Source organism: Marmota flaviventris, chromosome 7, assembly GCF_047511675.1.
Source record: "Marmota flaviventris isolate mMarFla1 chromosome 7, mMarFla1.hap1, whole genome shotgun sequence".
In the NCBI taxonomy this organism is placed as follows: Eukaryota; Metazoa; Chordata; class Mammalia; order Rodentia; family Sciuridae; genus Marmota; species Marmota flaviventris.
This window is the reverse complement of record NC_092504.1, coordinates 1,790,733-1,854,394: the sequence shown is the minus strand read 5'-3', so window position 1 is coordinate 1,854,394 and position 63,662 is coordinate 1,790,733. Positions and strand designations below refer to the sequence as shown.

Genomic DNA, 63,662 nt, shown 5'->3' with positions numbered 1-63,662 from the left:
CCAAATAAAGTTACTCTTTGAGAGTTCTAGGCTAAATGCCCCAAATCAAGGTGTTGTCGAGGCTCTGGCAGAGGATCCTTGCCTCTTCCCGGGTTCTGGCGGTCGCCTGCTTTCCTTTTTCCTTGGCTTGTGTCATTATCCCTCATCCCCTCCACCACCACCCCCACATTGCCGGTTTCTGTTTTTTCTTCTTAGGAGGACTGCTGTCCCACTGGCATAGAGCCCACTCTAATGACCACATCTCAACTCCATGACATCTGGTAAGACCCTATTTCCAAATAAGGTCAGATTCACAGGTACCACTGTTAGGACCTGAACATATCTTTTTGGAGGAAGACACCGTTCAGCTCCTTGGTTGGTTGGTTGTAAAACGCTGCCAGTAACAGCGCAGCGTCGGGCTTCCCGGATTGGTGGGAGGAAACCTGTTGTCCGGTAGGAGCGGTTCCCCAAGGGCGCGGGCTTTCGCCCGCCACTTGTCCCCACTGGAGGGCAGGCCGCACACGGCAGCGTGCGCTCGTCCTTCCAGAACGCTCGCGGAGCCGGCGTGGTCAGTAGGAGCCCAGCCGGCCCGCGGGCCTGGGGCCGGGTAAAGCCAAGCAGGCCTGCACCGCCGCGGGCGTCCGCCTATCAGCTGACGCCAGCAGGGTTAGGGACCCGCGGGGCGAGCAAAGGCGCCCGCCGCCTGCCCCGCCCCGCCCCTGGGAGTTCGTCTCCCGCTCGGCCCCGCCCGCGCCGTAGCCACGCCCATGGTTCTGGGCCCCGCGGGGCAGCCGGGTCCCTCCGGCTTCGCGGTTAGGCAGGGCTGGGCGCGGTCCGCGAGTCTATCTGTGCTGCTGGTGCTGGCCCGCCTCGCCGGGGTCCTGTTCTGCGGTCCCAGGGCCCACCGGCTGTTTGATTTTGCAGCTCCAGGTCCCTCGGAAGGAAGGAAGCAGCGCCAAGAGCCACGACCCACACACAGGGCAATGGCCGGGATCTGGAGGCCCCACCCGCCCACCTCGAGCGCTCTGCTGGGACACTGGCTCGGGCTTTGGTCTAAAGTAACATTTCTTTTTTTAATTATGAAAATGACAGGATATTCACATCCAGAGCAGCAGAAAGAAAAAAATAAAGTTCTCCCTAAGCGTTGTGCCTGCAGTGAAATATTTGTGGAGCGCTTTGGGCCACTCTTTACTGAACTGGTGGCCGGCTTTTGCAGCCTGAGCTGGGAACAGCAAGAGCTGCCAGCCTGAGGGCATCCACCTAGGACACCCACTTCCAGCCAAGTGGGTCTTTTAGATTATTTTTTACTGTCACCAAGTAACACAAGGTAGACAAAAAGGATGAGGTGCCTCTTCTCAGGTGGCAAGTGCAAGGCTGCCCTGCCTAAAGCAGGGGAATTCATGAGGTAAGCTTTGGCCTCCCCAGCTCTGTATTTCTGGGCAGTAGCACAGGAGACCAAGTCCAGCTAGGGTTGGGTGCTTCCAATGAGCTGAGGACAGGGGACCAAGTCCAGCCAGGATAGAGTGCTCCTATTGAACTGAGGGCAGAAAGGCAGCCAGATTGGTGGAGAGGGCATGGAGCAGAGGGACAGTATGAAGGGGAGCCTGGGCTGTCCCATGGCCCTTGGCTAAGGAATGGGTGACTCATGCTCAGTGGGAGAACACCTGGACTTAACAAAGAGAACTGCCCTGACAGCTCTGGCCTGGCTAGGGTGGAGCATCTTCTTTCAAACATCATGTCCCTGGCATGCAGCTAGGACAGCAGAACCTATTTCCTGGGAACTAGGACAGCATCCGAGAGTAAAACCTTCTCTAGACAAATCCTGTTGTAGTTACCCACTGGTATATATCAGATTACCTCAAAAGTTAATGTTTCAACACTGTATAAACATTGATGATCTCATACAGTTTCTTTGAATTTGGGAGTGGCTGAGCCAGATAGTTCTGGCTCAAGGTGTCCTAGGAAGTCACTGACAAAACATTGTCCACAGCTGCAGTCTTCTGAAGGAAGGCTCGGCTACAGGCTGCAGGACAGCTTCCTTGGTGGTGCTGCTGTTGGCAAGAGCTTGGGTTCCTCCCCACGTGGGTCTCTCCACAGGTGTTTGAGTATCCTCATGCCGAGCTACTTAGCTTCCTTCAGGGTAGTAATCCAAAAGCGAAGGAGACAGAAGCTGCAAGGTCTTAGTGGTCTAGCCTCGGAAACCCCATTGTCATTTCCACAAATCCTATTGGTTACATACAGCAGCACTTCTCAGTGTGGGCACTAACACCTAGAGACAAGAATCCTGGCCCACCATCCACATGATGGTGACCACACACCTGAACAAAGCCTGAAGTCAAGTCCTGACAAGATCCACAGAGGAGACATCTGAAGTTGACTCCCAAAGTTAAGAAAGAGCTTGGAAAATATCTTGGACTTTCTGCAGCTATGAAGAGCATAAAACCAGCCAGTCCCAGTTCAAGGTGACCCACTGCAGTCACTGAACTGGCTGCTAAGGGGAAAATTAGCTCTCTTCAGAGGAAGAAAACAGAATCTAAAGCCTCCATACCATTACCTCCACAACAATCAATACACAATAAAAAGTCACTAGGCAGTGCTGAGGTTGTGGCTCAGTAGTAGAGCACTTGCCTTGCATGCATGAGGCCCTGGGTTCCATCCTCAGCACCAGAAAAAAATAAATAAAAATAAGTAAATAAAAATAAAGATATTCTGTCCATTCACAAAATATTGTGTACATCTAAAAAATAATATTTAAGGAAAAAAAGGTCACTAGGCAGCCAGGCATGATGGCACATGCTTGTAAACCCAGCAATTTGGGATGCTGAGGCAGGGGGATTACAAGTTCTAGCCAGCCTGGGCAACTTAACCAGAATCTGTCTAACCAACCATCACCACCACCACCACTAGGTGGCACGCAAAGGACAGAGAAAATGGGACCATAATCAGAAAAAAGCAAATAATAGAATCCAGTTCTGAGCCTACTTGTTAGATTTGACAGATACAGACTTTAAAGCTGCTATTTTAAAACATTCAACAATCGAAGGAAAACATTGTCTAAAAAAGAAGAAAAAAGAATCTAAACAGAAAAATGGAACGAAATGAAAATTCTAGAAATGAAAAAAACATATAACTAAAAAGACAAAATCACTCATGGTCTTGACAGAGAATGGAAAATGACAGAAAAGTCAGTGACCCTAAAGACAGATCAGTAGTAAGTATCCAGTTTGAAGAACAGAGAGCAAAATGTTGAAGAAAACAAACCTTTTCAAGGACTTGAGCATATGTGCATTGGAGCCACAGAAAGAGAAAAGGTTACAAATTAAGTTAAAAATATTTTTAATAAAATATATTTTTATTGTAGTTTGACACAATACCTTTATTTTATTCATTCACTTTTTTTATGTGGTGCTGAGGATCGAATCCAAGGTCTCCCACATAGGGGGCAAGCACTCTACGGCTGAGCTACAACCCCAGCTCAATAAAATATTTTTTAAACTTAATTTGGCCAAAATTTTTCCAAAATTGTCAAAAACTTTTTATTTACTTATTTATTACTTGGGATTGAACCCAGAGGCACTTAACCACTGAGCCACATCCCCAGCCCCTTTTTTGTATTTTATTTGGAGATAGGGTCTTACTGAGTTGCTGAGGCTGGCTTTGAACTCGTGATTCTCCTGCCTCAGCCTCCCAAGCCACTGGAATTACAGTCATGTGCCACCGCCCTGGTAAAAACATTCTTAAGAATGTTTACAGGGCTGGGGATGTGGCTCAAGCGGTAGCAGCTCGCCTGGCATGCGTGCAGCCCGGGTTCGATCCTCAGCACCATATACAAACAAAGATGTTGTGTCGGCCAAAAACTAAAAAAATAAATGTTAAAATTCTCTCTCTGTGTCTCTCTCTCTCTCTCTTAAAAAAAAATGTTTACAATCTACAAAGCTTAAGGATCCCCAACAAACCTCAAGCACGATGTATAACTACTGGAATGCAAATCACACCTAGGCTCCTCACCATTAAACCAGAGAAGGCAGTGGAAAGATGGCAGCCCCTCCACAATTGGCAGTCTTAACCAATTGCAATTAAAATACTTTACTTTTAGAAATTTTATCAAAAAGTAAATAGTCCAAAAACAATAAATCATGTGTGAATATTTCAAGAAAGAAAAGTAAATAGTCCACATGACTGCCCTGTTTCATAAAGGTCCACACAGAGGACAGACCTTGAAATTTAAGCTTATTAGCTCAATGTTGACTATGTCTCTGATCAGGACCAACCATGAGTTGGTTGGTGAATAGGAACTGCCAAAAAGAGAGAAGGAAAGAAGCTATCTGTTATCCCAGCAAATGGGGAGGCTGAGGCAGGAGGATCACAAAGTTCAAGGCCAGTCTGGGCAACCTAACAACACCTTGTCTCAAAATAAAATAACAAAGGGTTGGGGGTATAACTCAGTGGTAGAGCATTCCTGGGTTCAAATTCCCAGTAACACCATAAATTAATAATTGAATGAATAAATTCATAAATTCTGGGTTTGTAGCTCAACGGTAGAGCAGTTACCCAGCATGTGTAAGGCCCTGGTTCAATCCTTAATATGGCTAAAAACAGAAACAAAAGAAAAACACTTTAGTCATTAAAGAAATACAAAATGAAACCACAATATGTCACTATCCTCCAGAATGATTTGAACCACAATCATCTCAGAACCAGTTGTGGGTGGGAATGTGGAATGACTGCATCACTCTTGCTCTGCCTGTGTCAGGGAACTGAGCAGCCCCTGTGGAAAACCATCTGTCAAAAGTAAAACTGAAGGGGCTGGGGTTGTGGCTCAGTGGTAGAGCACTCGTTCAGAACGTGCGAAGCCCTGGGTTCCATCTTCAGCACCACATAAAATAAATAAACAAGATTAAGGTATTGTGTCCAACTACTTCTAAAAAATAATTTTTCAATATTTTATTTTTTAGTTTTAGGTGGACACAATATCTTTTATTTTTATTTTATGTGGTGCTGAGAATCGAACCCAGTGCCTCATGCATGCCAGGTAAGCACACTACCACTTGAGCCACATCTCCAGCCCTAAAAAAATAAATTAAAAAAATAATAAAAACTTAAGCATGCCCTCTGCCCAGCAATCCTATTGCCATAGAAGCCATGCATACTCAGCAGAAACTCAGTACAAGAATATTAATGTCAACTAGTTGGGTGGTGATGCACACCTGTAATTCTAGCAATCCAGGAGGCTGAGGCAGGATGGTTGCAGGCTTTGGGCCAACGACTTAGCAAGACCCTGTCTCAAAGTAAAATTTTAAAAAGTTTGGGATATAGCTCAGTGGTAGAGTGCCCCTGGGTTCAATCCCCAGTACTGAAAAAAAAAAAAAAAAAAAAGTACCATCAACTTTATTTATTATGACCAAAAATCAAGAGTCGATCAACCATTGTATTAGCAAACAAATTGTGGTATATTCAATTCACTCAATAGGATACTATAAAGCAATGAAAAATAACAAACTACCATTACTCACAAAATTAATAAATTTGAGAGACATAAAAGTAAATTTTAAAAAGCCACCAGGCACAGTGGTGCATGTCTGTAATCCCAGTGACATGAGAGACTAAAGCAGGAGGATCATGTGTTCAAAGCCAGGCTTAGCAACTAAACAAGGTCCTAAGCAAATTAGTGAGACCCTGCCCTGTTGAGAGCCACAGCTGAAGGGGCCCCAGCAAACTTCCAGCTGCCGGCTGATGATTGGCTCACAGCGGCCCCAGCAACATCTAGCTGATTGGCTCCTCTGCAGTGATGCTCATTGGACTGTTTCCCTGCCCTTTCAGACCACGGAGCTGCTCATTGGGGGACTTTTTTGGCTCCGCCCACGTGACCCAGCCAATCGGCCTCAAGAGCAGGAGGATTGTGGGAGGTGGGGAGAAGCTTGTGTGGGAGAGAGAGGCTTGTGGAAAGCCGGTGGTGGCAGTTGAGGCTCTGAGGGTTTTTCCTGAGAGGCTGTTTTGTTTGGCGTGTGTGGTTCTAAAAATAAAGTTAGTTTCTTTTGACAAGTGGCTCCTGATTGTGCCCAGCCAGACTGCGGCACTGCGCCACAATAAGAAATAGGCTGGGGATGTGGCTCATTGGCTAAATGCCCATAGGATCCATACATTACTAATATAAAAATAAATAAATAAAAAACTCTACACTGATTCCATTTATATAAGGAAAAAAAATTAAAAAGCCAAAAGTGATATTTGCTGGTAGCAATAGTCAGAGTTTACTTTTGAGAGAATGTGAGGTCAGAGGGTACTTGAGGCTTCTGGAGAGTGGCAGCCTTCCACCTGGATCAAGCACAGATAGCCTGGGTATGTATATGATGGGAAAATGCTTTATTTAGGACTTTGACATTTCATGTGTGTTACACTTTGAAAGTTTACAAAATAGACATTCACATTTGCTGTGATCCAGTGATCCAAATTCTAGGAATCTGTCCTTCAATTTGTTAGGGATAAGTCCAGCTTTATGTGCAAAGACATTCCAGATAACTGGCTGAAGTATGCTTTCACTCTTAGGTACGAGTGAGCCCAAGGCAGAAAGTCCAGGCTCCTTTCTTCTCACAATGGTACATAGGCAGGAAGAAGCAGAGACATCAAATGGATCACCCTCCCTTCAAAGACCTTTATCCCAAGTCCTGGATTTAATTTCAAAGGAGGCTGGTGAGAACAGTGTTTTAGCCGAGCTGTTTCCATCAATCCAGGATTGTGTTAGTTGAAGGATAGGAGGTGTGTCTGTGAGAGGAAGCAGGCTGGACCTCCATCCCATGCACACCCTAATCTGGAGACACCGCTGTATGGAGGTCATTCCAATGGCACAAGAAGGGGCTGGAGATAGCTCTCTGCTTCCTTCAACTGCATGTACCTGGAGAAGGGCAACCTGGCTCTTCATCCTGCCTTAGGCTCTTCTCCTGGAGGGTCGGGGCTTCTAGTTGCAGCCTGCACCAGTAAGCTGCAGCCATCCACCACTCAGTGGTAAGTATCCCTTTCCTCAGCTCACTCACTTTGGTACCTGGCTCCAAATCCCCTTTCAGCCCACAGGCCAGTGATCATGCCACCTTTCACTGTGCCCTCCTGTCCTTCCCTTCCCAAGTTTAAGTCTCTCAGACAAGGCTTACAGCCTCTCTCTTGCATATACCCTTGACTCCACTGATCCTCTCTCCCTTTATCACACTTCCTGGGAAAACCCCACTAGGGAGTCAGGCATGGTGGTGCACACCTGTAATCCCAGTTATTTAGGAGGCTGAAGCAGGACGATTCCACATTCAAGGCCAGCCTGGGCCACTCAGTGAGACCCTCAGCAATTTAGAGACCTTGCTCAAAACAAATAAGCTGAGTGGAGTGGTGCATGACTGTAATTCCAGCGGCTCAAGTGGCTGTGGCAGGAGAATCACAAGTTCAAATCCAGCCTCTGCAACTTAACAAGGCCCTAAGCAACTTAATGAGACCCTGTCTCAAAATAAAAATTAAAAAGAGCTGGGTGTGATGGTACATGCTTGTAATCCCAGCAGCTCAGGAGGCTGAGACAGGAGAATAGTGAGTTCAAAGCCAGCCTCAGCAGTGGTGAGACGTTAGGCAACTCAGTGAGACCCTGTCTCTAAATAAAATTAAATAAATAAGGCTGGCGATGTGGCTCCGTGGTTGAGTGCCCCTGAGTTCAACCCCTGGTACCAAAAAAAAAAGAAAAAAAATTTAAAAGGCTGGGGATGTTGCTTAGTGGTTAAATGCTATTGGGTTCAATCCTGATACCAATAAAATAAAAATGACTGGGGGTATAGGTCAGTGTTAGAGAACCCCTGGGTTCACTCCTAGTACCACAAAACAAACTCAATAGAGGCAAATCCAATTCTACCTGCCCTGAACCCAAGTGTAGGGACTGGAGATATGGTTCAGGAGTACAGTACTTGCCTGGAATGTGGAGCTCCAGCACCAAAAACCAAAAACAATTACAAAAACAAAACACAAAAGAAGCCAAGTGTGGCCTGAAGATAGCACACCCAGCCCTTCCCTGCTGTCTTCCTGTGGCACCCTGATTCTAAATCCCCCAGCCAAATGCCGAGCCCCTTCCCTAATGCCTTCCTAAGTGGGCCTGTGTTACCCTGGACATCCCACCAGATTTCTCAGTGTAAACACTAAGCGAGGGTCATGGAACATTGGGAGGACACATACAGTGTGGGAGAGTCCTTGGTATCAAGTTAGGTGAGCTGGTGCTCAGCCTGTGATCCCAGCAACTCTGGAGGCTGAGGCAGGAGAACCGTCAGATTCCAGGTCAGTCTCAACAATTAATGAAGCCCTCAGGAACTTGGTGAGACCCAGTCTGAAAAAAAGGTTTGGGATGTAGCTCAATGGTAAAGCACCCCTGGGTTCAATTCTCAGCGCTCACACACAAACACAAAAAGTCCATGGTGCTAAAACAAATGACTGGGCAGGGTTCTGAGCTTGGACTACCATGTCAGGGTCATCCTTCATGGCTTCACGAGTGTTAAGAGTGTACAATGCAGCCAGGTGCAGTGGCACATGCCTGTAATCCTAGGGGTTTACAGGCTGAGGCAGGAGAATCACAGGTTCAAAGCCAGCCTCAGTAACTTAGCAAGGCCCTAAGCAATTCAGCAGGACCCTGACCCTAGTAAAATACAAAAAGGGACTGGGGATGTGGCTCAGTGGTTAAGTGCCCCTGGGTTCAATACCTGTACCAAAAAAAAAAAAAAAAAACAACTTCTTTATATTTAAATTTTTTTCTCTTGTAGTTATAGATGGATAGCATACTTTTTTACTTTTGTATGTGGTGCTAAGGATTGAATCCAGTGCCTCACACATTCTAGGCAAGTGCCCTGTCACTAAGCCACAGCCTCAGCCTGTTTATATTTTTATAAACTGAAATGGGTACACTTAGTATGACCATCCTCAAAGTGCCCTGAAATAAATAGTACCATCTCCTCCCTGGGGAGATGGGACTTCCAGGCCCTCGCAGGGCCATCTCTTAAAGGGAAAAGGACTAGGGTGGCTCCTTTTTCCCAGTGAGCTGTGCTGGGAGAGGTGGGTGAAGGGGAGGGAGCTTCAAATAACATCTCAAAGACTAGGAAGCTGGCTGGGATCAGGAGTTCCTCACTTGTACACCCAGAGTGCAGAGAGAGAGGGACCATGCCCTAAATTTATACACATGAACAAGATGGAGAGGGCAGGGGGCTGGGCTGTGGCTCAAGCGATAGCGCGCTCACCTGGCATGTGCTGGGTTGGATCCTCAGCACCACATAAAAATAAAATAAAGGGGCTGGGGATGTGGCTCAAGCGGTAGCACGCTCCAGCGCGTGCGGCCTGGGTTCGATCCTCAGCACCACATATAAAAAAAGATGTTGTGTCTGCCGAAATCTAAAAAATAGATATTAAAATTCTCAAAAAAAAAATAAATAAAATAAAGATTCTGTGTCCCCCGAAAACTAAAAAATAAATATTAATTCTCTCTTTAAAAAAAAAAAAAAAAAGATGGAGAGGGCAGGGAAAGGGTGGGTAAGGCCTTCTGCAGGGAGCCTGAGAGCAAAGGCCGGGGGAAGTGGTCAGAGTGAGGGAAATCCCAAGGAAGCGCCTGGTGTCCCTGGATTGGGGTGCAGGCCTGTTAGAAGGGGCCTACTGGGGAGGGCCAAAGTGGCCAAGGCCTACATCCCGCGGGTCCCCACCTTTTCTCAGCCTGCTTCACTCCATCCACCCCCAACTTAAGGACAGGAGGGGACGGTGGGGCTGAGGTCACTGTCTTCTGGAGCTGGAGGCCGGCTGCAGGCTAGGCGGGAGGAAGCTTTTGCCAGCCCGCGCGCGCTGGAGCAGTCAGCGGTGCTGGTACCGGGCGTGGGGGCCCCGAGCTGCTCTGGGTGGGATACTGGAAGGCCTAGCCAGGCGCTTGGCTTTTCCCTTGCAGACAGGGAGGGGTGACCGGTAGGGAACCTGGCGGTGCCGCCACCCCTCGGAGGCCCTGGCCCGCGGGGCAGGGGTGACTGTGTTGGGTGCGCTTCCCGCGGAGAGGACGCCCGCGCTGTCCTCCTCGGCGGCGCCCCGGGTACCCAGCAGCGCGGGGTGTGGGGAGGGCAGCCGGCTGAGGGAGGCCTGGGCGCTCCACAGAAAAGGATGGCCTCAATCCCGCTCCCTGCCCCTGGAGGGCTCACGGCGCTAGCGAGCGCTTCCCCAGCGTCCCAAAAGCCGTACGCGACGTACAGCGACGAGCTGGCTGGCAGCTAAAATACCGGCTTGCTGGCGGATGCCGCCGCAAAAGAGCCACTGCGCGTGCGCAGACTGCTCGCCGAGGAGTCCCGCGGGACCACGAGAACCAGAATGCCCTGTGCCCGCGGCGCGCGGTGCTTGCCGGGATCTGCAGTCCGAAGGTGGAATGGGCGGGCCGCCGCGGTGCACGCCGGGGCCGGTAGTCAGCGGCTCAGGGCCGCCTCTCACCTGGCCGGCGTCCGGCGTCCGGCGTCCGCGGGGCCTATGGGAGCGGCGGCCCGTCGCCCCGCCCCGCCCCGCCCGCCCGACGTCTGTGCCGGGACATGGCGGCTGCCGGTGCTAGGTCCTTGAGTTGATAGCCCGCTGATAGTTGCCAACTGCCCCCGTCGGCTGTCCGTGCGGGCCGGGCCCAGGCGCTGCCGGGACGGTGAGGAGCCGCGGCCGCCGAGGAGGAGGAAGTGGCTGCCGCAGGAGGCCGTCTCGGCCGGCACATGGCGTCCATCTTGCTGAGAAGCTGTCGCGGCCGGGGCCCAGCTCGCCTCCCGCCGCCCCGCGCCGCAGCCCCGCGGGGTAAGTACCCGGGCCGGGCCGAGGCGCGGGATCTCGGGGGCTCTGCTTGGCTCCGGGTGCCGCGTGCGCGGGTCTGGCCGCGCGGGCGCCTCCCCGCCGCGTGCGGCCCGCGGGGCGCCCGGCGGCGTTCTGACCTTAGTCGCCCGGGTCGCTCCAGGTCACTGTCCCCGAGGGGGCGTGGAAAAGTGTCCGTGCCCCCTCCGCGGGGAAGCGCGGCGTCCACTCTCGAGGACCGGCGTGCCCTGTGGCCACGCTCTGGTCGCGGAGTCAGCAGCCCGCAGCCCGCAGGCCCGGGCACCACCCGCCCGCCCGCCATTGCCCGGGTGGGGCGCGGGCTGGCTGCGGGCAGCGGCCCGTGCTCCCGCTCTTCAGCGGCCTTCCGCGTTTGTGTCCTGTTTGTAAGGTTGCCATAAAGGTAAAAGTCACCCAGTGAGGGTGAGACACCCGGGAAAATGCAGTTCTGGACGCTTTATGGATTACAAGTGCACCAGGACAGGCACGGTTCTTGTCATTTTTAGCAACGAGAGCGGGTGGGGAGGACCGCAGGAGCTGCCCAGTTCCCGCCGCCTCTGCTGTCAGAGTTGTCTGTACCTGTTGATGTGTTCAGGATGCTGATGAAGTACTTCTGCCTCTTCGCATTTCTATAGCATGTTTATGGCTTAAAAATTAGATGATTTCTTTCTTTTTTTTTTTTTTTTTCTTTTTCGTTTTGTTGTGCTTTTATTCCAGAACAGAATGTTTTTGTTTTGGAATAAATATTTAGTTATTTTTCTTTATTTATTAAGAACATGTTCTTTAGTATTGTACACTGCACTGCAGGCAGATGGTTCGCTGCAGAACCAACAAGGGAATTCAGAGCCAATGGGACTCAGGGCTGGGCTGTGGGAAGCCTGTTCCTGAATGCCCTGAAGTGACATTCCCCTGGAAGTAGTACAGGCCATTATTAAGATCCCTGGTTAGTGTGGTTCACTGTCACAACTAATGAGCTAAGGCCAATACTGTATTAAGATTATTTTTATTCTTTTCCATGCTTTATTCAGCACATACTATAATGTACTTTTTCTTTATTCTGTACATATTTTATCCTGATATTCTCTCTGCTCCTGGACGCATTCAGGACACATTCATTTAGTCAGGGCTCTTTAGATTGTGACACTTTCTTAGGCATCCCTTGTTTTCCATGACCTTGATAGTTTTGTTTTTTTTTTTAATTGTAGATGGACACAGTACCTTTATTTTTATGTGGTGCTGAGGGTCGAACTCAGGGCCTCATATGTGCTAGGCAAGTGCTCCACCACTGAACCACAACCCCAGCCCATCTTGACAGTTTTGAGGAGTACTGGTTAGATATATTGTAGAATGCTTCTCTCATCAATTTTTTAAAAATGTTTTTCCCATACTTAAACTGAGGATAATGTGTTTGAAGGAGTAGGGCACAGAGATGAAGTGGTTCTCATCACATCCTATCTAGCCTCTGTACTGTCAAGATGATTTATCATTGTTCATTATCACTGTTGATATTGACCTTCATCCCCAGGCCAAGGTGAGCTTGTCTGGTACTCTCCTTCCCCTTTCCATGCTTTCTTTGGGAGAAAGTTGCTGTGTTTGAAGTCCATCTGAAGGATTAGTGCGAGAGAAGTATCCAGCCTCAAGGCCCCACAGTGCTGTTGTTTAAACCCAGGAGGACCATGGAGGAGTAGGCTGAGGGGTCAGGAGGAGTTCTTGGTGCTCTTCAAAGTGCAGGTCCCAGGAGACCCTGGGAAACCTCTGAAGAGGAGGAGGTCAGGATCCTGTCATGGGAGCTTATTCTTCTGGAGGCCAGGAGAAGTAAGGTGTGGTATAGTAAAAATGTATATTTGGTGTCTGTGCCTGATCTTGGTTACTGAACTCCTAAAGCTCTTGGAGTGACAGGATTTTCTGGGTGTGACTGTAGTGGCTTTGTTATTCACAAGTCCCTTCTTGGATCAAAGTATAAAGTGCAGGTGGGGCTGGCCAGGCTGAGATTGGAGGGTTGGAATTTTAGCCTCAATCTCCAGGGAAGGGAAGGATATGGAGATTGGTGTAGTCCAGTTGTGCCTGTTTAATGAGGCTGTGAAGGAGCCTGATGTGCTTAGGACCCTCTATGCCTCTTCCTCTAGCCGCTCATTTGTGATGCACTGTCACAGTGACCGAAGCACTTAGCTGGGTTCTGTGCAAATTACCAAAACTGAGGGGGCTGTGGGACCCACATTTGTAGTGGGCAAAAGTGTAGGCAGCCTGGACACCCTTGCTGAGGGTCATGGGCTCCTGAGCCCTGGCATCCTGGGTGACCTTTCCCCCAGGGGTCTCTGTGGAGAGTTGGAATAGCCCTCAGAGTGGGTTTGGGTAGGGCAGGGGAAGTGGGGACTGGAACTCTTTAAACAGCATTGCCTAGGCTATGGGCTTGGGGCTAGGTGGGTGGGGAATTCTGAGCCAAATCCTGGTGGGACGGGAGTGGCCAGGCAGGGAGGAAGTGCAGCACCTTAACAGAGGAAGGGGCTGTGAAGATGTGCTCATGACCCTGTACTTTTACATTTAACTTGTAGGGCTTGATGCATGTAAGAATGTAGCTAATATCTTTTACATTATGAATTGTGCTGACTAAACACTTGTGAGCCCAGCTCCAACTTACTAGGCAAGTACTCTACCATTGAACAACATCCCCAGCTCCCAACTTACTAACCAGACTGTCCCCAGTCTGGTTAAGGTCCTAAATGTGACATTTGGTGGTATTAGATACCCTTCCCATAGAAGCATGAGTTTTGCCTCCTGGTAATGACATAAAATGACAAGTGGATGTCCTTACTGCCACTCCCACTGCCTGGAGGATTGGGCCAGATGGCATTTCACAGTGCCACCCTTCAGTCCTATTGGCTTCTTGCATGCCTAGCCTCTGCACAGGCTGAGCTGGCCCTTCTGGGGTTGTTGCCCCTGGATCTACTGCACCCACAACTGTCTTGTCCCCTGCATGCAGTTTGATGGCACCACCCTCATGGTGCTGTGAGTGACCTCTGACATGCTTATGGGAACTAGAGTGAGGTAGGGAAAGCATCAGAACATGTCTGAACCCTAAAAACGACCTGTATGCTCGCTCATCACAGCTGTTATCCAAGAAACGGCTTCCTTTTGGTGTTGGTTTTTCCTATAATCTTCAGCCCTTGTCACCCTGGGGTTGTTGCTTGATCTGTAGGGCTGCCTGTGCATTGGGGGTCATGTACACCTTGGCCCCTGACCATCAAAGCCAGCCAAGGCTAGCAGGGAGGAGTTCCCAACAGGCGGGAACTATAGGTCCTAAGCCGGGGACCCAGTGGCCTTTCTCTAGGGCTTGGCCTGCTTGGCTTTCTCCTCAGGGCTGCCCTAAGACCCTGTTTCCTAACTGGAGAGACTTTTCACTTAGCTATGCTCGGAAGCCAGGCTTCCAGAAACTTAATGGGTTTCTACTCTCAGACTTTCACAGATGCCTGGTTGGGACCTGTTCACTTACTTCTTCCTTGTTTTTGTCATAGGTAGTCTGGGGCACCGGCATCGTGCTTGTCTCAGTTGTGCCAGCACCGTGGGGCTGATAAGCCGCCTGTAAGTACACTCATCACTTTGTACCTGTCTGCTTGAGAATGCTGAGTGTGGTGGGTAAGTCCTGCATTGTCAGGGAAAGAGCAGATCCTACTTTCTTTTTTGTTTTTATTTCTTTTAGATCCTTTATTTATTTATTTTTAGCAGAATGCATTACAATTTATATTACATATATAGAGCACAGTTTTTCATATCTCTGGTTGTATACAAAATAACAATTACCTTTATTTTGAAATTTTTATTTATTTATTTATTTTTTAAGAGAGAGAGGATTTTTTAATATTTATTTTTTAGTTTTCGGCGGACACAACATCTTTGTTTGTATGTGGTGCTGAGGATCGAACCCGGGCCACACGCATGCCAGGCGAGCGCGCTACCGCTTGAGCCACATCCCCAGCCCCCCAGCTTCTTTTTTATTACCTTTCCAAGTGGTTGCTGCTGGCACTTGTGGCATTGCTGTGTGTGATGTTGTTGAGTCTGGCCGCTTGGCACCACTGTGTTCACTTCCAGTTTGGCTCACATGGCAGCACAGATTCAGGTAGGGTCATGAGCTTGCTGGTAGACAACAGTGTTGCCTCTTCCACCCCAGCCTCCAGTGCGAGTGGTTTCAGTTCTTGCCTGCACATCCAGTTCTGCCTTAGGACGGCTATAGTCAGTCATGCACCATCATAGCAGCAGAACAGGGGCTAGTGCTCATTGCCTGTAGTATAGCTTTGGATTTCAGTATTCTTTGCCATGGCTGTTTATTCAAGTATTTTTATTGGGAAGGGACATTTTTAGCACTTAAGGTTCATATTAAAATTTAAAATGTATTCTTTATTAATAAATTTTTAAAAGAGATTTACTTAATGAAAAATGGTAAAGCTGTTTAGATGAACTCATATTTCAAATTAGCACTTTCCGGTGAGCAGCAAAGAGCTTTCATTTTTCAATTTGCACAGAATAAGAAATCTTGAATCACACCCAGAAAAGTCATTGTGAGTGGTAGCCATTGGTATGGTTGTTTGGCAGTTATTTTACAGCCTAAGATAGTCTTTGATTGAAATGGCCCAGGCCCCTGATGGGGAGTAGGTGGAGTACTTTCCATCCAGCACAGCATTGGGACATTCCTGAGTAGCTTTTGACCTTAATTATGGAAGTGAGGGAAGCAAGGCAGCACGCCATCTTTGCACAGGCAGTGGGCATTTATGCAGCGAGCAAGAAGCATCCTGCAACCCAGTGGGGCTTTCCCCATGGTGGGAACACTTGATTTGGGGTGAGGGCCCTTTCTGTCCTGCATTTCCACGTGGCATGAATGCCAGTGAGATGTGCTTGGGAAATAGCACTATGCTGATGGCCAGGTGCATCCAGGCCCCTGGCAAATGTTCCTGTAGTATGTGTCCTTGGCACATAGCAACATTGCTTTCCAGGCTCACAGTCTCAGGCCTCAGGCTGGAGCAACGCACTGGGCCTCTTGCTTACTTTGTTTGTGTATGTTCTCTAGTCCCCCAGCAGAGGGGAACCAGTAGTTTCACATCTTAATGTGGAATTTTTGTAAGCACGGGGCTCAGAGTTGCCCTGCACTTCTGGAGTCATCCTTCCTGGTGGTGGTGGCTGTTGCTATGTCATTCCTCTTTTCTTTGTTCTTTCTTATTGGGGATTTCTTAGCCCCTGTTAGCATTATGCCCTGAAGAACTGGGCAACATGTCCTGGTTGATGTCCTCCCTGGCTTGACCTTGGTTCATTGCCTCACTTTGTGCCTGTCTGAGGGCAGCCATGGCAGGAGGTTCTGGGAGTGCCTTATGCCAGTCGTCTCCTTGGGAGCAGCCTGCAGGCCTTTGTACTTGTGGCATTTTTACAAATTTTGACAGAAGTCAAGAACACATTGTGACAGGAGAGTAGGTCTGGGACCCCATGCTTACTCCCCGAGTGACTGTGCATCTGACATGGTAGGGCTCAGAGATGCTGGTTCTTTGCAAGGCACTCCTTGGTTTTTCTTTTCTGGAAGCGAAGATAGGGTGTCTGGTTGTGGTTATTGGCGTTTGCATCCTCAGGTAAGCAAACAGCTTCACAGCAGTGCTGGAGTGTGTAGTGTGCCCAAGCAGGCCTCCTACCAGCTGTCTACTGTCTGCTTCTTGTTGAGATGTTGCATTTGCTCAGCAAGGTTCCCCCATTTTACAGGTGATTTATCAAGGAAGAGAAAAGCAGGAGGTCAGTGATAGCGTGGTGAAAAGCTGGGCCTCTTGGACTGGCCTTCCTGGATGGTGCTGTCTCAGCTGCTGGCTAAGTTCTGTATTGATCAAAACATGTTTTAATGTGATGTAGCAGTGCACAGTGGTGCACGCCTATAATCCCAGCAGCTCAGGAGGCTAAGACAGGGGGATTCCAAATTTGAAACCGGCCTCAGTAAACCTTCCTGGCTAGATTATTAGTAAGAGCTCTCTGAGCTTGAACACAGCCAGGTCTGTGGGCGTGTCCCAAAACCAGATATGCCATGAGCCTCTGTGCTTTGTCTGTTTTAAAATCTCTTCATCTTTGTCTGTTGGCTGCCCCTTTAAAAAACTGCTGACATCTTGCCGCCTTATGGAAGCCTTGTTAATCAAATGTTGGAAAGCTGTATAATTAAGCATGATGGAGAGAGGAGTGACATGTATTCCACATGTAGGCACTGATGCCATCCACACATGACGAGAAACGTGGCCAAGTGGTTCTCTGAGCCTGAGTGGGCTCTGCCACGTTCTCTGTGGCCTGGTCCTCAGCAACACTGTGGCTCAGGATGGTGAATTCAAGGGATGGTTTCCAGGCGCTTGGGTGAAACAGTGAGGAGAGCCCACACACACTGAGGGAGGTACACACCCTCTGCTCACCACACCAGTGTCATGGTGTGGCCCCTGTACTTTTTTGTCTCATCACTCCATCTTCAGAAGCTTTCTGTGAGCTCAGTGCTAGACTTTCAAGTCGGTAGTTGAGAGAAGACGGATCCTGTAGGGCTCCTAGAGAGGTCCACAGCCAGTGCCTGTGCCCAGTGTGTTTCATGCTGGCAGAGCAATGCCCCCACTGGACCTGCCCTCCACCTGCTGCAAGCTAAGGCAGGTAGGTGCACCCTGGTGGTCCTGCAGGATCCAACCTCTAAGCCTAGCAATTCTAGAGGTTCCCATCTTGCATCTACTAGTTTGATGGAATAGTCATTGCCACAGCCATTTCCTATTCGGGGTACTAGGCACATATTCACATGTACTTCCAAAGGAAGCTCCCAGAGCCTAGAGTTGAAGTTACTTGGTCAGGATCAGACAGAAGTAAGTAGTGGAGCCTGATTTTGAGCCCAGACGGTCATGGCCCTCACTCTGGTGTCTAGTCAGATGTAGAAATGACTAGAGATGGGAAGAAACTAGGATAGTGTGTGTGTGTGTCATTCATATATATATGAATGACAGCCCTCTGGGGTGGGTTGGAGCCTATGGCCACTCAGGTGGCTCTGTCCTCAAGCCATGGGAGAGGCTTCTAATTTGCCAGACAAGATAAGTAGGAGATGATAAACCTGAAAGAGAACTGTACAGGCCAGTTGTCCCACGTTGGATGGCAGATGGCATAACAGCTCCACATGGGGAACAGAGGTGATGTATACAACCTCAGGCTCTGGGGCAGGCCTTGTACTTCCTGAGACCTGAGACTGCAGTGGCCCTCCTGACCTGTCTGATTTGTGTGTGGATGCAGTGGGCAAACCTATGGGCAGGACTCACTGTTGACAGAAGTCTGAGAAGTTTGGCTAACACTTAACCCTCACCAGCTCTGGCCCCGTGTAACCTGCATTGGGTGGGGAAGGAGCATGCCTCTCCTCTCAGCTCCCCAGATTTAGGACAGCACTGTGATGAGACAACAGTGGAGGTAAGGCGGGGATATGAGCCAGGCAGGGCACAAGCTGTCGATAGCTAGGCAGGGGTGGCCAGTGCTACAGCCCAGTGAGTAGGGGCCTTAGGCCTTTGGCTTGGCTGTCTTTGAGTTTGTGCTTTTGCTCCAGAACCTGTTAATCAAAAGTCACTTGTTAGGGGAGAGGACCTCTAAACTAGACAGACTTCTTAACTCTGTTCCTCAAATCCCAAAGAAGCATATCATACCTCTTTAAGTTAATGGTGCCCAGAGGTTGGGTTGAGTCCTGGGGTCACTATGCCACTCTATGCATGTCTGTCCTGCTGTTATATCTCTCTAGGGACCTGTGAACCTAGATACTGGTGGATGTGGAACAGGCCCACCTGGGGACACACATCATTCTGCTATTATGCCCAAGCCCTCCTAAGGGTTCCTGGGGGTCTCAGGTCTCAGGAAGTACGTGGGATTTAGTGCATGGTTGTGATTCTCTGTGCTGCTGGGCAGCCACAGACTGCAGCTGGCTCCTCATTGCCATTTTCCCTTTTTCCTTTTTCAAGGAATATTCCATCTGGCTGCTGCTTTCCAGCCCACCCTGTGTACCTCTGCTTCAGAGATGAGCCCCTCAGTGTTTGGACTTTGAGGCCCAAGCACCCACGCACAGCAGCAAGAGTGCCATGGACCCCCACTTCAGCAGGCTTGGTTGTTACGGGACCTCAGTACCTTTCTATTCGAGGCTGGCACTCATCACCCCCCCTTAGTGATGATTCTGTGGTGGAGAAGTCCCTCAAATCCTTAAAGGACAAGAATAAGAAGCTGGAGGAAGGTGGCCCTGTGTACAGCCCACCAGCTGAGGTGGTGGTGAAGAAGTCTCTTGGGCAGAAGGTGTTGGATGAGCTGAAGCATTACTACCATGGCTTCCGTTTGCTCTGGATTGATACCAAGATTGCAGCACGCATGCTCTGGCGCATCCTCAACGGCCACACCCTGACCCGCCGGGAGCGCAGGCAGGTAAAGGGGACACACCAAGCTCTTGGCTTCACCCAGAGATTGCTTTCAAAACCTCGTTGGGACTTGCTTTCTGCTGCTTTGGGTGAGGAAAATATCAGTAAAACCTCTGAAACGGGGCTGGGGTTGTGGCTCAGTGGTAGAGTGCTTGTCTAGCATGTGATGCACTGGGTTCGATTCTTAGCACCACAAAAAAAATAAATAAATAAAGGTACATTGATAGCTAAATATAAATCTACAAAAGTGGGGACATCCCCATAATACCACCATCAAATTGTGACAGGACCTCAGTACCAGCACCCAGTTCCCTCCCAGTGCCTCCTTGCTGTTCCTTGAAAAGTCCACACTGTGTGGCTGTGGCTCTTCTCCCCCAGTGCCACGGTGTTCCTCTGGGGAAGTGTCTCTTTACTGATCGACATCTATTCTGGACTGTCAGAAGTCTTGCTGGCATTTACACCACTCCTTTAGTCCTGGCTCCAAGGAAGTTCTTCCTAAACAGGGCATGGTGGTGCATGTCTGTGGTCCCAGCTGCTCAGAAGGCTGAGATGGGGAGGATCACTTGAGCCCAGTAGTTGGAGGCCAGACTCCCATTTCCAAAAAAGCAAGATGGACACAGTGGTGCAAACCTGTAATTCATCAACTCCAGAGGCTGAGGCAAGAGGTTTGTAAGTCTGAGACTGACCTGGGCAACTTGGTAAACTTAGCAAGACTTTGTTTCAAAATAAAAGTTTCATAAAAGGCCTGGGGATGTAGCTCAGAGGTAGAACACCCCTGGGCTCAATTGCCACTACAAAAAAGGTAAAGACTCTTACCATTGTCACTCTTTTTTTTTTGTTCTGGGGATTAAACCCAGGGGTACTTTACCAATGAGCTACATCCCCGGCCCTTTTTATTTTGAGACAGGGTCTCACTAAGTTGCTTAAGGCTTTACTATTTGCCCAGGCTGGTCTAGAATTTGGGATCCTCCTGTCTCAGCCTCCCATGTCACTGGGATTATAGGCATGCAACTCTGTACCCTTTTCCTGTTGTCTATCTTTGTCTCTCAGGGCTGCCACCTAAATACTTCTTTTCTATCTTGTTCATTCTTTTTTCAGCTAAAATAATCTTTTAATGCATCTGTTAGTTTTCTTTTCAATGCTCATATTTTTACCTCTAGAAGTTCTATTAAGTTTTGAGTTTTTTGATTTTTTTAATTTATATATGATAGCAGAATGCATTACAATTCTTATTACACATATAGAGCACAATTTTTCATATCTCTGGTTGTATACAAAGTATATTCACACCATGCACATCTTTATACATGTACTTTGGATGATAATGTCCATCTCTTGATAGGCTTTTGTTTATTTTTTTGTTTTTTTGTTTTTAGTTCATCTTTTTAAGTCTTCAACAATTTAAAGTGTACTTATTTACAATTTTAAGTATACTTACATTTGTCTCCTGGCATGAATTCAGTATTTTCATTTTCTTACTTTTGTGGGAGATGAATCTTGCTCTTTATTGTGGACCTTGGCTACAGTGAATGATGTGTGTTTTGTGATTTCGAACTGTCAGTTCATCTGCAGCATGGTCTTGTCCATGGGAACCCTGTGCAGTCTGTGTGTTGAGTCAGCTTCTCCAGTGTGGATGTTGCATTCGCCCCTGTGGTGCAGTGGGAGCTGTGGGATCTTAGAGGCCATGGAGGGAGCCTGTGTGAGATCCCCCTCCAGGTACAGCTTCTCCTGCTTGCTCAGTCTTTCCTCCCAAGAGCACTTCATTGTTCCCAGCTTCTGGGAGTTCCCATTACCTTTTGTGGTCCCCACTATTTATTAATTTTTAAATAAACCTTTAACTTTGGGATGATTTTCGTCTATAGGGAAGTTGCAGAGATCCTGCAGAGTCCCAAATCATCTGCCCCAGCTCACCAAATGCTTGTCTTGGTAACTGGTCACAGCTCAGCCCCTTACTCCTGACCCAGGCTTGATTCTGTTTCCACTTTCTGGGCAACTTCCTTTCTCTGGTACAGGACCCCATGCTGCTCCTGAGGCCCTTCTTGTCTGGGATGGCCCTACAGTAGGGCACACTGGCTGGTGTCTGGTAGTGTAGACCCGGGGCTTGTCTTGCATTGTTTCCTGGTCAGCAAGTGCCTTTGTCACCTCCCACTAGGGTCAGTGAGATACCTCAGGGATCATTGGTCGTGTGGCCCAGATGACGTCTGCCTGGTGCCTCCTTGCATAGCACCCTCTGCCCTGAGGACCAAGGAAAGCAGGTCCAATCACTCAGCTCTGCCCCTGTGGCTGATACCCCCATGTGTGTCCAGCCTGGGCCCTGCCCCTATGCTGCTTACATCCCACTGCCCTATTGCTCTTTCCCCATGTGTGGTCTCAGAGATCCACTCGGAGCATGCATGTCTGAAACAAACCCCAGTCTTCCCCCTGCCCATTCCTGAATATCTCTTGGCGGCCTCCAGCTGCCATCAGTTCAGCATGGCAGCCCACCCTCGCTGGCACTTAGGCCAAAGCCTTGGCAGCTCCCAACACCTACATTGTTCTATAGCAGCCCTAGTCTGAGTGCTCCCCACCCCACCACCCATCCTGCCCGAAACTGTGGCCTACGAGCCCTGCAGTCTATCTCCATGCTTTTACAACAACAGTCCTTTTAAAACAGAAGTAGGCAGGGTGTGGTGGTGTATGCCTGTAATCCCAGCGGCAGCTGGGGAGGCTGAGGCAAGAGAATAGCTAGTTCACAGCCAGCCTCAGCAATTTAGCAAGGCCCTAACGACTCAGTGAGGCCCTCTCTCTAAATAAAATATGGAAAGGGCTGGGGATGTGGCTTAATGGTTAAGTGTCCCTGGGTACAATCCCTATACCAAAAAAAATGGGAAGTGGGCTCAAGCTCAGTGCTCTGTGGGCCCCTTTCCCTGGTTGAAGCCAGAGCCTTCCCAGAAACTATCCTGCCACATGCTCCACCCTCGCCCTGACCCTGCTTCCTGTATTCTTCCTGTGTAGGCTTGCTGCCCCATAGCTAATTCTCGGTATGTCTTGGAGCCTTTGTGCCAACAGGCTCCACTCTGAAACCTCTCATGTGAAACACGAGACCACTCCAGATACACAGGACCTCAGGGCCTTCCACTGACAAGTGCAGCCAAGTGTCTGCATGTTCCTTCCCGTCCAGCTATCTCCAGCAGTTGGGCATTGGGCTTGCAGAAATAGAAAATGGTTTATGCCTGCAACTGAGGTGGGCATTTGTAAAATGATAACTGATAAGGATTTTGGGTATTTGTCAGCTGTGTGTCCACGTAGCAGGGGAGTCCTCATGAGCTTGGTGATACAACTTGGGGTGGGAGCTCAGGCACACAGACTCTTTCACCAGGAACCTGAGGCCTCTAGTCTTCTGGTGTGAGCATTTGGATGCCAGTAATTCTTCCTGGCTCTCCAGCAGGGTACAAGGGCAAGAAAAGGGATTTTGGTTTCTCAGTCCATTGGCACCTCCATATCTCATCTCCTTTGGAGTGTGTGTCCATGTATTGATTTGGAATATTTGTTCTCCTGTCTGCCTGTGATAGGAAACTAGCTTATTGTTTCAGGTCTCATGTTTGAATCCTATCCATGTTTTAGCAGTATCTTTGATCTTTTCTGAAAAACATGTATTTTTAAAATTGATACATAAAAGCAAAAATTATGCCTATTTAGGAAGTCCATGTGATGTTTCAATACACATACACATTGTATAATGTTTAAATCATCCTCTGCCTTTTTAAAGATAATTGTGCTTAAATGTGCCATATAGCAAGTACTTGTAATTCTGCTTTTGTGTTTATAAATGCTTAAAAAGTTATTTTATTGCTCTGTTTTGCAAAAAGTTTTCTTTTAAAAAAATATGCAAGCATTGTTTGAAATATATGTTCTGATGGATAAATTCAGCCCGTTCTAACTGGACATCAAGCATCTTGGTGTTAAAATGTGCCTGAAAGCGTGGGGTTTCAGAGGTGCTGTGACCCTGGCTTTAATTTTTGGCTGGCACCGGGCAGGCATAAGAGTGGGATGATCTCACAAACAGTTTTTTGTTGCCAATGTCTGTAGTGTGAGCCTGCAGGCACAGTGTTTCTGCAGCATCAGGGGTAGGAGAGCTTCCCCACCCTGACTTAGCATCCGGGCATTCCCTACAACCATGACCAAAAGGAAGGGACCAAGGTCAGGAGGCTGTGGCAGATGGGTTGCCCCTCTCCTCTGGACTTCTCGCATGCCCAGTGGTGACTTGATCTCTCATAGAAACCCTTCTTCCAAAGCAGAGTGTTCGAGTTAATGGTTATGCCACAGGCCTTTTGTTCTTTGTGAAGTAAGTGAAGTCATAGTCCATGCTCTCTTTCCTTCTTTTTTCCAGTTCCTCTCTATTGAGCGTGTTCCCAGGTGTTAGCAGTGGCCCTAAACAACTTACTAAAATTAAGTTGAGACTTTACTAAGTTGCTTAGAGCAGCCAAGGAAAGATGCAGAATTCCTTTGCTCTGACAGTCTGCCCAGAATTGGGCAACAAAGCCTTCCACAGTGAGCAGAGGAGCACTTTACCTGATGACCTTGGGAGTTGTTCCTGAAGAGAGTAATTCCAGCTTCTAATTCTATACTTCATTGAGAACAGAGGGTTTTGTTTTATTTTGTTTACCTGGCTGGAATTTTTCACAGGGTGCTAATTTGGAAGGGAGCAGAGGGATCATTTACAGGAGAGGGTCACACTAGAGCTTCAGAGCTACCCTGCTAGCATGTGTCAGGTGCTTAATGAGTAAGCCCTTGCTTTGTGGCCTGGCCCCCTCCATCTCCTCTACCTTCCCATTCTGCCTGAGTTCCAGTTTTGCTGTTTCACTGAAAAAGATGAGTCTTAAAGGAAAAAGAGGGGGAGGCACTTTGGAACAGCCACATAAAGACCAGACAGGTGTCAGCAGGAATGTGGGGCTGGGGGCCAGGTCCCCTGTGACTTGCACTAAGGAGAGGGTCTGTAGAACCTGTCTGGATTTTCCTAGGATCTCATAGGTAATTTTGATTTGAGCAAAGTGTTATGGGTTTGTTTATTTATTTCTATGTGGTGCTGAGGATAAAACCCAGTGCCTCACATGTGCTAGGCAAGCACTCTGCCACAGAGCTATAGCCCCAGCCCCATGAACATTGTTTTAAGTGGAAGACATTTGAAGTGTGTGACTCACATGTCACTGTTGGGTACTTGCTCATAGTGTTGAGTAGAGGATAACAGATAAGCCTAGAGGGTCAGTATAGAATAGCTGCATTTGGGGAGTCATTTGGGACTCTGGTTTTGAGAACCAGGGCCTTACAGAGACCAGCAGGAAAAGGTGGGATTCTGAGCCTCTAGGACACAAGTGACCATGCCAGAGCAGAACATGAGATGCTGTTCAAGCAGCTGCCTGGCAGCCACTACTGCACTTCCTGGCTCTGGAATTGAGGATTCTAGTTTCCTCCCATTAGTGGAATCACAAAATTTGACCTTGTGTCTAGCTTATCTCACCTAGCATTGAGCTCAGGGGCACTTGACTACTGGGCCACATCCCCAGCCCTATTTAGTATTTTAATTAGAGACAGGGTCTTACTGAATTACTTGGTGCCTTGCCATTGCTGAGGCTGGCTTTGAACTTGCGATCCTCCTGCCTTAGCCTTCTAAGCCACTGGGATGATAGGCATGTGCCACTGCCCCCCCCCCCTTTTTTTTAACTACAGGGGATTGAACCCGGGATGCTTTGCCACTAAGCCATATCCTCAACCTTAAATTTTTTTTATTCTGAGCCTAAAATTTAGTGAGTCTCAACTTAATTTTACTAAGTTGCTTAGGGCCTCAAACTTGGCAATCCTCTTGCTTCAGCCTTTTGAGCCATTAGGATTATTTTGCAGATGTATCATATCAGTTATTAGTTTTGAGCAGCTTTTGTAAAATTATCAGGAAAAGACACATTTTCATCAGGTGCTCTTTTGCATCAGATGATGCATCGTCTGCATCTGCATTAGATGATCAGATGATTTCCTGCTTTATCGTGAGGAGCTGCTCAGCTTGAGCAGGGTACACGCAGACTGGGAGCTCCCTCAAAATACACAACCCAAACAGACTGGAAGAAGTCAAGAACAGAGAAGGCACACTGGCTAGCCCTGGCCAGACAAAGAGGACTTCAGAGCAGCTGCACTGGGAGCAGGGAGGGAAGGTGCACCTCATCCCAGAAGCCAGGTGCAGAAGAGCTCAGTGTGCTGCACATACCTGGAATGTCCAGAGAGAATATGTCCATTTTGTAGAGCAAAATGGAGTTATCCTTGCTGAACACTTGGGGCTTTCTGGCATGTGAAAATATAAATCTGTGTTTGGGTGGTGGTTTCAATGGAATCTGTAAATTTACCACGAATCCCTGAGTTGTACACTTACAACTTGATGAATGCTGTGGTATGCAAATTTTGCCTGAGTGGTAAAATACTGCTTTAACCCCAGTATTTAAAACTAATGGGGAATACCAAAAAAAAAAAAAAAAAGCAAAATCAAGACAAAATGAGTACCATCTTGAAGGATATGCCCCTGTCCAGACTGGGACAATTTGAGAGTGAGAGCAAGTGAAAAGATAAAGGAATCCATGAGTCTTTTTGAATAATAAAGAGCATGGGAGTACAAGAAAGCAGGCTTCTCTCTGGCTTCAGGTGGCAGGTACAGAGATGGGGAAGAGCTCTGGAGCACCAGTGTGGGGAGGAGACCTATCTTTGTAAGCCTGGGGTGTCCCCCTCAGTGGCTGGCTCACAATGGAGCAGTCAATGTGTGTTCTATCAGAGATATTTTTTGGGCCTTTCATTGTCTCTCCATGACACGTGCCAAGTGTACCTGGCCTGTGAGCTACCCCCATATACCACTTTCCGAAGACAATTGGCATGTAGATTTGGGTGGTGGTAGGGATGTGCTGTTTTGTTTTGTGGTGCTGGAGATTGAACCCAGAGCCTGCCTCATGCTAGGGCAGGTGCTCTACCACTGAGCTACATTCCTATTCCTTTTTATTTTATTTTGAGATGGGGTCTTGCTTAGGATGGAACTTGTGATCCTCCCACCTCAGCCTGCCACGAGTAGCTGGGATCACAAGCATGCTTGGCATGTGGTTTTGACTGTCAAGAAAGAAATGGGTTTCAGGAGATATCTGCTAAGTGGTTTTGGAACTTGGAGATCCTGAGCCAAAGCCCATGGTTGTCCTTGTAAGTGATGACAGAAATGCTCCCACTGTTTGCTCCTGCTCGCATCTTTCTCTGCCCCCGCTGATAGAGATCTCCTCTCTCCAGTTTCTCCGGATCTGTGCTGACCTCTTCAGACTGGTCCCTTTCCTGGTCTTCGTGGTGGTACCTTTTATGGAGTTTCTGCTGCCTGTGGCCGTGAAGCTCTTCCCCAACATGCTGCCATCCACCTTTGAGACCCAGTCCATCAAGGTGAGGACATCATGGTCATAAGCACGTTTAAAAATGAGTCTGAAGTTCCTCACCAGAGCCATGTTGCTTGTGACTATCACATGAGGATGAGGTGTCTTGTCATCCACAAAGGCTCAGGGTCCTCCATACCCTGTCATGTGTGTTCTGTCTGGGAGCCTCTGTGAGGCCCCTTTGAGTGAAGTGGTTGTGTTAGCTTCACTGTCTGGCAGTGAAGAACATGCCTGCCAACCCCTGCTCTAGGGAGTCACACAAAGATGTATATATTTTTAAAGCCATGAAATAGAAGAGATTGTTTCAGAATGTATTGCACTTAGATGAGAATAAGCATTGTTGTACGAAATGTGTATTAGAGCTTGGGGAGCTTGGGGGAGCCTGATGGAAGTGTGAGATGTTTGTTTTACAGGGGTGATGGCAGTTGGAGGAGGCTCCTGGAGCTGTGGCCTGGAGTAGAGGGAGCTGGTGGGATGCGGGAGGGCAGCGGGCCAGGTCAAGCCCAGCCCTTTCTCTGCCCAGCCCTCTCTTTGCCCTTGCAGGAGGAGAGGCTGAAGAAGGAGCTACGGGTCAAGCTGGAGCTGGCCAAGTTCCTACAAGACACGATTGAGGAGATGGCCCTGAAGAACAAGGCAGCCAAGGGAAACGCCACCAAAGACTTCTCTGCATTTTTCCAGAAGGTGCTGTGTGCCTCAGCCCCGTGGACTCTCCATCAGTCCAAGGCTAGGTGGAGCTGCAGAGCACTCCAGCCTTGGCAGCTGCTTCCTCCCTTCTCTTCCTTCCTTTTGGCTACACTCAGCAGAGCGGAGCTGCCAGGCAGTGCTGGCTGGTGCTTTAGGGAGTTTGACAAGGAGACTCTGCTGGTCTCCAGAATCACTTGTTCATGTCCTGGCTTTGCAGCACTCAGAGAAGGGAGAACATCATAGACAAGGAACCCAAGACCTGAGATTATGGTATGGTGGGTAGTTTGGCTGAGCCACTCTGCCTGGTGCTACCTAGAGTCTTGTCAGAGCCTGGGTGACGGCAGCAGGAGCTGAAAAGGGAGAGGGAGTGCTATCGACAGGGTCTCTGGGGTCGAGCTTGAGAGATTTGTGTTGCTTTTTGAAGTCTGAAGACTGTCTGAAGCTAGGTGCCGTGGCGCACAGCAGCTTGGAAGGCTGAGGCAGGGAGGATCACAGGTTCAAAGCCAGCCTCAGTAACTCAGTGAAACCCTGTCTCTAAATAAAATACAAAATAGGGCAAAAAGACTGTGTCTGAGGTTCTCAGAAAGCCTCCACCAGACAGTGTCATTGGGCTTTGGCCCTTGCTTATGTGTTGTTTGGTGCTTTGCACTGCAGCACAGAGGAGCAAAGTCTGCAGCTACAAAGGCAGAAATACCTGCTCTGTGGCCTTTACAGAAAAGTGTGCTCACCCCAGCGCAACCTTGGAGATGTCATCTTTGGGGAAGAGGCAGGTATAGCTATGGAACCATTGAGTAGGTAGGTTCTGCAAGGAGCTGCAAGCAGCCGCACTTTAGAGGCCCAGGAGAGGGTGGGGACAAGTGGGAGGTAGAAGGGAGGTGGGGCTTCTGGTGGGCTGCAGCTCCAGAGAAGGACCTGCCTGTGGTAGCCTGGGTTGAGGGATGCTGCATTTGGCCTTCCCCCTGGAGAACCCCTGAAACTGTTTCTAGGTGATATCCTGTGTGGCTCAGTCTGGGTCCTTTTGATCTGAGTCAAGCTCCTGGGGGTGCCAGGTCTGGCTGTTCTACTCCCTGACCTCTGTTGGGGACCAGCCCAGCTCACTCCTGATAGAGACTAAGCCTATCTGTTATATGGGAGGAGGTGCGGGCCAGACTGGTCTGAACTGAGGTTCTCTGCTTCCTAGAGGGCAGGCACATGGATAGTAGCAGTCCAGGCTCAAGTGGCAGCCCATTCCCCTGTACTTGGACTCTCTCAGAGGGAAAAGCAGGTGCACACAGCTGTGCCCTCTTCTCAGCACTGAGCAGCTGGGGTTCTGCATTAGGACCCAGGGCACTGCCTCTGCAATTGGTGGTTAGGTCCCCTTTCCCAGTGAATGGTGGCAGGAAAGGTACAGGGCCAGTAGTTGCCGTGTGTATCAGAATCCATGACAGGCTCAGTTGACACTGAGTTCCTGAGGTGTGAGAGGCTCCCCATAGAAGTATGGTAAGAGGTGGGTGGTCCAGGGCCTCTGCACCCTGACCCCCCCTTGGTTCTTCACTTCTGCTGTGTCCTGAGACTGGGGTGGGGACAGGAGAGCTCTTAGAACTTACCAAGTGGATAAGCCGTCTGGGTTGCTCCTGCTGCAGATCCGGGAGACAGGAGAAAGACCCAGCAATGAGGAAATCATGCGGTTTTCCAAATTGTTTGAGGATGAGCTGACTCTGGATAACCTCACACGACCGCAACTGGTGGCACTGTGCAGGCTGCTGGAACTCCAATCCATCGGCACCAACAACTTTCTGCGCTTCCAGCTCACCATGAGGCTAAGGTCCATAAAGGCTGATGACAAGGTGAGCCATGCCACAAGAAAGGCCACGCGGACCACTCTGCTTCTTTGGTTTCTTGCCTTTCTGTTCCTTTTTTTTTTTTTTTAACTGATGTATGTGTATATATATATAAATGTAAAGGTTTAACAAATTTGTGGAGTGCCATGTGATGTTCAATACATACCTATTCTGCATGTTCATATGTTGGGGTATTGGGATAGCACCCAGGGCCTCAAGCATCTAGGCAAGTGCTTAAGTCACTGAGCTTTGTCCCCAGCCCTTTAAATATTTTTTTAAAATTTTGAGGCAGGTTGTCCAGGCTGGCTTTGAACGTGTGGTTCTCCTGCCTCTGTCCCTTGCCCTGGGCTGCACTGTGGCTTCCTACACGTCCCCAAGCCCTTCTCCTGGCTTCCCCCAGGACAGTCAGCAGGCCTGCCATTGTTTTGCAGAGGGTAGCTTTCCTCTGCAGCTTCCTTCGCAGGGTGTGCTCCCTGAGTGTACCTGCACCCACTGTGCGTCAGGCATCTTAGCCTCTCAACCACTGTGCTTGCTTCTGCTTTCAGGTCACTCATCCCTCATTCTCTCCCGGGTTGGCTCCACTCTAATACCCATTGTGTGACCTCTAACTTTCAACCATAGAAATTCTTTTTTTTTTTTTTTTCCAATTTTTTCTTTTTTGCAGTATTTATATTGATTGAACTTAGGGGTGCTCTGCCATTGAGCTATAACTTCACCCCTTCTATGTTGCTTTAGAGAGGCCACTAAGTTGCCCAGGCTAGCCTTGAACTTGTGATTCTCCTCCTCAGCCTCCTGAGTCACTAGGATTACAGGCGTGGCTACTGCACCTAGCTCGCTTTGTTTTCTTGAACACTCTAATCGCAGCTTATGAAGGTCCCACCTAGAGTGGGATGGGGACTGAAGCACATGTGGTGTGACTCTTAGGTTGAGGACAGGCAGCATTCCAAGCATCAGTACTATGACTGGGAGAAGTAAAGGGAGGTGAGGTTTCTACACTCTACTTGAATCAGCAGGAGAGTGGATTGGGGATAGCACTGTGATACTAGGGGACTGCTGAAAATGCTCCAGAAGTACAACTCGGGTGTCCCACAGGAGCACAGGGAACAGACAGAAGTGAAAACCAGCTTTAGTCACAGTAGACCAAGTGGACACAACCCAGGTAGGCGAATGGCTGAGCAGACTTCTCTGTCCATCTAGTGCCATGCTATTCGATGATTAGGAGGAGCTGTCTTGGATGCCACAACAATTGGATGGGTCTGGAGGGAACTCTAGAAGCTGCCTGCATTATATAAGATCACCACATGCCTAACGTTCTTCAGATGACAGCCATGCAAGCAGGGGCTGTCTTGGGGTAGGGTGGCTTCTGTCCTATGATCCCCATGAACATGACATTCTTTAGTTGACAAGTGACAGCCATGCAAGTGAGGGCCCTCGAGCGGGTGGAGGTGACTTCATCCTGCCTGGAGCAGAATTGGATCCTGGCTAGAATGTTGTGTTGCTTTATAAACTGTTACCGCTAGGACTCCCAGGGAAGGCACGTGGGGTCATTGTTCTTTGTTAGAGCTACATGTGTATCTACAATGATCACAGAAAGTATGATTCTTACAATGGAGATAAAGTTGCTACCTAGGATGTTTAGGAGGCAAACGCTGAGAAGGGGCTAGGGCTACCTGACGCAGACCAGGTGGGCCCTGAGAGCTGGCCTTGTGTCTTCTGTCTTCCCACCTGTTGCTTCCTATACTTCTCTGTGACTTGTGCAGCCTCAGGGTATGAAGCCACAGGTATCTTCAGGGTGTTGGGGTCTCTCCTCCCTCCATCCTGTGAACACTGAGAATGCCTTTGCAGATCGCGGGCTCTGTGAATCAGGCCAGGGCAGGACAGGTTCTGCTGGCAAGACGTGGGCCCTGCCACACGGAAGAGGTGCCCGCGTGTTGAGAGTGCCTACTCCCTGCGTGGGCCCAGGTCGAGGTGGATCTCTCTGTGTCTCTCGGTTAATCTTGGCCATTCTGTGTTCCCTGGGTCCTGGCCATCCTTCTAGTCACTTCAGACCCAGAACCAGGCTCTGGTGTGATGCTCTGTCTTTTGCTTGGCAAAAGCTCTTAGAAAAATGGCCTCTGACTTGACAGTTCTTTTCTAGTCGTGTTAACAGCAGCACCACAAACCTTGTACAATGGTGACTGGCTGGTGTTCTCTTACAGCTGATTGCTGAGGAAGGGGTGGACAGCCTGAACGTCAAGGAACTGCAGGCAGCGTGTCGGGCGCGAGGCATGCGGGCCCTTGGCGTCACAGAAGACCGTTTGCGGGGCCAGTTGAAGCAGGTGCGTGGCCTGGGGCCCAAGTTCCAGGAGGAGCTCGCTTTTCACCCAGACCAGAATAGGCCTGTTGTGGGAAGCTTCAAGAGTGAAAAACTACTGAGGCTGGGGTGTGGCTCAGTGGGGGAGTGCTTGCCTGGTATGTTCAAGGCCCTCTAAGACTCGCTTGGGCCTTTGCCATCCTCTGGGCTGTCAAGCAGGCCTGGTGAGGTGGACTGTAACCCAAGGGGGTGCCTGGGCCAGTCCGGGACTGCTTACTGGCCTTCTAGTCCTGCTGTCGTGCAGTATGAGTGTCCTCAATTTTGGTGGCCTGTTGAGTGTGGCTTTGATTGTTTCAGCTTGCTCCTGTCACCTGAAGGCCAGTGAGCACAGGTGGCCTCCTTGGACAGCTCTGGGGCATGTTCACACTTCGTGATGGCTCAGCTGAGCCTGGGAAGTTCTGGGAAACATGCTCTCTAATCTGGCTCTGATGCCCTTGGCTGGGCAACTCTGAACAGGTGTCTGGTACACAGTGGGCTCCTACATTTGGATTTCAGTGCACTCTGCCTCCTGCAGCAGCTCAAGGGGCCCTCCAGCAGAAATCCCAATGTCAGGTCTTTGGTGCTCAGTGCCATTGGATCAAGTGACTGTACAGGGAGTAGGGGACATTTGTCCTTTGCTTCAGAAGGCCTAGGATGCAAGGCTCAGACCCAATCTCCCTCCAGCTCTGTTCCACGATGACAGCTTCTTGGCTGTCATACCTCTGCTGGTTTTCAGGCATTCCTTCTTCAATGTAGATGAAGAGGCATGCACACCTACCTCCCCTCTTGACGTAAATGGCATTTCCTAGGCAGTACCTTCTCACCAGATGCATGGCTCCCCAGCAGAACTCCTGTCTGGTAGTGGGCCCACCCTGCATGTGCTGGCCATTTCTGGTGGTCTTCAGCCTTCTGCCGCACAGCTGCCTGGAGCCATTCGAGTGGGGTGCTGTGTGTGTATTCCCTGCCCAGGCTCCTCAGTGTGGTCCATGAGGCTATAGCATGTTTTGGGGTCAGGGCTCTCCCTTGCCTCTGTTCAGTGTTTTCATCCTGTTCTTAGCATTTTGTCTTATCTTTCTCTGTGTGTTCAGTTTGTGTCCAAATGTCAGTCACTGAAGTAGCCCGACACAGTGCCCAGCCTGTGGCAGGCCTACACACACATGAATGGGGTCAGTCTCTGCTCCTGCATGAGTGGGGAGGTTCTCAGTAATTCCATCTTTGCTGCTCTGCTATTTCTAAATACAGAGAGTGCTGACTGTTCTTTTTTAAAAAAAAAAAAAAAAAAAAACCATCAAATTGTGTACTTTATTTTTATGTGGTGCTGAGAACGAACCCAGTTCCTCGCACCTGCCAAGCAAGCACTATACATACCACTGAGCCACAACCCCAGCCTGTTGACTGTTCTTAAGTCCTGGTGATTGAGCTGCAGAGCTGTTGATGGCCCTTGGGCTTGTGCCTTCAGTTTACCAGGGTGGTCAAGTTCCAAGGTAGCACAACAAATGACCTTTTGAAACATGGAATGTCATCTTTGGAGCATTTGTTACAGTGACTTAATGAATCCATCTACTCAAGCCCTGTTTTGCTTGTTGCTGCCAAACCATAGCAGCAGAGTAAAGCTTGGGGACTGAAGGATCTGGGCCCTTCACAAGAGAACAGGATAGGGCCAGGGGTCAGGTGGGATGGAGGCTACACCAACAAGCCTGTTCTGATCCCAGTGGCTGGACCTGCACCTGCACCACGAGATCCCCACGTCACTGCTCATCCTGTCCCGAGCCATGTACCTCCCAGACACTCTCTCGCCTGCTGACCAGCTCAAATCCACACTGCAAACCCTCCCGGAAATTGTGGTATGTGCTCTTGGGAGACCCTGTTTGTCAGTTCACTTGGGGGGCGGGCACTCATCTTCTAAGCCACGGAAGCCTTCCATGCAGGAACCTGCAGGTCCACCTGTTCTCGCCTCATCACTTGTCTGCCTGCCCCCACCCCCACCCACCACACCTGGCTTGGGATAAGCCAGTCTTGGGCACACTGAGTAGTCTGATCTTGCCACAGTTGGCTGGAGGCAACAGTTTTGAAAGGCTTCCTTGAGTCTTGGTAATGGTGCCTGTGTCCATATTTTTTCTGAATATGGAGTGGTCCTCTGAAAGGTGCAGGAGGTAATACTTGGTAGCCTTGTACATTCCCAGCACTGGTGGCAACGTTTCAGTATGCCTTCCATCACTTCTGTGGAGTTCAGATGATGACGTTGCTGGGAGATACAGAGAGGCCTGGGACAGTGTGCACTCTGCAGCCCTGGGACTCACTCACAAATGCCCTTCTTCTCTGAAGGCAAAGGAAGCCCAGATGAAGGTGGCAGAGGTGGAGGGTGAGCAGGTGGACAACAAAGCAAAACTGGAGGCCACGCTGCAGGAAGAGGCCGCCATCCAGCAGGAGCACCGGGAGAAGGAACTGCAGAGGGCCGCAGAGGCAGCAGTAAGCACTGGCCAGGACCCACCACTGGGGGCTGTGGCTGTCCTGGTCCAGCTTCCCTGGAAACCCCTTCATGTCCTTGCTTGTCTTCTGAAGTAGTCAGGGAACTGCAGGGAGGCCCACTCAGCACCGGCAGAGGGTCATTGTGGAACCCACCTTCTCAGGGTGCTGGCCTTGGGCAGAGACCAAATTTGTTTTCCCTGGACTCAGAGGCTGCAGGAAGATGCACTGTGACAAGGGCTTGGGATGTTCATCACCCACCCACAGGCAGCCTCCTGCTCTACAAGTGTTGAGCACCATGGAAAGGTAGTGAGGAAAGACCAATACAGAACAAGGCACTCTGACCACCCTGTTGAGGGGCCTCAGGTGCCTTGCTCAAACTTCAGCAGGTAGTCTGCTGCTGGTTAATGGCTCTTGGGTCTCCACTGTGACCTAATGGACTCGTTCCGAGTTTGGCCTCTGTTACTAGCATATGCATGCAAGAGTGCTGGTGTGACAGCAAGGTTCTTCCTGTGATTCTTCTAGAAGGACATTGAGCTGGAAGGAGTGGAAGCTGCCACCCCTGGGAGGCCAGTGGTTGAGCCAAAGCCAGAGGTGCCTGATGTGATCCTGCCTGCAGAGGCCCTGAAGGATATTGCTCCAGTGCTAGAGGGTGTGAAGGTAAGAGGCATGCTCCATCCAGGAGGGGAGGAGGCCAGAGGGTAAGGATAAGGCCTTAGGTGTGTCAGCCTGCCTGGCAGCAGGAAGGGGAATGAAGGCTGACCCCTCAAGGCAGGACTTTCTCCACAGGCCAACATGGTGTCATCTCCTGGGTGACCTGGGTGGGGGGCTCCTTGGGAACCAGCTGCCAACTGGGGACACAGACATCCCCGGGGACCCATGCCAGGTGGCCTGGGATGCCATCCATTGTTTTCTGTTCTGAGCTCCTGGAGGACCCCATGTATAGAAAGAAGCAGATTCTAGGATGTGTTTCCGGGGCATTTGGCTGCTGGTGGGGGGTTTGTGTCTAGGGAGGTCTTAGCGTGAGGCTCCGAAGAAGCCTTAAGCACATGTGTCTGGAGAGAATGGGGTGGCAGATCTGAGTTTGGGGCTGAGAGGGAAGTACCCAGGAGGTGGAGTTGGCTGTCCCCTTGACAAAGACAAAGGTGAGGCCTGAGTGCTGCCTCTGGTGGACAGGGGCCTTGGAGGACCAGGGAGGACAGCCCCATACTCAGGCCTATGAGGTAGGATAGGTCTAGTTTTGTGTTCCTGTGAGAAGAAGTGTCTAAAGAAGAGAAAGTATCTGAAACTGACTTGTGTTTGGGGGGCTTTTGCAGTGATGAGCCTTGAGCCCCAGTCACTGAATTGAGAAGGGTTGCATGGGGCAGGACTGACCAGAGCCTTGTAGGGGCTCCTTGTGGCACTAACCTGACTTGGGATAATCCAGGAGGAGGTGAAACTCTAGGGCTAAAGGCCTAGGGAAAGCAGGTGTCTCCTGCTGACCCAGGAAACTCTGAAATTAACATGTGGCACCATCAAGGGAGAGTTCACAGCAGGAGTAGACATTCTAGGGAATCAGGGCTCAAGTGTGACCCCACGAAGGTGGGCCTCAGGCATTCCTGCAGAAGGTGTTAAGGTGAGATATAACTGTTTCATTTTTAAGGGATGTAGGACTGGGCTAGGCCTAGCAAAACAGGCAGGGCCTGGCCAATCAGCAAATAGGGCAAGACAAGGCTGGCCTCATAGAACACATGAATCCTGTTTTCAACGGGTTAAAGACTAGGCTAGGGGCTGGGTTTGTGGCTCAGCAGTAGAGTGCTCGCCTAGCACGGGCAGGACCTGGGTTCAATTCTCAGCATCACATAAAAATAAAGGCATTGTGTTGTGTCCATCTACACCTAAAAAAATAAATATTAAAAAAAAAAAAAGACTAGGCTATAAGGAAGTTTAGAAATCTCAGGAGATGCCTCACATGCACAAGGTCCTGGGTTCAATCCCCAGCACCACCAAAAAAAAGAAAGAAATCTCAGGAGAACTAACAGAACTAACATATGAAGAATCATCAAGAATGTCTTAGAAACCCAGACTTTTGGACTGGTATAGCAGTGGTACAGCATTTGCCTAGCACATGTGAGGCACCGGGTTCAATCCTCAGCACTACATACAAATACATACATAAAATAAAGGTATTATGTCCATCTACAACTAAAAAAAACCTTTTTTTTTTTTTTTTTTTTTTTTAATTTTAAAAAATTTTGAAGAGTGCCCAGCCCCCATGGACTGGTACAGCCTATGGTTGCCAAGTGCCATTGTTGATGAGATTGATGGCCTGAGCAGCCCCAAGACCAGGGAGGACATGAGCCTATAGTTGAAACTCTTTCCCCAAAGGACCCCCCCAGGCCCGCATGGCTTCACAGGGGTCACTAGTGCATCAAAATCAGGCAGGCACAGTGGCACACATCTGTAATCCCAGTGGCTTGGGAACCTGGGTCAGGAAGATCACGAGTTCAAAGCCATCCTTAGCAAAAGTGAGGCACTAAGCAACTCAATGAGACCCTGTCTCTAAATAAAATACAAAATAGGGCTGAGGATGTAGCTCAGTGGTCCAGTGCCCCTGAGTTCAATTTTCAGTACCCAAAAAAGAAACAGATGGTCCCAGTGCTGAGGAACTTTTGACAGAATAGGGAACATTCCCCAAGTCATGTCATGAAGCATCACCTTGTATCAAACCAGAATCATGTAAGAAAAATTATAGGCTGCTGTCTTTTATGAACATAGATGCAGAAATTCTTAGCAAAATATAATTCTTAACAAAGTGTTTAGCAAATCAAATGCAATTATTCTACAGAAGGGATTGTGGCCACATGGAATGTGCCCAGGGAATACAGATTGGCTTAATGTTTTAATAAGATAAGCAGTCTTTAATCATATTATGATTCTGTCAGGCCTCTTCAAGAATGCTCGTCAGCATGCAGTGTGATCAATAGATGCCGAGCAGGAGGAGAGGGATGCCACTGCACATCTGCCACCAGCAACTCCCCAGCACTGGGGCATTGCCAGGACTGCTGCCCTTCACGCTCCTCCTCAGTATTGTAGCCAGGGCATTAGGGAAGGAAAGCACATTATAACCAGATAGTTGGGGCCAGGCATGGTGGCCAGATCGGTGATCCCAGCTACCTGAGCCTGAGACAGGAGGGTTGCAAGTTCAAAGCCATCCTGGGCCACATAGTGAGACCCTATCTCAAAATAAAATAGAAACGGCTGGGACAGAACTAGGGAGATGCGACACTAGACTCAGTGTTGCTGAGATGCAGATCCTCCTTCAGCTGTTTTGGAAATTCCTCCAGACCATCAAAACACAGCAGACGGCTAGGGCTCATTGGTAGAACGCTTGCCTAGCATGTGTGAGGCACTGGGTTTGAGTCTTCAGCACTGTATATAAATAAAATAAAGGTCTATTGACAACTAAAAAAATATTTTAAAAAAAACATGCAGAACCTTCTATTGAAGTTGACAAACTTTTCTAAATTTATGGAGAGAGTCAAAGGATCTAAAATACCTAAGACATCCTTGTGAAATAGCAAAAGTAAGAGGAACATCTATCTACTAGATCCCAGTGTTACAGAGCTGGGGCCTTCTGAGAAACAGAATCCCCAGTTTTCACGATCAAGTCAGAAAGATTTCAGACAAGTCACTCAGATGAGCAGGAGTTACTCTGAGTTTATTGAAGGGATAAGAAGAGGGAAAAGAGACACTCTGAAGGGAGAGAGTGAGTGTCTCAGAGAGGAGAGAGGTAGCATACCTCTCATACACTCCAGTGTATGAGATTTATTGGGATCCCAGGGATGTTGCCAAAGAGTCCCACTTTTGACTGATAGCAGGATGACATCAGACTCTCAAGTACCCACTGTCATGGCACCTCTAGGTTACCTTGGCCCAAGCTGACTGGTTCTAATTGGATTCTTTTTTATTTGTATTCTGTACTGAGAATTGAACCCAGTGCCTCACACATGCTTGGCAAGTGCTCTACCACTGAGCCACTACTCGACCCTAATTGGATTTTTTTTTTTTTTTTTGGTAGTTGTAGATAAACAGAATGCCTTTATTGTTTTATTTGTTTATTTTGTGTAGTGCTATTGAACCCATTATCTCACATGTGCTAGGCAAGCACTCTACCACTGAGGTACAGCCCCAGCCCTTTAACTGGATTCTTAACCATATATATATATATTTTTTTTTAAACGTTTATTTTTTAGTTATAGGTGAACACAATACCTTTATTTTTATGTGGTGCTGAGGATCGAACCCAGTGCCTCAGGCATGCTAGGCTAGCACTCTGCCTCTGAGCTACAACCCCAGCCCTTAACCATACATTCTTATAGATTTTGTGGTTAGGAGAAACTACTCTTATCTCCCAGTTTCAAGTTTTGGTCACAAAATCTTCCCCTTTGGGAAAACTTGGGTTCCTCTTATCAACATTATTTTGGGCCTGCATTTCTCTTGCAGTTAACATGTAGTTTGCTGAGAAATGTGACATAGCTTGTTCATTTCGGCCAGGCAGGGCTGCAGGTAAATTGCTTCATAGAAAAGAGAGTACGTGGGAGGTCAGCACAGTGGGCTGACTTGTATTAACCTTGTATTCCCACTCACATATAATTGTCCCCTTAACCTTAACCGTGTATTCCCACTCATCTATAATTATCCCCTAACACCAAGACTTACTAAAGCCTCAGTTATCAAGAGGTGTGGTGGGGCCAGCCTGTGGCTCAGTGGGAGCACACCTGCTAGCATGCATGAAGCCGCAGGTTCCCTCCCCAGCACCACCACACATGAAAAGGTGTGATGTTGCGGGTAAAGAGATAGGCCCAATGGAAAAGAAGTAAGCACCTAGACAGACAGGGTCAGTAGGTTTTCTACAAAGGTGCCAAGATGGTGTAGTAGGGAAAGGGAAATCTTTCAGCAAATTGTGCTGGAACAGTAGATAGCCATATGCAAAAAATTGACCCTTGACCCTTATATAACTCACACAGTGTATAAAAATTAGAAAGGATTATAAAAACTCCACGAAGGAAACATGGGAGAATATTTTAGTGATATTAGATTTACCAGTAGATAAAAGTACAACAAAAAAATATGATAAAGGTGAGAAAAAAAATCAATATATTTATCTATCAATATTGGAGACTTTTGCTTCAAGAAATACTTAAGAAAGTGAAAAGATCAGCCATGGACAGTGTGAGATATTTGTAAAACATTTACCTGACAAGGACTTGTTTCTAGAATATATAAAAAACAAATAATTTTATTTCAGAAGTGGGCAAAAGATTTGAAGACACTTGACCAAAGAAGACATGCAGCTAGCCAGTTAAGCACCTGAAGTGCTTCATTCACCACCAGTGAAAGGAGAAGCACATTGAGATGCCACCACACCCCTATTAGCACAACCAGAGTTGGAGTCAGACTGGTTGGGGATGGAGCTCAGTGGTAGACAATTTGCCCAGAAAGCAGAGGCCCTGGGTTCCATCTCCAGCAGTGTGGGGGAAGACAAAACTGGCCTGTCCCAATCCTGTGTTGGTGAGGATGTGGAGGAGTTGTACCACTTTGGAAACTACTTTGATAGTTTCCTAAAAAGACAAACCTACACCACACCAATTACCAGCCTTTCCATTCCTAGGCATTTTCCCACAGGAGCCTGAACCTGAGCGTTCAGAGCAGCTTTATTTGTAATCACTAAGCTTAGGAAACAAAGCACATGTCTCTCAGTAGGTCAGTACACTAACAAGCTTTGGTCTAGCTGCTCGGGTTAAAAGCACACTGACACCACATGATGACTCAGAACGAGTCAGAGAGGAGGATGTGCTGGCGACTGCTCTTATATAAAACCCTGGAGATATAGGCTGACTTATTGGGCATGAGGAGGATTGAAGTCCTGGGGAGGCCAGCCAGTATTAGGCTGACCAGCATGTTCACTGTCCAGTGGTGTGCGCTTCATAGGTACATGTATGGGTCACGCTGAATGTGCCTGATGACACGCTCAGGCCAGTGTAGCCCCACCTGGGCTCCATCTCAGTTGAGACTACCCCAGGTACTGGCCCATAAGGTGCAAACTCCCCACAGAGGAGCCACTGTGTCCCTTCACTTAAACCTGTTTTGCTTTTTTCCTAGGAAGAGGAAATAACTCAGGAAGAAATTGATGTCCTCAGTGACGCTTGCTCCAAGCTGCAGGAGCAGAAGTCCTCTCTGACCAAGGAAAAGGAGGAGCTGGAGCTGCTGAAGGAGGACGTCCAGGACTACAATGAGGTGGACAGGATGGGTGGGCGGGCGGGGCAGCTGCTCCCTGGTGACATCAGGGGTGGGTAGTGTTTGCTGCTAAGGCTGAGACTGAAATAATAGCTTTATCAGCCAAAAGATTTAATGATATCTGTCAAAGATGTGATAAGGGAAATTTCAGAGGGAATCTGGAGAGAAACCCAAACTAAAAATCAGTTTTATTCCAGAGCTTTTCCACGGCTGCTGTAGGGGCCACTGTCTGCGTGAATGTAGCCTTGCCAAGTCTGAACATGAAGGTGTCACATGGCCACTTGGCCCCTCGACAGGCAGAACCGTAATTTCATTCACAACTCCCCCCAAAGAGAGTGGAGCCCAGGGTGCTCTACCACTGAGCCACATCCCCAGACCTCTTTTTATTTTGTATTTTTGAGACAGACACTCTGGCCTTGTGTTGCTGGGATCACAGGTGTGCACCCGGCACCCAGTTGACGGTTTTCTTTTCTTAGATGGTGGTTCTTTTTCCCTCTTCCTTTTATGGTGCTAGGGATCAAACTCAAGGCTACCAAGTGCTCTACCACCGAGCAACATCCTTCATCAACTAGTGATTGGTTTATAGATATTACTTTCTAATCTGATGTAAAAGAATTATTTTCACAGCTTCATTGGGAAAGGTAACAAGTTTGGAGATTAGTAAAAACCAATTTGCCATTTGGGAGCATCGTCCCTCTGGGGGGCTTCTCCATGGGAACCATGCATCTGTCACTGGGTGAGATGGTGTCTTGTTCCCACTCCTCTTCGCTCCTGTCCCTCCTTGGGGGGCACTGAATTAGAATTTCAGGGGGAAACACTTAAGTTTCCTCAATGCTTCATTTCTTTATTCTTCAGCAAATATGAAGGAAGATGAGTTTCAAAAAATAAGAACCAGCCAGATGCGGTGGCACACTCCTGTAATCCCAGCGGCTCAGGAGGCTGAGGCAGGAAGATTGCAAGTGCAAAATCCCAGCCTCATCAAAAATGAGGCGCTAACCAACTTACTCAGTGAGACCCTGTCTCTAAATTTAAAAAATATAACATCGGGGTAGGGATGTGGCTCAGTGATTGAGTGCCCCTGAGTTCAATCCCTGGTTTTTAAAAAAAAAAAAAAAAAATTATTTGATTGGTAGGAAGGAATAAGATTTTGAAACTTTCTGTTGTTGGAATGAATGCATTTTTGGAGGAGTTAGTATTTATTTTTTCAGTGCTAGGGATCAAATTCGTTGTCTCACAGTTGCTAGGCAGGTGCTCTACCATGGACCTACACCCCTAGCCCAAATGAATGGGTTTAATAACTTTTTCAAGTTAAATTTAATATAAGATCCCCACTTTTTTATTTATTTTGTACTGATTTTAACCCAGGGGTATTTTACCACTGAGCTACTTTCCAGCCCTTTTAATGTTTTGAGATAAGACCTCACTAAGTTGCTGGGCCTGCCCTGGAACTTATAACCCTCCTCCCTCAGCCTACTGAGTTGCCTGGACCGCACAGGCGTCACCATCGTGCCCAGCTCCCGCCCCCACCGGCCTTAAAGATAGACTTTATAACTGCAAATAATTTTTTTAGGACTTGCAAGAGATTAAGAAGGAGCTTTCTAAGACCGGTGAAGAAAAATTAGTGGAAGAATCTAAAGCCAGCAAGAGACTAACAAAGCGCGTGCAGCAGATGATTGGGCAGATCGATGGCCTGATTGCACAGCTGGAGACGGGTCAGCAGGCCGGCAAGCTGGGCCCTGCCCAGGGCTCAGCTGTGGGGTAAGTGGGCATGAACAGAAGAGGCTTCTGGGCCCAGGGAGGCCAAGCCTGCAGCTGACAGGCACTTTGCCATGATCTGTGCTCTATCCTTTCTGACTCCAGAGTGTACATCTTGGCTCTGCCTGATATCACCTGGGAGCTGGGGTCCACTCTGGGGGCATCTTTGCTCATAGTTTTTTCTTTCACACCTGAGTTTTTACATTCTGATGCTGTTTCACCTGGGTAGCTTACTCCTTTACCTGTTTGTTACCTCCCTGCTAAAGTCCCCCTACTGCCCTCCCCAGCATTACCCTTCATAGTCCAGCCTCAGCCCCATTTGGTTCCTGTTTGCCCAGTCAAGCTCTCTCCTGCCTCCTCCCTCTCCCTGACCCCCACACTCAAGGGATGCCATCATGGGGCTGTCTGCCTTGTACCACAGTGTATTCCAGATTCCCGCAGCCGCAGCTGTGCTTGTGTGTGTGTCTTGCTACCATCTAGACCACAGACCCTGCGATGCAGCAGGCTGGTAGCTGGGACACATCCCCGAACCCAGAGGCTCATCAACCTTTTGTCCTTGTGGCAGACAGGGGCCCAAGGACCCAGTGGTCCTGTTCCAGGCATGCACCCCAGGGTCATGCACCCCAAGGAAAGGGTGGGGCTCTTGGCAGGGTGTGAGGAGTCTCACTATCAGAGGTCTTTCCTGTCCGCCAATTCACACGTGGCCATCAGAGTCAGGGCTAAGAGTTGGAGCTGGGTGTGGCTGTGAGGTTCCAAGGGCCGGGCAAGATGGTTGCCACATGCAGGCTGTGCTTCCCAGGGAGAATGTTGTCAGCGTCACTGAGCTCATCAGCGCCATGAAGCAAATCAAGCACATTCCAGAAAGCAAGCTGGTGAGCTTGGCCTCAGCACTGGATGAAAACAAGGATGGCAAGGTCAACATCGATGACCTCGTCAAGGTGGGTCTCAGTGGGACTGAATCGGGGAGGCTGGCTGGCTGCTCTTCTGCTCCAACGTCCACAAGTCCAGGGAGGGGCTGCTTTTGGGGGCTGTCAGGAGGTGGGGTCCCTCAGGCCTTGGCATAGGAAGTGAGTTGCCAGAGGTAGAAAGTGCTGATGAAACAGCAAGATGGACCCTCCTGAAGGCCCTGAGGTCGCCTGTCATGACCGTGACTTGGCTGGCTCTGACAGGTAGCAGCGTCCAGGTCCAGGAGAGGGTATTGAGAAGGCCCCTTTAGAGCAGGCCACCTGCCGTGCCTGTGGCACCCTGGGCCTGGCTGGGCTTTGGTGCATGGGGCAGCCAGGAGCTAATCCTAGAGAAGGACACCAGCCACATTCCAGGCTGGCAGTGTCTGCCTTTCTTGCTCCAGCCACAGTGTGGAGCTTGCACCTGTGGCAAACAGGGTAGTGGGGCTGAGTACACCCGGCTGGGGTTGCCTGAGGCCTGAGAGGTGACAACAGGTGGGCCCCAGGTCAGCCCTGGAGACCTGGATGGGAAGTCTGGGTTCTCATCTGAGGGGTGAGACTTAATCATTTCTGCTTCTGAAAAAACACTGCCTTCATGGTCCTGGTGCACCCGGCAAGATAGTGATTTTTCAAACATAACCATAGACATTGCCGAGTTTCTTTTACTTCCATTTAAAAGCAAGGCACTGTCAGACTTACATGCTAAGCACCGTCCCTCCTTCCCTCCTCAGTCTTCAGAGCAGAGGGGCATGTGCCCCAACCTAGCACCCTGTGTCCTGGGGAAGCCCCATGCAGGGCAGGCCCCCAGCAGTGTGGTGGGGCCTCGCTGGCCAGGGCAGGGCTTGATGCCAGCAGCCTTGCTCTGCTCTCTGGCTCCCCGGGGAACCCTGGTGCTCTGGGGCCCTGGCATGCTGTGCAGCAAGTAGGTTCCAAACCAGAAGATGGCCTAGAGCAGGGGTGCTCCCACCCGTGCTGTGCAAGAGCAGGCAGCCCCTCTGAGCCCTCTCTTGTGCACAGGTTATCGAGCTGGTGGATAAAGAAGATGTCCACATCTCCACTAGCCAGGTGGCTGAGATTGTGGCCGTGCTGGAGAAGGAGGAGAAGGTGGAAGAGAAGGAGAAGGCCAAGGGCAAGGCTGAGAAGGAGGCTGCAGAGGTGAAGAACTAAGGGAGGTGCCCAGCTCACGCACAGCCCCGTGGGCGTCCTCTTCCTCCCGCACCGCTGCGGTGGGATGATGTGAGAGTGATTGCTTTGAGGTGATCTTAGTGGCAGATCTAATATTTTGTCTGGAATAAATCAGAAACTTCTGTAATCAAGTAATTTTTAATTTTCATCATTCCATGAAGATTAAGTCAGTCTGCAATCTGGGAGCCTCCAGGGAGTTGTGTCTGGACTCACCTAGTGTAGTACTCAGTGGCCCCACAGAGGCCACCGACAGTCGCAGCAGGGGTGCCTCCCTGCACGTGCCTGTGCCATCTCAGGGCCTGACCTGTGCTCTCTGTTCCCTGAAAGTGAGGACCACGTGGACTCCCAACGCCCAAGTGGAACTGGGCAGGTGCACCTCATGTTTTCCGAGGTGCTGGGCAAGAATCAGACACGAGCACAGCCCTCCTCAGCTCTGAAGATCCTTCAGCTGGTCTGTGAACTTTGATTCCTAAAAATCTGTGTAAATAGATCGTCTGTTCCCGCATTTTCAAAGTCATCTTTGTGTGACTCTTCTCGACAGAAGCGTCTGTGACTTCAGTGGCCTCTGGAAGTAGCACCTCTCCTGACAGTAGTGTCCATGTCTTGAGTGGATCCTGGGGTGTGTTTCCTGAGCTCGCTCTTGATTCACCTTCGGTCTTCCCCGTCCTTAACTGACTAGTACAGGATCTCTGCACTTGAGAGTCTGACTCAGGAGTAACATCCAGAATGAACTGCGGGGGAGACACACCAGTGCAGCCCTTGAGAAGGAATCATTTGCTAGGTGATTGCCACACTGTTGGGGTCCAAGGGTTAGGCCTTCACCACAGCCTGGCTGGAGCAGGTTCTCTGGGAGCACATGTGGGGCCCTTGATGGCTTCCCTTGTGGAACAAACCCTGCCCACTGGAGGACGTGGCTGGAGGGGCCATCGCCCACAGCTGGCCTCCTGGGCCAGGGCACCCAGATGGTCTCTGCCCTTCAGCCTTTACATGGCCCCACCAAGTCCTATGAAGGTGGTCATGTGAGTGAGCAGTGGCATCTTGAGGGGCTTGCAGTGTGCCCCCCATGTACTTAGGGGCGGGGTGGTGTCTCCAGGGCTCTGGTGGCCAGCAGCCTCTTCACACTTGGTGGCCCTGTCGGGGACAGTTCCATGTGGGCAGGCCAGAGCTGGGTGTCCTGTGGCCTCTCCACCTTCCTGCTCCCCCAACAGCTGCACTTGTCCTTTGAGGCTGTGTGTTGCCAGCAAGAGTGCCCTTCTGGAGGGCTCCAGACATAGGACCCATGAAGCCAAGCTAGCCAGGGAGGGGGTTGCAGCACTCGGAGATGTCAGTTTCTCAGTTACTTGGCTTTTTCCTTGGCCTTTAAAGAAGAAACTTGACAGAATAGGAATCCAGTTGTACAGTCTCACCTGGAGACACAGTCAGAAGCCATGGGGCTCTGAAGGGCTTGTTTTCAGGCGTTGGAGAAGGGAGTGTTTTAGCCTTGGAGTGATCTTTATGAGTCACCTGCCCACACTCCAGCAGCCTCTGAGCTGTCAGTGTCCTTCCTTTTGAGGACAAGCTCTGGTTGCCAAATGTGCCCCACAGGAGGGACGTCTTTCCTGTGAGCAGCACTATGGGCCCATCAGCTGTATCCTCGTCCTGCGTGGCTTTGCCAGTATTGTCATCCCCTCTGCTCTGGAGTCTGCCCTCCCTGGTCAAGCAGCGCCTTGGGATGTGGGCGCGCCTCCAGGTGCCATTCGGACCTGCATGGTGGCACACGTATGGGTGGGAGGTTCTGGTGGGTGCACATGTGGTGTTTGCAGGCCCTATCCCCAATGCCATTCTGGATGTGTTTTGTTGTACGGAATCTTATTTATTGTAGCCAAGTCGGTGTCTGGGTGTGGTTGTAAGGAATGATGGATCCAGAAGCCAGGGCCTTGTACGATGAGGACCTGCCATGGTGGCTGTGTCTAGCTGTCCACAGGTTGTGCCTGCCCTGCACCTGAGCACTCCACCTTCCTGTGTTTCTTGAAGCTGGGGTGTCCATGCCTGTGAAGCAGAGTTCCCAGCACAGCAGTTCGATGCGCCCTCCTCACGCCCTACACACCCACTTCTCATGCAGGCACTGGGAACCAGTGTGTGGCATCCGGAGGCCATTGAAATATCACAGTGTAGCTTTTTAAACGTGTAATTTCTGAAAAGCAGCCCCCAGGTGGTTCTTATTGTGCCCCTGGCCAGCAGGGTGGTTCCTCCTGGGAACGTAATGGGGGAGCAAGTTCTCTGTCATCCTTTCAGGGTCCCATGGGCCCCCAGCCGGGACTCTGTGTAAACACTTTTTGTAGAAATGGTATTTTTATTTTATTAAAACATCAAGGCTGTGCTCCTGTAATATTTCTGAACCATTTGACATAAGTCAGATGGAAACTCAGCCGTCTTAAGTGTCTGCCTTCATGACGGCACTGTGGGCCCAACACTCAAGATTCCAGAGGAGCCTTTGTCCTTTGAGGCTGTGTCCTTTGAGGCCCTGGATTCAGGCCTCTTCTTTGTGGGACCTCTGAGACCCATGTCCCCTTGTCCTATGACACTGACAGGTTATGTGGTGATGTTTCAGACACCATTCGATGTGATGAAATGATATAATAAAGTGCCACTTGATGATTGTCTGCTGTGGGCTGGTTTGTCTAGGTTGGTGAACTCGCTGCCTAAGGAAGCCTTCCCCAACCCACAGACCTCAGGGAGTCCTGAGAGCCAAGGCACCCTGTACCCAGATTGTTCCTGGCTGAGACTGGTGGTCCTGGTATCCTGAGTGGGTGAGGGCTGGACCATTGCGAGGGGTGCTCCAGGAGGATCAAGGGGCCCAACCCTACCCAAGGGGATCCCCAGGAAGGTAGGGGCTGTCTTCACACTGCAGCCCCATCTTTAGATCCCTGCCCTGGGGTGGCCTGGCTGGAGGAAGGTCTCGGCACCCCACCCCGAGCTCAAGGGCACCAGCCTATCTCAGCATTTACACTTGGGTCCACTGCTGGGGGCCTCCCTAGACCCCTTGGCCCTGGGGTCTGTGTCCTGGGACACAGCCTGAGCTGGACAGCCTTGCGCACCTCAGGAGAGTTGTCCAGGGACAAAGCCTGGGCCGGAGCCTATTTGTACACCATTATGAATCATCCCAAGTCCAGGGACCACAACAGGGCACTAGGATTCAAGAAGTGCCTGTTCTGGGGCTGGGATGGGCTGTGTTTGCTGGTGGACATCAACCTAAGGGGCAAGCAGCCAGCACAGAGGGCGTCAACTGCAGCAAAGACAGTGACCCAAACAAGGTGAGGGCCAGCAGTGGGTGGCAGGCAGGGGTTCCTGAGAAAAGAATGTGCTTCATGTGCGTAAGGTGACACTAAGAACAGGACCTTCATGCAGAACACAGTGACCTCCCAGCCTTCTGGGGAGGCTCATTAGCCAAGAATTCTAGCTGATGGCCCTGGGAACCCGAGATCCACCCCAGCCCTGGGAAATGGACAGCCACAGGGCTGCCTGCAGTGCTGGGAGCCTTCCTGTTCCCAGCATTGGCCTGAGAAAATCTTGCAACCGCAGGGGCCACCAGCCATGTTCAGAAGGCATAGCTTTCATCAGCAGAAAGCAAGGGACTGTTCTATACCAGAAGAGGCCAGCAAGGCAGCAAAAAGGGGTTCCTTCACTGGGCAGAGGCGTCCACAGGAAGCTTCATGACTGTCTAGTATCCTCCTTCTGTGGCCAGCAGTGGTGTGAGTCACCTGAGCAGGCTCCTGGCCTGCCCCAACTCCCCTGGCCAGCCCCCTTTCCCAAGAGCCTATGGGGTTCACCAGGGCACAGGCTGGAGAGGGGCCTCAGGGCAGCAACAGGGTGCAGTGCAGCACCAGGGGGCGCCCCACTCACATTCTGCCTACCCAGGCAAGAATGCTAAGCCCAGCTGGGGGACAGCAGTGCCTCTGGCCCAAGCCCACCTGGCACCCCCTCACTGCCCTCCAGGCTGGAACTTCAGCAGTCCTCATCCAGTTGACCTCTGCTTCCCAGTCCTGGTCAGTCCAAGGTGTCCCCATGGCCAGTCCAGTGTCCTTGTTCCCAGCATGGGGTCTCTGGACAGGACTCTGGGGGGTTGGAGGATTGGCTCTCCTTGTGAGGTCACTGGCAGGCAGCCTGCCCCCAGACTACAGTGCTTCCCTGAATCAGACCCAAGACCTAGTAGCCTCACCTATCCAGCTCCCTCATCTGGAGGGCCCACTTGGACCAGCAGAAAGCAGAGCCTGAGAGAGAGTGCACCAGCTCAGCTCCAGTGCATCCAGTGCCGCCATCTGGCCTAGACCAGAGGGTGGGGGATGGGCGCAACAGCCCTCTCCTGTCTCCTCTAGGAAGGCGTCCCAGGCTTACTCCCCACTTGTGGGTAGCCCTGTGTACCCCAGTTGTCAAGGCCCACCAAGCAGCAACAAGGGGTACTGACTTAACAGGCTCCTGGGGACTCAGAAGCAGCCCAGGTGTTCTGTGGCCAGGGAGCTGCCCAACCAGCTGAGGCCAGAAGCACAGCTTCAGCCAAAGTAGTCACTGCAGGGTCACGGGGTCATGGCACCAGTGGAGCCCTGGTGGTGGTGGGTAGCAGGCCTGGACCAGGAGGGAAGGTGGTCAGGAATAGGGGTGTGGCCACCAGTGTGCAGGGTTTGAATCAAGAGGCTCATCTACATCTTTAAGTGGGAACCCACATAGTGAGTGGGGTAATGTGGGAAAGGCCTTAGCTGCAAGTGCCTAGACGTAATCCCTTGACCCATAGCCCTCAGGAGGGGTGGCAGCCAGGGAGCTCTGCAGAGCCAGAAAGCTTCCTCCTCACACCCACCAGGGCCCCTCCTGAAAATTCCAACTTGCCTGATGAAGCCTCCTTGCTCTTGGAGCCTCCAGACCTCCCGTGGCCTGAGGTTCTGCTGGCTGGGGTCAGGTCCCTTTACCCAGGACTCACATTTCCAGGTGTGGGAGCCAGAAGCCTGGGCTGCAGACCCTCTGAAGGCATAGCCTGGATGGCCAGTCCCCTCAGCCTGAGGAGACCTGCACCTCCATCTGGGGACCACCCGGGCTACTACTGTTCCCTCAGTGGCTAGTGGGCCCTCCCTTGCTTGAGAACAAAGAACAGAACCTGTCCCTGACAGGAAGTAGGACAGAGCTGCCAAGATCCCAGCAGAAGGCAAGAGGCACAGGCAGGGACTAGGACCAGGCCTTTCTCTTTATTGTCCGGAAAGTACATCTGCTGGTTGACAATCACTCCCCAGTATGAGCCACACCTCTGGCCACTGCAGCAGGCCCTGAGCCACCAGCGACCAGCAAGAGACAGCCACCCAAGCTTAGGGCCCATTAACGGTACACAAAGTAACAGAACTGAATTCACGGCTTTCTCTCCCCTAAGTTCTGAAAGGTAGCAGTCCAGGCTGTAAAATTCTAGAAGCATTGCGTAAGAAGTGTTAAGTCTACAGCAGATACATCTTGTAAAAACTCAATAAATTACATATAGAGATATATATAAACCTGTAGCATCTAATAACATCTGAACCTGCAAGCAGGGCCAGCCCCTCCCCCCCGGACGTGGCCCCCACCCGGAACATGCAGCAATTGGAATCTGTATGAAAATACCAGCTCGCTTTGAAGTACAAAAAATAAATCTCCTAGAGAAAGCTCCTATAGAAAGCTAGTTCCCCTGCAAAGGAGGCCAGAGGAAACCCGAGCTCAAGGAGGCCCTCTGGCCGACTGCCGTCGAGGCTCAGCCTCCGGTGCAGCTGCAGGTGCTTCTGCAGCCTGGTAACTTGGCTAAGCCATGGCTGTTAATAAGTTAAGACTTTACTCTCTGCCACGTGCTGGCTAAATGCTGTGAACATGGGTGGGGTGCAAGGGTTCTGGGGGTTGATAAATAGCTTTACAAATATACAGGGTCCAAGTACAATTTTTAAAACAAAACTGCGGTGCCAGAAAAGCCTGCTGCTCCCCTGTGTTGCATCTGCCTCCCGAACAAGCCTCAAGGGGCCTCCCCCATCAGGCAATGCCCCCTGTACCCCGCAGCATTCCTTCCCTCCACACAGATACTCTTACAGGTATGGATGTATTTATATCATATACACAGCATCTATTTATATAAATGTACACTCATTTCTGGAATAAAACTTTCGGATAGAAGGCAGAGGCTCCCACCTTCGGATACCCGTAATTTCAGTCTTAGAGGGGCAGGGTGGGAAGTGGGGAGGCCTGGAGGTGGGGAAGCTGCCACTCACCCCCAGGCACAAGGTGCCACTCCGGAGCCTTGCCACAGAGGGCATCCCCGCAGCTCAGCTTTGGGCACTGGAGGGCCTGAGGCCCACTGTGGACACTGGGTCCAGCCTGGCCTGTGATGCTTCTTATGGGGTGGTGGTGAAGGACCAGGCACTCTTACATTCCATATTTGGTCCCCCAAAACAAGGGTCCCTTGGTGCTCCTGGCAGTGGTGAGTCAGGAGATCACTGTATAGCAGCGCAGGCCCCAGGAGACCTCTGCACCCGGGGGCCGCCAGACACACACACACACACACACACACACACACGAACATCTATGTCCATCTGCCCATCCATCCTGGGTTTGGGCCCGGGTCCACTGTACACCAGCAGCAGCACTGTAGGCTGGGATCCACTCTCACATTGATGGGGCTTGGCCTAAGGGCCAAGGGCCCTTCACGTCCGAGGGCCCATATTGCTGGGTGGGGCCGGGGGCAGCAGGTCATGGGTAAACACAGAGTCGTCCCCTGAGGAGCTGGAACTGGGGGTGTCTTGGCCACCTGGTGAGTACTGCTCAAAGGGCACTGACAAGTCCAGGTACTCCTGCCGGGAACGGAACCAGTCAGTACTGTGTCCTGCATGAGCCCCACCCCAGCTGTGCTCAGACTGTCCCCAAGGACACTCCCAAGGGGAAGCAGAGCAGCCACGTGGGGGACAGAAGGGGGCTGGCACTCACATCAGTGGACGTCACGGTGAGGATGCGGTCCAGGTCTTCAACCAGTTGTTTGAAGGTAGGCCTCTGGGAGGGCACTGCGTGCCAGCACTCACGCATGATCATGTACCTGGGGGCGAGGCTGCTCAGGCCCAGCCCTTCAGCCTGGTCCACCTTGCAAACACAGGTCTACCAGCCCCCCACCCACCACGGGAGCTGCGCCCAGGCCCTAGCAGGAACCCCCAGGGGCCCGTGGAGTATGCTGTGCTCACAGGTCGTGTGTGCAGTTGGCTGGCCTGTCCATGCGGTGGCCCTCCTTCAGCAGCTTGAAAAGCTCCTCCACGGGTATGCCGGGGTATGGCGAGCCCCCCAGGGTGAAGATCTCCCAGAGCAGGACCCCAAAGGACCAGCTGCAGAAGTGAGACAAGCCAGTCTGCCCTACGATCCCAGGGCCCAGTCCTTCCGCAGCCCCACCCCAACACCTGCCACCAGGGACTAGAGAGCCCAAGGGCCGAGGGGAGGCGGCTGAGCAAAGGAGTGCAGAGCGCACTGCCCCAGGGCTGTGTGCGAAGCACCGGAGTCTGCTCTGTCCCTGGCTCCCTGCTCCCCGCTAGGTGCACATACACATCACTCTGGTGGGTGTAGACCCGATCAAACAGGGCCTCGGGGGCCATCCACTTCACCGGCAGCCGGCCCTAGGAGCACAAGAGCAGGTGTTAGCTGCCAGGCACCTCTGGCTCCAGCCCCCGCCCACCCGGGGCCAGGCTCACGTTGGTGGTCTTCTTATAGTAGTCGAGGTTGTGCACATCACGGGCCAGGCCAAAGTCGGCTATCTTCATCACATTGTCCTCAGTCACCAGCACGTTGCGGGCAGCCAGGTCCCTGTGGATGCACTGGAGCAGGGGCCAGGGATGAGCAGAGCCTCCTGGCATCTCCTCGCCTCTGCCCCGCTGTGCGATGCCCTGGCCTGGGTCTCCACCCCAGCAGGTCTGTCACCCTCCCCTCAGCCCAGAAGGCCTGTGCCTCCTGCCCACTCACCTTCTGGGATGCCAGATACTCCATGCCCCGCGCCACCTGGTAGGCACATGACACCAGGTCCTTGAAGGTGAGCTGTTCCTCAGGCAGCCTGCAGGTGTGGAACGAGTAGTCCATGCCCGGCGGCCTCCGCGCCCGAAGGTACTCCCTCAGGTTGCCCTTGGCCGCGTACTCCACCAGCACGTACAGAGGCCCTGCAAGCACAGGGCCTCAGAGGGGACACCAGGCCCAGGGACGGTGCCGCCCGCCCTGTCCAGCCGGCCCCCCACCTACCGCCCTGCGTGCAGGCCCCCAGCAGGTTGATGATGTTCTTGTGCCTCCCAATCATCTTCATCATCTCCATCTCCGACACCAGGTCCGACAGGTCCTTGTCAGTGGCATCGTCTGTCCCGGGAGGTGGGGTGTCAAGCAGTGGCGCTCACAGCCCACCCGGGTGCCCCTTGCTGTCTCCATTCTCACCTTTCAGCATTTTCACCGCCACTGTGACAGGTCTGGCAGCACGGTCCTTGTCGATGCCAATGGCCTCTGCCATGACCACCTGGCCAAAGCAGCCCTCTCCAAGAGGCTTGCCCAAGGTCAGTCTGGAAGCAGAGAGGCTCTGAGGTGCACCCTGGCCCAGCACAGCCTTCAAGGCCTGGCTACGCCTCCAGGAAGCCCTCCAGCCTTACCCTGTGCCCTAGCTCCTGAGCCTAGGGCAGCACCCTCAAGCTTCTTGCCCTGTGCCATGCCCTTCACATACACACCCTGAGACCCTGAGAGGTCTGGGTCTTCCACCTGCATCAACAGCTGCCCTGTTTTCAAAAGCCACTGTGTCCAGCCCAGTTCCAGTCTAAAGTCAATTGGGCCTCTACACAGTGACTGTCCCACCACCCACCACAGAATCCCTGCCAGGCCCCAGGCATCTGCACGTCATCCCTCACCACCACTGACCGGGCCCGGGACAGCTCCCATTTGGGGTCGGCAGGTAACTCAAGCTCAGAAACGTTAGCCAGCGTGGGACCTTCTCCCGAGGACAGCCGGGCAATGCGGACCAGCGGTGTGTTGGAGTTCATGGACGAGTTGGACTCCAAGGACACCTGCTTGGGTCGGTAAAGGCAGGTTGGTGCTGCACGACAGGGTGGGGGGCCAGAGGGGGTGGGGGAGGACAGCCCCAGGGACAGCAAGGCCAGGGCAAAGCAGGCTCGGCTCTGGGAGCTGGGGTGGCAGCGGCTCAGAACCTGGTATCTACTTTCTGTTACCTGTCGCTTGAGCGGGAAGCGGGAGACCGTGTGCACAGTGGGGGAGCCCAGGCCCTTCTTGGGAGGGCTGCGCAGGCGGCACAGCGTTACGGCTGCCACCAGCAGGATGAAGAGGAAGAAGCCCACCCCGTAGCTGAGGACGCCTGCATACACGCTGCCAGCCTCGTCCGCCTCCGCCAGCTCCTCCTCCGCTGCAAAGACACCGGCGTTGGGGCCTGGCCCAGCCTCCCCGGAGCCCCAGGGCCAGAGCCACAGCTCCAGTGGGGTAGGCAGGGCTCAGCCCCCAGGGGGACCAGAGCTAGGGACCGAGGCCTCCATGGCCCCACAGGCCCAAATGCTGCAGTCAGAACGTCTGTGGAGTCAAGAGGCCCCAGACCCAGGACGGAAGCAGCCCAGCAGAGCAGCAGCACCACTGCACCCAGCACCCGGAAATGCTGAAGCCAGAGCAGGGCAGGGGGACCTGGGGGTGCAGGGGAGGCCCGACGTGGGCCAGGACGGGCCAGGTTGATGTTCCCAGGCCAGGAACCAGGCCGGGCATGAGGCCTACATGTGGTGGGCAGCCCCAGGCAGGGCCCTGCCCCACCCTGCAGCTCTGACTTATCCTGAGCCAGCCCGAGGACAGGTGCGAAGCCATTAGCAGCAGTAGCAGGTACCTGGCAGCACCGCCAGCCACGCAGAGTGATGGGAAAACCCAATAGAATTGCCCGCCAGGCAGGTGTACTCCCCCGCGTCCTCAAAGGTGACATTGCGCAAGGATAGAACCTCTAGCTCCTTGTCGGTGGTGTTAGCGCCCGCCGTCTATAAAGAGAGAACAGAGCGATAGGCGAGCGCCAGCACCGCCCACGGGCACCGCGGCAGAGTCCACACAGCGACGATCCAGCCAGGCTGCAAGGAAAACACTGCCACCACCACTTGGCCACCACCACGGCCGGCCACGGCCACGGCCCAGGGCCCTCCGCCTTGTGCTCTGGCACTGGCATGGAGCCTGAAGCCAGTCCCTCCACCGGCGAGTCCTCTGTCCCAGCTGAGTGTCAGGCAGGCGGGCAGCATGGCACCGCTCAAAGGCAGCATGCAGGGTTAGTGCAGAGAGGAGAGGTGCAGATGAAGGACAGGTGGACAGACAGACAGATGGACAGCAGAAGGCGAGCAGGCAGAGTCAGTGGCCAAAGAGAGGCCAAGAGTGGATGCTCCGTATGGGACTCAGCCCCTGACAGGCTCTGAGGACCTTCTGGGGGTGCACATCGGGTATAGGAGGGGTCAGCACAGGCCAGGAGTCTGAAGCCAGCATTCAGTCGTGGGCCTGGGCTGCCAGCATTGCCAGGCAGGCCACAAGCGGAGTGCGGCCATAAGGTGGAGGGAGCAGGAGGGGGCGTGCAGGGGCGTGCAGGCAGGCACAGGGCCGGGGCGTTGGAGCTGGAGCTCGGCGTGCCAGGCAGGCGTGGGACAGAGTTGTTACCTGCTCGGGGCCCATGAACACGCAGCCAAAAGGCCTTCTCGGCCACGCCTATGAAATTGGTGGCTCGACAGAGGTACTCGCCCCCGTCCCTCTCCGACACATTGGCCAGGCGGAGGCGCGCGTCCGCCTCCACATTCTCACTGATCCAGGACTGCGGGGACAAGAGACCTGGCTCAGGCACACCCCAGGAAGCCCAGCTGGACACCAGGCAGGAGGCAGGAGAGCCCCAAGGAAGGCAGGGGATTGGGCTGCGCCATCCCGCAGGCTGCCTAGAGGAGGCGCCAAGACCCGCAGGTGTTGGGCTGTGGCTTCACAGGATGCGCCTTCTCCATATCCAAACTCCCACCCAGAGCCCAGACCCCTCAGCCAGCTGCCCCCCCCCCCCCCCCCCCCCCCGCCGACTAGGCCCAGAGGGTTGGCTGGGCCCAGGACACGCACGCTCCTGAGGGCACACATGCTCCCACATGCCCACGCCATGGGACAGGGCCCCGCAGCCTGTCCCAGCTCTATGGACTCTGGCTCCCGTCCTGCTCCAAGTGCCGCCCCACCCCCACAGGCTGCTTATCTCTGAACAGATGTTTCTCTTTGGGCTTCCAGTGTTGCAACCATCCCCACTCGGGTGGCCCCCACCCCGCAGCAGCCATGGGAACCAAGCTAGGGCAAGGAAAGGCAGCGGGTGGCGAGCGGTGCCACACCACGCAGCTGGCAACAGCCACCTAGGCCAGCTCGGGGAGTGGCTGTCCAGGTGTGAGGTCCTCGAGGGTGTTGGGAGGCTCAGCAGCTGCCTCCTGCCCTGGGCCACCATCACTGTCACCTGAGCTCAAGCCTACCCAGAGGCCTCCTGCCGGCCAGCTCCAAGCTGTGGGGCTCCAGAATGCCGAGGCCAACCCAGAGCAAACAGGGCCACAGGCTCCACTGTGGCCCCGAGCCCCACCTTCCTCCAGAGGCTCCCACCCTGGCCGAGCCCCCGTAGCGGTGCCCACCTTGAGCACGGTGACGTAGGGCGTGCCGTCAGGGCCCACCTTGCTGCCATTCACCTCCACGTGCTTGAGCCACTGGATGTGGGGCTGTGCGTCACTGTACACCTTGCAGTGGAACTCCACGTCGCTGCCCAGCACGGCTGTCTGGTTGGCTGGCAGCCCCGCCTGCAGGATGGGCCGGTGCGGGGAGCGCTCTGCAGAGGGGTCAGCAGGCTGGTCAGGGGCTCGGCTGCCCTGGCTGGCTGCCACCCAGCCAAGTCCCAGGCCCAGCTGGCCTTACCCAGCACGTCCAGAGTGTACGTCTGCCGGATGCTGCCAAACTTGTTCTCCACCACGCAGGTGTAGTTGCCGCGGTCGGAGGGCACCACGCTCTCCATGACCAGGCTCCACTGCTGATGACGCAGCTGCAGGTGACATGTGACTGGCTGGTGAGCAGCAGCAGCAGCAGGCCCTGTCCTGCCAGGCCCCCAGACCTGCCCTGGGCCCACCTTGATGCCCCCAATGCGATGCTCCCCTCGGAACTCCTTGCCGTTCTTCAGCCAGGAGATGGAAGGAGTGGGGTTGCCAGCAGCTGGGCAGCGGAAGCGAACCGTGTTGGCAGCCGGCACTGCCAGCAGTTTCTTGTCCATCCGCTCTGGCCGAGTCCAGTAAGGGGCCCCTGTGGGTGCAGGTGGATGTGAGGCCACAATGGAGACAGGGAGGAGAGGTCCACCTCACTCCTTCCAAAGCTGGCTCCTGCTAAGCCTCTAGCCTGTTTCCCCTCCTGTTTGGGGTGTGGTGGCCTTTCTGGGTCCTTCTTGTGGACTGGACACCCTCAGACTGGGCCATGTCTACTCCCCGCAAGAGGCTGCTCTTGCTGAGAGGCTCTGGCCTGGGGGCATGTCCAGGGAGGCCCCTACCAGGAGGGCACATTGGGATAGGCAGCCACCTGAGGGAGGCCCAAGACCCAGCCAGCAGCCCAGCAGGCCCTGAGCCCTGGACATGGTTTCTAGGAGGAGGAAATGGAGTATGCAGAGCAGGGGAAGCAGCCAGGCCATGTCAGCCCCCAGGCCTCTGCAGTGCCTTGCAAGGATGGCAGCCTGGAGGTTCTGCTCCTCCCTGCCTTGGTGCCCAGGGCCACTGCCACCACCTCCAACCCCCACTGGGTTTTCTCCTTCTCTGGGATGGGGGTGGGGGCACCGGTGCTGCCTTCTTGTCCAGACCCATTAGGATGCTGGGCCTTGCCCCCCACAAGGGAGGCAGCAGGTCCAGGACCAAGGAGGGAGGTGACTGCTGCTCACAGGGACCTCACTGCTGTCTGCCCCAGGGACACACCTTGTACACGCACAGCTGCACACTGAAACACCCCGGCACAGCCACCTGCTCCTGCTGTAGTGTGACAGTCACCCCAGGGGCTCTCAATCCCTGGGCACATTTGTCCCTCAGCCATCTTCATACTGGGACAGCCCCTCACCCAGAACCAACCCCAAGTCCCCATGGGCCAGACCTGGCCTCGCCTCTCCAGAACGCTGTATCAAGCCTCCCCATGTGAGCATGGGTCTCTCCCACCCCACGGCCACCTGGAGCTCAGAGCCAAGCATCCAGAGCCACCTGGTGGACCACAGAGGTCATCCCCCAGGCCTAGTGAGGCGTCTCGCCTGCCCATGGTGGCCAGGGCTGGGCAGAGGGAAGCAGGCCCTGAGTGCCCAGCCCCTGGTCTCACCTGTGTCCTCAGCCACATCCTCCCCGTCTTCATCGTCTCCAGAGGATGGAGCATCTGCAGCACAGGAGGAGTGTGAGTGGGCGCAGCTGCCCCCAGCCAGGTGCCCTACAGGGGCAGGGCTGCTGCAGCCACACTGCCGGAGCTGGCCCTGGCCTCACTGCCCTGCCAGCCACGCCCCCCGCCCCCGGCCCGCACACCCACAGGGTTTACCTGTCACACGCACACTGAAGTGGCACAGCACGCGCTGTGTGAGCCGCTGCCGGCAACTGTAGGCCCCAGTGTCTTCATGAGAGGCATTTAGCACCTGCAGCTGCTGGGGCCCCACCAGGACACGGCCTGAGGACACCAGTCCCGAGCCATCCTTGACCCAAATCGTGGGACCCACAGGACCACCTCCGGGTGGGTCACAGCTCAGCTCCATGGTGTCCCCACTCCCAAAGACCAGCTGCTCCTGCTGGCCAGGCTCAGGCCCTGGGACCTCTGTGGGTGAAAAGGCAGCACTGAGGGAAGCCTGGGATCAGACACCCTGCGCCCAGCACCTGCGCAGCAACCCAGCACAGCAACCCAGCACAGCAACCCAGCACAGCTACAGAGGTCCTGAGTAGGAGAGTCTGTCTCCAGAGCCAATGTCCTGCCAGATAACACTCAAATCAGGGGCCAGAACCTCCCCTAATCGGCCCAGGGGAATCAACTCTCTCGGTTCTGCCAACCAGTCTCTGTTCCAAGGACTCGACTCTGCGCTGGGGTACAAAAGCTGCCTTCCAAAGACAATCCCTAAGTGGCTGGGCATGGCTGTGCTCCAATAAAATTTCTTTCGGACGCTGAAAATTCTAATTTCAAAGTATTCCAAAGGGGGCTGGTGTGACTCAGTGACAGAGCACTTGCCTAGTGTGCATTCACCTTGGGTCTGATCCCAATGCCGGGGGAGAAGAAAGTGCCACTAAGTGTTATTCTTTTGATTTTTCTACCATTTGGAAATGTAAAATCCGTTCTGGGCCCACCAGCACAAAAGCAGGGAGGACAAGCAACACTACATCAACATCTGGCTAAAATAAAGCTCAGAGGAAGGGATGCAGCAATTCCCAAGGAGGCCCTCTCCTCACCCACAGCCCTCACCGCAGCTTCAAGAGCAGTTCAGAGGAGCTGGAGAATACCATGCCAAACCCAAAAAAACAGAGGCCAAAGGTTTTCTCTGATAAGCAAGTGCTAATCCATAATGAGGAGCTGGGGATTGAAGGGACTTTGGGTTTTGCAAAGAGGGGGTAGAGATGGGAAGGACTGCCGCAGTCTGGCTGGGCACAAATCACGAGCCACTCAAGCAGAAACAAACTTTATTTCCGAACTCCCTTCCAGGGACACCACACACCAACCGGAACTCCCTCCACGGGGCCTTCACCAACCAACGAACTCCCTCGAACTCCCCAGGAATCCCCGCGAGAACTCAAAAGTAGCAGGGGCGGACAGCAGGGGTCTAGGTGGACAGCAGGGGTCTAATATACAATTGAATACACAGCTTAACTTAACCATCATCATCTCAATGGCTCGCTGGCAGTCACCTCTCAACCACTCCCTCTGGCAAAATGCCAGGTGCCACCCCAACTCCACTCAGCTGTGGCCCTCAACAAAGGACAGTGGAATGAGATGGACATTATTACCCTATATAAATGTATGATCATACTACTGGTGTGACTCTGCACCAAGTTCAGCCAGAGGAAGGAGACATTGTGCTCCATTTGTGTACAATGTGTCAAAATGTATCCGACTGTCATGAATAACTAATTAGAACAAATTTTAAAGTTTAAAACGATAAAAATAAAGCAGTGTATATGGAGAGCCAGGGACCAGCCCCTGCCCCAGAAATAAGAAGGAAGGAAATGCAGGTCAGTAGGTCGGATGGGTCCTATTCCACGCAAGGCGCAAGGCAGTGGCTGCAGCCAGCAAGGCAAGCCCCGCCCCAGGTGGCCAGGCAAGAGAGCTGCAGTGGGACTGGCTAGTGGCAGCCCCTCCACTCCACACAGCTCCACACAGCCTTGGGTACAAGGGCAGCCCTCGAGGTACAAGGGAGCCTGGGTAGGCCCAGGAGAGTGGCTGATGTTGGGCTCTTGCCTGCATGGGGCCTGGACCCCGCTTCACAGATGCCACAGACAGGGAGGGGAAGCAGTCTAGCCATCAGGTGAGTGCTCAGAGCTGAAGTCTAGGGCAGGTGAGGAGCCCGGGCCCTGCCCTGAGGGCTGAAAGCCTGGGGTGGGAGCTCAGCACCAGGCAGGTATGCAAAGGTGGCTTCTGGCCTCCTGCCCAGGGACTGCCTAGCTGCTGATGGGTCCCCAGGCCTGAGACCAGGGACACACCACCAGCAGAGCTGACCATCACCCCCCAGGCCTCCCTGCGAGGGCATACAATGCCTGCATGGGGGCAGCTGGGCTTGGGGCCCAGGATGGGCGGGTGGTCCTGCTAGGCAGACCTTTCCTAGCCAGCTGGACGCTGCACCATTACTTGTCATTCTGCCGACGCGTGGCCTAGATTCCAGGCCCAGCTGCCCACTCTGGCCACACCAGTCCCTGGCTCCCCGGAAAGGCATGACTCTGCGTGTCCCACACACCCAGGGCCATGGGATCCAGCCAAAAGGACCCGCTCAGCCCCTGAAATACCTATGGGAGCCTGCATCCCACAGGGAACCACAATTTAAGGCTAGCCCTGGTGGGCCCGCAGTCAGGTGGGCTCTTGGCCTGACCTCCAGCCCTCCATCCCTGCTGCCATGTCCTGTGGGGACCACCCAGTACTGGAGCTGCTGAGGCCCCCCAGAAGGCCAAGGACAGGCTGGTAGTAGCCTCAGCTTCAGGCCTGGGCCAAAGGCAATAGCCAGTTGGTTCCGGTTTGGTCTGGGCAAGGACAGCAGGTCAAGCCATCCCCACAAGTATTTGCTTCAACCTGGTCCAGTGAGAGGAACTGGGAGGAGACCCGGAAGAGCCCCAGGCTGGTCATGCAGATGGCTGCTGGTGTAAGATGGGAAGGGAAGGGGCCCTGCACTCAGCCATCGCTGACCCTTGACCTGCCCATCCACCCTGCTGCAGGGTGCCAGGAGAGGCCAGAGACAACAGAGCGACCTCAGGCAACAGAGTCTCCACCTCCTTTGATCACATTCCAGGGCCCATAGGGGCCTGGGGCTGACCTGCAGGGACTGGGTTAAGAGAGTCTGGCAGGGAGATGCCAAGGGAAAGACAATATGTGTCTGGCCTGAGTGGACACTGTCTCCTCCTGGGGAGGCAGCAGCAGAGCCCCCAAATGCCCCAGCCTGGCCCCCATGCTCACCAGGAGGCAGGAAGGTTCTTTCCTCATCAACAAGGAACCACCTGCACCCACACTAGCCCTGGTGCTCCTGCTGTGCCTGTGGGGATGATGTCTGCCACATAGGCCTCACAGCACCTAGTGTCCCCATGTCCCACAGAGCTGAACCCAGCCAGAGCACCTCAAACCAAAGAGAGCTCACTGTCAGAGCTGGAGGAGCATGTGTTCTGGGGGCAGGGTATGCTGGGCCTGGGGTCTCCCCATCTCTGAGCCTCAGTTCCCACCACTGTGACCCAATTCAAAAATACAACCCTATAGGCCTGGGGACCCAGAAAGGCCACCTTCACATGCTGGAGCTGGTGAAGAGGGGTGGGGGTGAGGGGCATTTCTGCCTGGGTGTCTTGCCCCAGGCTACAGCCAAGCCAGCCTGCTGAGGAGGGTCATGGCTCCTGCCCAAGAAACCATTCTCCTAGTGCTGAATCGCCACAGCGGGGGCCCAATGCACCCTGCAGAACTAGCATCAAATTCACACTTGATTCTAAAGCCAGCCACCCCAAGCTCGGGGGAGCTAAGCATTCTGGCTTGGCCCAGGACACTGTCTGAAGCCCAGGTATGGGAGACATTGCCAGGTATGAGGTTAAGGTAGCCTAAAAGAAGGGCAGTGCCCCAAGGGACCCTGAAGGCAAAGCAAAGGTCTGGCTTTCCACTTCCCCTCCCATCCCACCCGGAGACATTCCGCAAAGTTTCGTAACAAAGTCAGGGGGGAAAAAAAGGGATCCGGAGACCGGGTGGGCTAATGAGGGCTTATGGGGATTATCCAGGCTAATCCTCAAAACAATCCTGCCATTATCGGTCCTCCATCCTCAGTCCTCTGGGACAGGTGAGAAGCCTGAGGTTCCAGGAAGGTACCCTGAACCTGGCCCCACAGCTGGCAGCCTGAAGGTCTAGGCATACACCCCCTCAAACAAAAGGGGGCTGGCTCACAGCTTCTCCTAAATGACTAAGGCCTGACGGACCCCTGCTCTTCCCTGAGCCCAAGCAGGTCCCCTAACCCTTGGGCAGACCCTAGGCCACCTTGCCCAAAGACCTCAAGCCCTTTGGTTCCCTTCTAGACTCAACTATAAAAGAAGCACCCACAATCGGTTCCAGTCCCAAGTGAGACCTGAAGACAAGGAGGGGGTGTGGGTGACAAGGGGGCTCCTAGTCACAATACAAGGGCTGGGAGGGCAGAGGATTAGCCTGGGTTAATGAACCACCCAGAGGCCTACAGGGCTCAAAGTCCAGCCGGGCCCAGGAGCAGTGGGGGAGGCTGGAGCCAGGACCCAGTTTCTGGGGAAAGACCCGCACTCCCACGAGGTGGCTCCTAGCTGGGGTAGGGTTAACCTCCCGACCTCCTACGGGCCTCCCCAGAGAACGTGGTCCAGCAAGGAGGCAGGATGGAGGTTGCCCTTGCTGGGCCTGAGGTGGCCAGAGCAGTCCAGTGGCTAAAGCTTTCCCCACTGCCCTTGACCCTACCCGGCTCCATCTCCATAATTTATGTTCCCGGAGAAAGCACCAGCCGGGACCTCTGTAAATTTCACGAGGTCTTTGTATTTTTACTGCTGGCCCATCTCGTTAAGGCACCGGATTAAGTTTATTGACCTATCAACTCCCTACCTGTTCCACCAGCTCTAGTGAGGGGGCGGGGGTACCGCCGCGCGCGGGCGCCAGGAGCAGCGAGCGTGTGCGCACTCTGCCGGCGCGCAAGGGCCCGTGCGGGGAGGCCACCGTGCGTCCGAGCCGCGGGGTCCAGCAGCGGGCCGGGCGCCCCTCGCCGCCCCTCTCTCGGCTCGCTGACATTCCCGGGCATAGGGAGTAATATCTTTATCTGAATGCGCATGCTAATGCGGCTCCCCCACCGCCGCCTATTCGGCGCCCTGGAAGCTGGGCCGTCGGAGCAGGCGCTAAAAGCGCGCGCTGACCTCCGGACGGCCTCTGTCACGCCGCTGAATGACACGCACATTCAAGCGCCGGGCCCACTTTCATTCATAAAAAAATGACATTGTTCCGGAAGGCTGCAGCCGCCGCGGGAGAAAGGGGCGCGGGGGCGCGGGGAGGGGCGCGCCACCATCTGCCTCGTCCCGCCGCGCCCGCCGCGCAGCTCGCACCTCCCCGCGAGGCCGCCGCCATCAATGCGCGGTCTGTGGCCGCCCGGGTACAAAGGAGCGGCTGTTCGGGCCTCGGCCCGGGTGGGGCAAGGCTCACGGGGCGAAGGCCTCCCTCCGAGCGGTCGCCAGCCAGACCAACCCTCCACCCAGCAGCCCGCAGCACCGCCATGCTCCCCTGCGCGCCTCAGGTTCGAAAGCGTGTGCTGGGCGGGCCTGGCGCACCCTGTCCTCCTGTTGCTCTGCAGGCTCTCTTTGCTGACCCTCGACGTCCTGCTGGACCTTGACCGCCGGCCCGCGTCTGCGACCCCACGACCCTGACATCTGCACCCTCACCTCCCACAGCCCTCCCTGCCTGGTGTTGGGTGAGCACCCAGGGGCAGACCCTTTGGACCCCCGGGCAAGAGAGCAGGGAGGGGGCGGTGGTGGCCCGGAGGCTGTCACCTCATCACGCGGGCTACTGGAGGGCAGAGGCCGAGCTTCGGCTTACACACTCCTACCCACCTCCAAAGTCCAACCTCTTGCTTTAGCTGACGCTGGCCAAGCACTGAGGCCCCCGGGAGCCGGGATGGGGGGGCACCAACAATAGGAAGTTTCCATCTGCGGAGCACCCGAGGGGCAACAGTGGAAACTCGGTGGTACCCCCACCGCGCCCTCTCGACCGCGCCTCGGCTGGGGAGTCGCGGGGGACGGGAGTCTGGCGCCTCGCACTTGGGTGGTGGCCCTGCGGCTCCAGTAACCCCATAAACCGCCGCGTCGGCTCTGGTCGCGATCTCGGGA

General features: G+C 52.4%; 2 protein-coding genes across 2 annotated transcripts; one reads left to right on the top strand and one right to left on the bottom strand.

Moving 5' to 3' along the window:
• The first annotated feature begins 10,482 nt into the window (after positions 1-10,482).
• Positions 10,483-46,748, top strand: Letm1 (leucine zipper and EF-hand containing transmembrane protein 1). Its single transcript, XM_027940283.3, has 14 exons — positions 10,483-10,785; positions 14,310-14,376; positions 18,777-19,227; positions 26,508-26,651; positions 27,185-27,322; positions 28,948-29,151; positions 31,344-31,463; positions 33,190-33,321; positions 33,803-33,946; positions 34,469-34,603; positions 40,088-40,222; positions 41,793-41,980; positions 42,777-42,915; positions 43,939-46,748. Exons 1-14 carry the CDS (start codon positions 10,707-10,709, stop codon positions 44,086-44,088), a joined length of 2,226 nt encoding a protein of 741 aa, XP_027796084.1. The 5' UTR covers positions 10,483-10,706; the 3' UTR covers positions 44,089-46,748.
• A 2,569-nt stretch (positions 46,749-49,317) lies between these two features.
• Positions 49,318-57,918, bottom strand: Fgfr3 (fibroblast growth factor receptor 3). Its single transcript, XM_027936648.2, has 16 exons — positions 57,664-57,918; positions 57,454-57,507; positions 56,240-56,409; positions 56,032-56,155; positions 55,755-55,945; positions 53,969-54,113; positions 53,316-53,506; positions 53,008-53,153; positions 52,537-52,658; positions 52,351-52,461; positions 52,081-52,271; positions 51,813-51,935; positions 51,667-51,737; positions 51,315-51,452; positions 51,067-51,172; positions 49,318-50,933 (listed from the first exon to the last, which is right to left on the bottom strand). Exons 1-16 carry the CDS (start codon positions 57,872-57,874, stop codon positions 50,787-50,789), a joined length of 2,241 nt encoding a protein of 746 aa, XP_027792449.2. The 5' UTR covers positions 57,875-57,918; the 3' UTR covers positions 49,318-50,786.
• Positions 57,919-63,662: the final 5,744 nt, after the last annotated feature.

Bases quoted from the DNA above. Each gene is read 5' to 3' on its own strand.
- Letm1 (XM_027940283.3), top strand. From the start codon at position 10,707: ATGGCGTCCATCTTGCTGAGAAGCTGTCGCGGCCGGGGCCCAGCTCGC. The intron at 14,377-18,776 runs GTAAGTACACTC...TCCTTTTTCAAG, and splicing joins GTGGGGCTGATAAGCCGCCT to GAATATTCCATCTGGCTGCT. The intron at 26,652-27,184 runs GTGAGGACATCA...TTGCCCTTGCAG, and splicing joins TTGAGACCCAGTCCATCAAG to GAGGAGAGGCTGAAGAAGGA.
- Fgfr3 (XM_027936648.2), bottom strand. From the start codon at position 57,874: ATGGAGCTGAGCTGTGACCCACCCGGAGGTGGTCCTGTGGGTCCCACG. The intron at 53,154-53,315 runs GTAACAGAAAGT...CGACCCAAGCAG, and splicing joins GCTTCCCGCTCAAGCGACAG to GTGTCCTTGGAGTCCAACTC. The intron at 51,453-51,666 runs GTATGTGCACCT...TCACTTCTGCAG, and splicing joins TACACCCACCAGAGTGATGT to CTGGTCCTTTGGGGTCCTGC.